This window comes from Thunnus maccoyii, chromosome 7 (assembly GCF_910596095.1).
Source record: "Thunnus maccoyii chromosome 7, fThuMac1.1, whole genome shotgun sequence".
Classification (NCBI taxonomy): domain Eukaryota; kingdom Metazoa; phylum Chordata; class Actinopteri; order Scombriformes; family Scombridae; genus Thunnus; species Thunnus maccoyii.
Window position 1 is genome coordinate 14,281,493 of NC_056539.1, and position 72,089 is coordinate 14,353,581.

Below are 72,089 nucleotides of genomic sequence, written 5' to 3' on the forward strand. Positions count from 1 at the left end.
AGAAAGAAGCATTTACGGTCTTTTAACAGACTTAGATGGCTGTACTCACTGTAGCACACAATCCAATTTACCAGCCTGGATCTTGGATAATGGGAGATCTGTGACAGGATGAAACACTCAGAGCAAAAGGAGTGAAACAAAAGGGGTGACACACACACACACACACACACACACACACACACACACACACACACACACACACACACACACACACACACACACACAACCTCAAAATTGGCTTATTTTTCAATCAGAGTGGACAGGCCTCAGTGCTTTTGCCATCTTGTGTATGTGATAAGGAGTGTTTTTTGTGTTTGTTCTGTCTAAACTTGACTGTTGCCCTAAAGGATGATGGGATTTCCACCAAAACCTTCTATAAGGAAGCATCACAGTTTTGTTCACCCCTCAGGCTTTTCGCAGTCAGACGTTTTTTAAGAAGGAAAAGACAAAATAGTTTCAAAAACCTTCTGTGAAGCTAAAACAGGGGGGTGAGGTGGGATGGGAGGGGGGGGGGGGGTCTCCAGTGATGTCATGCGAATAAATAATGCACATCTTTGGAGCAGGTTCGTGCGAGATGATCCCCCCCCCCAGTTTCTGTTCTTCATTTGTTTTCCCCATGCAGTTATTGTGAATTTAAAAGAGGATGCTTCTCTTGTTGCAGCCTGTGTGATGTGCAGATATTTCAATGAGTGAACGGTCGGCTGACTGCGAGAGGGAATAGGATATTCCTCTGGGAATGAAGCACCTCCCCTTTAATCGCTCGGTTGAGCTTCTCTCGGAGCTGTAGTCGCTCTCTTCACTCGCACATTTTACCGTCAGGCGTCAGAGGAACTCTGGTGGATTTCGGCGCTCTTGTTGTGCCTGAAAAGCTGACGTTTTTCCCTTTTTTTCTTGTCATTTCTTGGAATTAAAAGCGTGAACACTCGAAGGCTTTGTCACTTCTCTGTGTCGGTTTTTTGTCATCGACATGAAGAAACGCGGAATAAAGCATCCAAAGTGGCTGAAGGACTGAACAGGGTAAGTGAGTGTGCCTTCGCAGCGCTGCGCTCATTGGCATTTAAATCATTAAAGCATTTAAATTTTGGTGATTGTTTTGAGGGGAAGTTTAAGAAAAAAATAGCTTATTTTCAGCTGTACAGATTTTCGAATAACTCTGCACCAAATTAAACTTATCATATTCTATGTTGGTTAAATTACAAAAGAAAAGCAGGTAAGATGTTTGAATTTAACACAACTTCGGTTTCTTCGATTCCACGTTACTTTTTAATATCCTGTCGTAGTCTCTGTCCTCCTTTTTTATCAGCATGTTCAAGTCAGACTTTATAGCCGGGGTGTGAGATGTAATTGCAGCCTTTGGGCAAAGTCCAGATGCCAGATGTTATTGCTCCCTGCGTAAAACAAAAGGAGTGCGTAAAGCCCAACTGTTAGTGTAGTTTAGTGTCACTTGAGTGCATATAAACGCACACTGATTGTGGGTCTGTGATCAGGAGAAAGTTGTCGTGCGCAAATATTGGGAGATCAGGACGCGTGGATTAATATTTTGTGTGTTTTTAATTTTTTTTTTCATTAGAAGAGCTGTTTTTTAAATCCTTGTCACTATTAGAAAATCACACAGAGCAAATCCAATCCTCAGCTCTCACAATCTCATCAGAAATAAGGTCAAGCAATAACCCTCTTGTCCCTGTCTGCCCCCTGCAGCCTCCTGCTCTCACTCCACCGCACGCAGTTTGGAATCAGAGCTGCAATGGCAAAGTGGCTGAAAGACTACCTGAGCTTTGGCAGCAGGAAGGTGCCTCCACAGCCGCCCACACCAGATTACACAGAGAGCGAGATCCTGAAAGCCTACCGGCTCCAGAGGGACCTGGACTTCGAAGATCCGTATGAGGAGTCCGAAAACAGGTCCAGGGGCGAGTCTGGGGCCTCTGAGCCAGCCACACCTGTGTATGGGTCTCCCATGAAGTCCTCTACTGTGGACGTGAAGTCCCCCAAACACAGACTAATCAAAGTGGACTCCCAGGAGCTGGGGCGCACCAAGATCCTCCTCAGTGCCATTTCCTTAGAGGACCAGCAAGAACCTGTAAGAGCCTCAATTTCTCAGCATGTGTTTTTACTGTAGGTGTTCAGAGCAAAAAGCAAGTGATGACAAATTCAAATTTTTATGTGGCTCCTGTCTTGTGAGGTGGAGGATGAGAGCGAGAAGGAGAGATGAAGGAAAGGAAAGAAAAAAAAAAGCTCTCCCACTTCTCTCTTATCCTGTTTCCATCACCGTGACAGCTTTATTGATCAGACTCCATAAGCAAGTGACTGGTAATGTGTGTCACAATAATGCATTGTTTAAATAAATCACATTATATACGCGCCACATAAATTTTCTTCCCTAGATGGAAGAAAGAATTATTAATGGCTTGAGCTGACCATTGAATCAGAGAGGGTCACAGTCCCTTGAGTTTATGTCCTATCATAAATAATAAATGAGGTTTGGTTTTGCAAGCTGAGAGACCCCTGCATGAGCACATGTTAGGGGCCATATACAGTGCGCCGTATGGTGATATGTCAAGGGCCACAGGGAGCTATAATTTATGCCGTGGTGCTGTTTGTGTCATCAGGACTGCAGTGCCGTCCTGCCTGTGCACTATGCGTGTTTGGCTGAGAACATATGCAGCTACCGAGAAGTAAAAAGACAAACAGATGTTATTGAGAGAGAGTGACTGTAGCAAAGGTTTTTACAAGGAAATAGTCTGCACATTAATTCAGCTCACATATGCTGAGTAAGTTAGGGGTATTTCAGGGTTTTATCATATTCATCGCTGCAGTTAAATCCATGACTCCACTCATGGAAAATGCTACAAGTGCAAAAGTCCTGAAGTGGATTGAAGTAATAGTCTTAACTCCAGTCGATAGCTCCCCTCTCTACCCCACTCTCCTTCTGCTCTCATTAATTTCCCAGGGTCTGTGGGAACATCAGCACTCTAATTAACATTGCAGATTCCCGTACATCAATAGATAACCTGTTACAGAATCAACAAGGGATTAGGATGTAATTTTGTGAGGGTGTGCACATGTCTAGCAGGAATTTGGGCAGCACGCTTTGCTAGAGTGATTTCCTTTGTCAGAGAGGGAGAGAGACATAGGAGAGCACTTTGCCAAAGGGTGACAGTGTTTGTCGGTACGTGCACTTGTAGGTACGTGCGCGTGTGTGTGTGTGTGTGAGAGAGAGACCATATGGCTGCCTTTGTAGCTGTCAGTGTGCCAGCTGACCACTGTTTTCCTCCTGTGCTTGTATGAAGGAACAAATGCTCCCAACCAACCAACCAAATCCCTCTTCACTCCAGCCAAAAAAAAAACTGATCATCCTCAGATAGGACAGTTTCTCGCTGCATTGCATATAGCTTTCATGTGGGAACAAAGATACAAAATAGAAAATAGTTCCTCTTCATGGGGTTTGAAGAGGGAACAATATTATGTTGCCACTAAAGATACTCTACACAGAATCTGCATGGAATCGTGATGTTGAACTCTAAAGGTGCAAATTAGTGTGACAATGATACCCGAAAAGCATTTTTCTGTGGAACCAAACATATATTTAATGTGGCATTCAGAGAGGATGTGATTGCTGGTTAAGAGTGTTGTGCTGCTCTCTCCATCTCAGTCTCCTGATGAGCTATTGTCTGTGCAGCACTTCTTCCTTTTCAGCAGTTATACATGTAGCGAAGACTGAATTTTCCTGACTATTAGAGAGCATTTATGTCCTGTACTTTATTCAAGTGTGATGTGAAGCTTTTTACAAAATGCTGGCTGGAATTCAAATTCATTATAGCTTGTGAGTGTGCTTGCAAGACAGAAATCACGTTTTATTTGGTTTGTATTTATTATATTAAGTCCAAAAATGCTGGAGACATTTTTTCCTCCAAGGGGACAAGTTAATGTTCTGCGACAAAAGTCATTTTTCTTCATAAGTAAGTGTGTGTCTTGTCCTTTAGGTGGTGCCGTCTGCTCCGCTGGCAGGGGACACGGATTACTCTGATCCATTCGATGCTCGCTTGGACCACCGACTAGAACCAGATCTCGGACCCGTTCCGTCTGAGAACAACGGCTACATGGAACCATATGAGGCCCAGAGAGTCATAACAGGTTAGTGGACTCATCACTCAGTATCTTATCAGTATTATGATGTTTCTGTGAGCCGCATTGTTATCATAGAATATAATGGGGTTTTCGGTTCCATTCCCTCCTTTTATCCCTTCCTTTTTGTGTTTCAGGTTCTTATTTTTAGTTATCTACGACTGTTATCTCCACATGTATGCCCACAAATGATGAATCAGGATTGCCTTCGTAATATAAGATTGGATACTCCAAAGGGTTAAATTAGGGTTTAGGTTTCTCCGATGCTACATAAAAAAAACAAGCATGTATTTTATTGGATTTCAGGGTTACCAAATCATGAACAAACCATAGCCTGAAGTATTATTATCATTGATCACATGTCAATATCAACATTGAGATGTTGTTTCAACAATGAGATATTATTTGGACATTATTTGTTTCTGCATTCATAAAATAATGTATCCTTATTGCCATGTTTTTCTGCTCTTTGTTCTCAAGACACTGGTGTTAATTCATGTTTATTGCTTTCTTTGTTAATAAACAGTTGTGCAATAGACTGCTGTCACTGTCCTCTCCACTGTGTTTTTAGTTCATTGCAGCTGAGTCGGCTCTCAGCCTCACGAAATGTCCCTATTAGAGATGTCTATTCACTCTCGGACCCTCCCTCCTCCCTTGTGATTTTCTCCCCACATCGTCTAGTACACATCTATCGTTTTCCATTTGTCTCTCTTCCTGTAACATCTCTGTCTGCCCCTTTCCCAGTGCTCTCCCTGGTCTGTCCCAGTCATTTAGTGTAAAAGCCCCCCCTCCACTCCCTCTCCTTCCCTCCCCTCCCCTCCGCTTTTCCCATTTATATCTCGCTTCATCTCAAGGGCTCTCCCCAGCCCTGAGGGGAGTCTGGCCATCTCTCTAATCTGTCTTTTAGCAAATTCTATGTCCTGTCCTCTCTCCGTTGTCACCTCCTCTGCTTTTTTGCTGGTCAAATGAAGTTCATAATCTCAGGCCTAAGTGAATGAAGCATCCTTTCCTCTGCCCAACCAATCCATAATAATCGCAAAAACCTCAAAGAAAATCTTTTCTCGCAGCAGCTGGATGGAGCCATTGGAGAGATTAGATTCACAGCGGTGATGGCTGAGCGTTTGGAAAAGCATTGTCACAGCTCTTTCATTGACTTTGAATTGAGACTGTCACTCCAGGGCTGTCTGTCAGCCTGCTTTTGTCTGTCTGTCTGTCTGTCTGTTTGTCTCACAGATTGTTTTTGTCTCATTAAAAAAACACAGCAGAGTGGCAAAGACAGATGTGAGATCGGAATAGTAATTATCTCCCACAAAGACTGTCCTGAAAAGACACCTGTGTGCTTTTTAGACTGCACTTTTATGGAAAAAAACATCTGCCTCTCAAGTTGTTGTGTTTCTAACGCAGTCATGATTCTTCAGTTTGGTTCATGATGTTAAAAGACAGGTCTGATTCCAGTTCTTGTGTCATAAGGTGCTCTGACACACATCTGTATACCTAAACACTCCCCAGCCCTCCTCATCATCACTCCCCTCAGTCTTCAATCTCTGTCACCTCTCTGTCAAATTGCTATTTTCTCCCCCCTCCTGCTTGTGTTTTCCTCCATCATGCTTCCTATGAATTTCTCATTTTATTTCCTACATGCCTGTTTTTATCTCTCTGCCTTCATCTTCTCCATCTCCAGGCCGCCGCTGACACCGCGGGTTCCCAGCGCAGGTAGAGCAGCATTCAGCCCCGCTGTGCTTCTGTCTCAATGACTTAACATCAAACGCTGACAGACCCCCCCCCTCCACCTCCCTCCCTTGTCCCTCTCTCCCATCACTCCCTTCCTTCCCCTCTCTTCTCACTGCTTCTCTTTCCTCTTCCTCCTCCTCCTCCTGCTCCTCTACCTCATCACCTCCTTTCCTCCTCTCCCCCCCCTCCCTTCCCTTGCTCCTCCTCTCCATTTTCCCTCCACCCTCCTCTTCATAACCTCAAGGCCTTTCCCCAGGGCCTCCACTCAGTCGCCATGGTGACTACAGGGTCGCCCAATAGCAGTGTGTTGTCGTGTGAAGGTTAAAGTTTTCCTCTGCCTTTCTCCAGCGAACCCTGCCATTTAGTCGTAGCACTCTTCCCTTCTCACGTGAGTGTGCCTCCTTTGCAAGGCTGCTGGCTGTGTGGACACAAAAGATGCCTACTCCTTCATTTTCCTCCCATTTTCTCCTCTTCTGTGCCACCAGTTTCCTTTAAAGGGTACATTTTTAAGGTCAACATATCAAAGGGCTGTTGCTGATTGCTGCTGCTGCTGCGGCTTTGATGCTCCTATTGATGCATTCAGAAATCTGATTTCCTCCTTTTGCTTGTGTCAATAATGTTAAAGCCTTTTATCTCATGGCCATATTTGACTCCACATAATAGTTGCAGGTGCCGAGAAACATTTCTTAGTTGGAACCTACTGAGAAAGTGATGAAAATGTTAACAAGGAAACATGGATGCTGTTGTGAGCAGCGTTAGATTGCTGCTGGGATTCGGATAGATGAGAGGAGGGTGGTGGGGGGTTGCCCACCATGTTGCTATTCAGCATCTAGCCCAAGGCATCGTTAAGCCCCCCCATATGAGATTCTGAGCCCACGGCAAGCTGTGCAAACATCATTTGTCTCTCTCTTCTAATTCTAGTCATGTCAGAGCTCAACAGGCTTTTGTTTTATAGTAAAGAATAATATCAGTGTTGTGTGTAGGGGAACCTCATCACTACCGGCAAATGTTATTGCTTAACGTTGCCTGTTTTTCTTGCAGACTGGTTAAATGCGACACAACCACCAAAACTCTGAATATTTGCCTTCATTTATACTGAATTTGTGTTATTTTGGGTATGCTTTGACAGAGCTGCAGCGTGGCCCAGGAGGAGGACGGGCGCGGGGCGGGGTGCAGCTCTACGACACCCCTTATGAAGACGAACGAGGCCAGCGTCTAGGCTTTGTGTACGGAGAACCTCAGGAGGAGGGCAAGGAGAGCAGCAGGCTGCCGCAAGATGATGAGAGACCAGCTGATGAGTATGACCAACCCTGGGAATGGAAAAAGGACCACATCTCCAAAGCTTTTGCAGGTAACCAGAAAAATCATTATCACAGCAACATCAGCAAAAACCAGAGCAGAGCATAGTCTGACAAATCCATCCATGAAGTTTCGATCATTTCGGCCAAAAAAAAAGGCTCAAATCACGGGAGAAGATCTCCCTCAACGAACCATTCCTACACCTGATTGGATGAATACTCCATTAACTGGATTGTTACTGATGTTTGCTTATGATTTTCATTGTAAAAATGATCAGAAAATCATTTTTAGAGTTTGGCTATGGAGCTGCTTAATTTTATAATTAAAATGGCTATTTTACATGTCTGTTCAAGTGTTTTAAGAGGCATTGAATCACATTACTGTCTCAAGCTTTCCTCATACTTTGTTGGTTCTTCTGGCTTCATGCTGCCAGGCTCAATCGATACTCAGTTTCCCAGAATAAAATTCAGCAAAAAAAAGAAGAGGTTTTTAGATTCAGGCTGTAAGCAGTGTGCACTAAAAGCATTTTTAACTGAAGGTGCAGTTTAAAGCAACCATATTGGCAATCATCCATTGCATTGTCTTTAAGCAAAACAGTGAATCGATACCAACTACAGAGATCCCCTGAAGTCAGTTGCCAAGCATATACCATAAGGTATCTCACAAAATATGCTTCTTTTTTAAAGGGAATCATTCCATAGAATTGCTGAAAATGGTTAAGACCAGACTGTATTTAAAGGTCAGAGCCCTGCCAGGAGCACACAAAGAGCTCTGCTGCTGATTCTACATGTTGAAATACTCATCTGGCTGTCCTGACCTTTAATGTAACGTCTGCCCCTCAACATTACATCTGCAGAGCCCTTCTTTTTTGCAGGAAACGGAGACTTCTGTGACCTTCACTGTCTCAGCTCAAATGACACACATCGTTCTCTCCCTTTCACACCATTTAAACACCTTCTGGTCACCATTGATTTCTTGCTTTCACACATATGACAGACCACAGTCACAACAACCTCTTAGATGTTCATTCGGACTGACAGAGGCGTCTTGAGAGTGTGTGTGTGTTTATGTGTGAGAGAGGCTTCATATGGGGACAGAGTGTTAACAGAAGGTTAGCAGAGGAGGGACACTGAACACAGGGTTCATTTTTTTCCATAATAATGGCGTTATCTGCAGTATTTTTTTTAAATAATAGGCATGGTGCATGATTATTATTTTAGTCATACTGACAGTGCATGTCTCATCCCATCCCATTATGTTCCATCTACTGAGTATAATTGGAAGGAGAGAGTGAAGGGGAAGTAAGAGATAGTGAGGTAAAGAGAAACAGAACCAGACTGATAGGTCATTTAGGAGTAGATCAGTGTAAGGCATGCCAGGCCAAGTCGACTTAATTGAGCTGCATCTCCAAGTCACCAAGGTCAAGGTGATGGGATAATAAATCAACCTTGCCTCATCGGTGCTCCCTCCACTCCCACTCCTCTACCTCCCCTCCCCTTCTCAGTTAATTACATGCCTACATGTGCGTGACTGATCCACTGCTAATAAAAGGGTCATGGTCAGCACACAATTGTCTGAACACACACATACACACACATATCCATTCACACAGTCTTCATGCTCAAATCACATTAACCAGAGAAGCAGCAAAGAGACACCAGAACTTATTTGAGAGTGGGGATGATTTGAGAAGGAGGTGGACGAGAGTTAATTTAAAAGCCTGTATCACCTCTCACCTACTTAGTACTCATTCTTGCTTTATCTGTCGTTTTTTTTCCCTCTCCAGCTCTTCCTCTCTGTGCCACATACAGTATGCACTCCCGCGGAGGAGCGCTTACAGCACCATTAGAGAACGCAGTGGAGGAAAACGCTTGCACGACTCGAGTTGTCTGACCCCTTGTTTTTTCCATTTGGAGTCAGCACTCTTCAGCTGGCATGCTGTCTGTCTGAGCAGACCAAAGCACTGAAGTGTAAACACACAAACAGTATTTTCCATTCTCACATTTAATCCATATTCCCAGACCCACTCAGCGTTGCTAGGCACAGCCCACATGTGAGGGAGGGGAGAGATGGGGAGGACAAGAACGGAGCTGGAAGAGAGAGATGGAAAAGATGGAACGAGGGGGGGAAAAAAAGAGATGAGGAGGAGGTATGAGAGGGAGATGGACAGAGAGAGGTAAATGGATAGAGAGACTGCGGAGAAAGCTAGCTGGAGAGAAATAGGAAGGGACATCCAAGGTTATTGTATGTTTGGTGGCAGCTCGCTGGATGTTTGTGGAGGCCCAGTGCTTCAGAGGGGAGGGGCGTTGAGGAGAATTAATGGTCGGGGGCTGTGGTGAGGTGAGGCGGAGGGAGAAGAGGGGGGAGTCAGGGCCATTGTGGCAGGGTGTAATCAGTCATCCACTAACATAGGCGCACTCTCTCACACATATACACACACCAGCGCAGCAGCGGTGACAGGGCTGTCGCCACAGCCCTCTCTCCCTACGGATGTGACACACTCTCTCAGATAACCCTCTATAAGGGGCAAAGGGGGGCATAGCGATCTGCCAGCAGCCCCTAAGCTCTCGCCTCATCATCACCTTCACACAGACGTCTGCACATACTGTAGACACACACATACACGGATTGTGAACCAGGCTTTCTAGTTCTGATTATCACCAGGCATCACATTCAAGGGTGAGAAGAGGTTGTGTGCGTGTTGGCACAAATGAGTGTGGGGGTGTTTGTGTGGGTGTAGGGAGGTTGGTCTATATTGTGTTTGGATTTGTGTGCATTGCATTCATGCAGGCACTTCTGAACGGAATTTCTCTGATTATGATTTTAATAGCTTATCCATGCTTGAATGTTTTTGTTTTTTTGCATTTATTTGACAGTTGACAGTAGAGAAGCAGACAGGAAACAAGGGGGAGAGAGAGGGGTATGACATGCAACAAAGATCCCCAGGCAGATTCAAACAAGAGATGTTGCAGTTACATGGCATGCGCTGTAACCATGTGGCTACCACGGCGCTCCATCCATGCTTAAATGTAATCGCCAGGGTGAATATTGCGTGCTGCTGCTATTTTTCAAATAGTATAAGAATTAAGCTTGCCTCCAAAGCATTTGACTTATTTTCCATCAGATGTGGACTCCACTTTATCCAGCTGTGTGAGGGTGAGCCTGGCGGTGCCTGAAGGGTCGGACGTGACAGACCCCTCTCAGTCCGGTGGGTTTTAATTACAACGTTGGAAAGCTGTCACCCGTCGCCACCATGCAGCTCAAATTACAGCAGTCATTAATTCCTGGAAGTCAATACACAGTCCGGCGGTGAGAGATTGGCCCCGAAGCCATTCGGCACCAATTAGTGAGCTAATGAAAGGCACTATCTCATTAGCTCTCTGATGGCCACACCTAATGAAGAAATGAATGGGTGTTTCAGGTATTTCACATTTTTAAGTGTTATAGTCCTGAAAGGGGGCTTTGAGCCATTTGATGCAGATGACGACTGTCTGAGGGTGGGAGGAGTGGGCACAGGATGATAGAGCTGCAAATCAGCTGGAAGTCTGGGGATGGTGAATGAATAACATTGCCATCCCTAGCAATTACTATTATGGTGCCATTGAGCAAAGTCCTTATTCTCCTCTTGTTCCAGTGCAGCTGCTCATTAGACGGCAGCAGAGGACTGAGCTTATACAGTGAAGCTCCTGAGTATGAATGTGTGCATCCCAAAAGCAGGACAATGGTGAAACAGATGAGTTTTTAGGTATAAGTAAACCCTTTGTGGGACAAAACAACATATCCTGTAATTTATTTTTCTTATCTCTGGCAGTGTATTTATTCCACACAAATGTCTGTTGCCGAAAATGTAAACTGCAACAAAATGTTTCTATGCAGGTGTTTTGGGAAAAGGGTACTTGACACCAGTTATGTAAAACAGCTAAAGTCTTCATGACCTGGTCATAGCGTCAGACACCACTGTTTTAGCCTTGCTAGCCTCATAGCTTAAATGGAAGGTAGTGGTCGATCAGTCGGTCCACCAGTTTGGTCCATGTCTAAAATATCCCAGAAACTATTGGATGGATTGTTATGAAATGTGGTACAAACATTCATGTCCCCTGCAGGATAAATTGTAATCACTTTGGTGACCCTTTAAGTTTTCATCTAGCCTCATCAACAAGTCAAAATTTCAGTTTGTCTTAATCTTTGGTTTATGACCACATACGTAGGCCAACCTGAAAAACTGTTCCCAGTAGCCTCAGCTGTTCTTGTGTTTAGTGCTAATTAGTGAATGTTTGAATGTTTAACAAGCTAAATTAAAATGGTGAATTAATAAATACAGCCTCACAAAGCTGCTAACATGGCTGCAGACTCTTGGCAATTGAAAAGCAAAGCTAAAGAATAAAGAATTTGCAAATTATTACCGTAAGAAAGAAGATATACAGAAATGTTTAAAATGCTTTAAAGGTTATACTCAGCACTGATTTCTTTATCCTTACTTTTGCAAATAGCACTGCAAGCTGGATGTTAAAGGGTGCTTTCAAGTATTAATGAATACTGAAGCAAAAAGCTCAGTTTAGCAAAGCTTGCAAGAACACCTTGACAGAGTGCCAGCATGTATATGTGCTGTGTCTGGAAGTTTGGATACAGGTGCTCTGACAGGGCAGGACGAGGTTTCCTGAGCTATTCTGAGTGTGTACATGTTCCTGTTGGAGCTTGATTATGTATGTTTGTGTGTTGTATGTTTAAAGTAACCTCATTGATCTGTATAACAGACAGGTAGTGCAGACGGCTAAATCCATCCCATCAGTCAGCACCCACTCCCTTCACTTTGAGTTTTAGATCCTAGCTTCTGGCTCCCGGTTCAGATTTCCCCCCTGTAAAGAGCAATAGATACAGGCACTCATTCATTCCCACCGCCATTTCCTTTCTGAAATCAGGCCAGGGGGGTAGATAGTAGTGATGGTGTTGTTCATTTGATGGTGGTGATGATGATGATGGTTGTGACAGTGTTTGACAATGCTGCTGACCTCGGCTTACTATGTCAATTTTGTTTTGTTTATGATGACATTGGCGGCTACGTGGTTTACGTAGGTTGTTGAGTTGAATTGTGTTTACATGCCCATTCTAAGGTAACACACGATTCCTATTTTCATGGTATTATACACTGATTAAAACATACTTATGAATATTTTATTCCATTTCTGCCAATTCTGTTCTGCTAGATGCCACTAAATCTTACACACTCATCCTTTAAATTGAAGTCGTGTCGGATATGTGCACTTAAACAAACATGGAGACAAAGAAAAAAGGGAAAAGGAAAATCAGATTTCCATTTCTGCTCTCTGTTGCTCTAAGCAGGCCCTGGGGGCATCAGACCAGCCTCTTCATCAGTTTACTGGCAGTAGAAGGACCATTTTTTCACACTCTCTCTCTTTCACTCTTGCCTCCTTTTTCTCTTTTTCACATTTCCTCTCTCTTGCCCTTGATTCCTCATTGCTCGCAGCTTTTCTGTCTCTTCAGAGTGAACCTTTACTGACATTAATGAAAAGGCATGTCCTTCGTGATTCCCTCTCCACGACCAATACGAGAAACAGAGAGATGATGGAAGTAGAGTAGGACAAGAGAGGAAAGGAGCAAGGGAATATGAAAAGAGAGATAATGCCCCACTTAGAGTGAGATAGGTGAAGGACTAGAAATGAAGAAAAACAGAGCAGCACGGGAAGAGCTGCATAAATCCACACAGGAATTGATATAATGAATGTCTGGAAAATGGATACACAGAAATGATTGTCAAGGAACATGTGATGCTTTTAATATTCAAATCAAAATGGTGCAGATCCATATTATGAAAAGAGAACTTATATGAATGCATGTTTTTTTTTTTCCTGCCCTGGCATAAGGTGTTAATTGTCTTCCCTTATGGGGGCCGTTTTGCCCAGCAGAAGGTCTTTGTGTGCAAGGAGAGGACGGGATGTGAGGGCTGTTTGAAAAACAGATGCCTTCATTAATGGACCTAACGAAGCTGTTCTATTGTCTTGTCTGTTCCTCGTTTATTAAGAGGACACAGAAAACAGCTGGTGTGTTCGAAAAATCAGTTATCCGTCACTCAAGGTGATGTGTCCCGTGCGCAACACAAAAATGAAAACCTAGCCGGGCCATTCCCTCCCCCTCAGATCATTTCTGGTAAATGTTAGCAGGTAGTTGAGGCGCCAAGCACACGTTGGATTTTGGCAGACTGCAAATAACTGAATTGCTGTCACCTGTTTCATCCATTGGGTTCAAGTGTGAGACTGAACTGATGTTTCAGCATATATTCTGGATACAGTTTAGTAGATTTGAAGTACTAGTCATGAATACAGACTGTGAGCGCTGGTGTGAGTATGCCTTTGTCTGTAAACCATTCATGTGTCTCATTGTCTTGTATTTGAGAACAAAGCAGAGTACTAAAAGCTCTCTGTCTATGACAAATCCACAGGTTCCCATTTGAAGTGAATAGAAGCCAGATGTTCCCAGCAAGTGAATGAGTGACATGCTATGATGTGTGTGTGTATGTGTGTTGTTTGGTATTCAGCCTTTTGTTATCAGGATGAGGAGCTCAGACATGGTTTTCTGTGTGTTTGTGTCGAGTCTTTTGCAGTCGAGAGAGCTGCCAGTGTTTCAGTCTGACAGATAGAAACAGAAATACCGAATCCACGTTTGTTTATTAGACCTGCAGCTTTAGGAGGAGGCTTCAGGGTCACCCTGAATCACAGGAAAAGAATGTGGTTTATGTGAAAATGGATTTCTTTATAGAGATTTGATATAGTTTTACAGTGTGGAAAGTTTCACCCTGTGACAGAAGGTGAGAACATGGAAGAGGGGCATTTTAAATCATGAGATCTTCCTGTGAATTAAAAAGCAAGAGTTATTATTACCACAACATTACACCAAAGTCCTCTTTCATGACGGTTCTGTCGGTCTGTTTAATGTCTCGCCTCTATTGGCTGTGTCTACTCTCTGTGTGGTTTTGTATGTCTGTGTGTTTGCAGCTCACATTAGCCACAGAGATACAAAAATCTGCCAATTTGATGATTTCTTTGATGAGCAATAATCAATCCTGGATCTCAGGACCCGGAGCTCTGCTGGTTTTCATTCCATTATCTACTTGGGTACTGGTTTACAGCTCAGATACAAGGTAATGCAGTCCAGTATGGTAGGAGATTAGCACTACACTGGACCAAAAGATAAGGGTTTAGTGATCTTAGTGATCTGCCTCATTTCAAGGTGTGTTGAGTTGATCAAGAAATATTTAATAGATGGATAAGGCAGTGGAAACAACTGAAATCCTCTCACCTCAGTTTACTCAAGGACACTAGACAAGATTCATTGTTAAGAAGGACAACAGCCAAACACTGAGAGAGGAATCTTGATGGAATTTTCCTCTCTGTCGGCAGTACACCACTACCTGAGCTTATCTCTCACTCAGTTGGCTGAGCACATTTCTGATCTGTAATAAATTGTCTTGCCTGTCTCCATCCTTGTTCTCTTTTCTTGTAACCCTTCAACTGCTTCTGTGTGCTTCTCATTTACACCCTTCTCTCTTTCTGTGTGTCTCTCTCAGTTTTGTTTGAGAATTAGAGGTGTGAAATGTGATGCGGTGCCGAGCGGACAGGCAGCAGAGTGTGGCAGTGGCGGTGTTTAGGGGTGTCAGGTGTGTGTGTGTGTGTGTCTTTGCGTGTGTTTGCGTGCATGTCTCCCATTGAGGGGTGCCAGGCCACACTTTAATCCTGGCTTCAGCGGAGGTGCGGCCCGCTCCAGATGGGGCCATTGTACTGCGCCATGCATCAATAATTCACAGAGAGCCAGAGAAAGTGGCGGAGTGTGTCTGCCTGCTCAATAATTAACCAGGGAAGGAGAGAGGCATGTATGAAGCCTAAAGCCTGGGTCTCTCTCCAAACGCCCATTCAAATGGCCTTTGATGTCCCGGGCCTGGGGGGTCTTTGGATTTGTCGGCTCATTAAGACGTCACCCGTCTTTTCCTTGTATTTGTTTTGTAATCCGTTTTCGCTCTGAGCTGGGGCTGAATGTACGGTGTGAAACTGGCAATTCGCATAATGTGTGTTTGTGTGTGTGTGTGTGTGTGTGTGAGACTGTAGAAATTACTGTTACAGTAGATGGTTGCCTGCCATGGTAGATAAGGAGCTATTTTCAGTTCTGTCTCACTGTGCACCTTCTGCCGCCCTCCTACTGTAGGTAGGACAATGTATTGTGCATTATTCTGCCCCCACGCTCCGCTCCTCAGTTCCTCTGTCACACTACGCTGTGGGTTGCAGCACACATGAAGTCACGTTTTGTTTTCATTGCTGCTTGCGCTACCAGACAATTTCTCAAAGTGGATTCATTCAGATGACTATAAATAATGCAGCCTCTGACTTCCCCTGTCCTCTCTGTGTCCTATCTTCTTTGCTTTCTTTAGTCGTCTCTCACATGATAAATTACTCTAAATATAGGGTCTGAAATACCTGTTTATCTACAAGGACAGGAGATAGAGTATATTACTTCTCGACATGACAGGAAGTATAGTTAACTACATTTCTTGACACCACATCCCTGTCATCTGCACACACACCGCCTCTCCCACTTTCAACAGGGCTTCCCTTTCTTCTGCCTCTTTCACGTCTCACTTCTCGCTTACTCTCGCCTCCTCACATTAAAATCTTGCACCCGATTTCAGTCTCACCTCTCAATCATCACCACCTCTGTCACATATCTTCCTTTTGGTTAACTTTTTTCAAACCCATCTGCTGTTTTCTCACTCTGTCGCTCCCCTTTTCTCTCGCCTCCTCCCCCTCCCGCTTTCCCCCCCTGTATTAGAAATGAGGGAGTTGTCGGTGTTGCCTTGGCCTGCCCCAGTGGGTCAGCTGGAGGAGGAGCCCCCCGTCAGAGAGCAAGGTGACCTCTCACCCCTGAACATAACCCCCTACCCTGCCTTCCTTTATCACCCCACCACAAGCACACACGTGCAGTCGCCATGACCTCCATGATCCAGGCTGTTGTCCTACATCTGCTCTACATTCACCGTAAACCCCCCGTGACCTGCATCTGCACCACCTGCATCTGTCCCTGCCTGTTGCGACTGCTCGGTGGTTAGGTTTTAGAATTTAAAGCACTCCCTTCTTACCATATCCCCTTCTTGTATCAACCATGCATGAAAAGTTCCATGTTAAGTAGGCTGTCTCTCTTGTTCATATCAGTGTGCTCAGTGCTGCCGTGGTGCATTTCATGTTTAATCACAAGTTCTGTAGATTGAATTTCACCGAAAGCAGGCACAGAGGGGTAAATAACACTTCAGTCTGTAATTCGTACTAGAGTCGAGTCTGCTTAGTCAATATCAAGTGCAGTGTAGTCTACTGGAAGATGCAAAAGTGCACCAGAGCCAGGCATGGAAGACGCCAGCTTCCTGTCTCCATCTGGCCTGGGGGAAAATGTTGATGATAGTAATTGTGATGATGCTGATAGTTTTGCAGTCTGTCAGACCCGAACCTGCTCTCTTCTAATTCAGCCCATCCAACGAGAGGTCTCTCTGCTGCATGCCTGGTTTTGTAATAGCCGGATGTCTGATGTTTACCCAAGTCTGGCTGTGAGGGTTAATCCCTTTTTGATCACAGCAGAGTGTAAATAATGTGACTCACTTTTTCTGTCCCCATCTGCCAACAGTGCAGTTTGATGGTGCAGAGTGGGACCGTTCGTCATCGCCAACAGAGCGGTTGCGTCCTCCAGGGCCCAGGTCCAGCCCGCTGGCAGGAGGGGGGATGAAGTTTCGAATGCCACAGGAAGGCCTCGCTATGGTGGGGGAGAGAGTGGACCCCACACTGCCTCTGGAGAAGCAGGTGTATGTATGCTGTCTTTATTTTAAACCCATAGGAGCTAAAGAACATATATCACTTTTTATGCATTGGAGTGCAGACCACACTGCTGTTAAGGTTTTTATTAGATTAAAAGGTTTACATGCCTTGATATTCAATGATTTTTGATACTCAATGATTGAGTGTCCCTGTTGCCATTAATTTAATTGCCTTTAATGTAATGTGCGGTGAAGAAATTGCTGTGTCTTAGAAGAACAAAAGCATTAACATTCGTACCGGTGATACAGTTGACATTAGTTGTACCCACATAGCTGTGCAAAATGAATATATATGTGCACATGTGGCAGTCCAAGGAAAGTTAAGAGTAAGATGTTCAGAAGTCACAGAAATATAGGATGAAACCAGGCATCTTAAATAAAGCCAAAAACTAATTTTATTGCACCACTTTGATCTATTAAGGGGTTTGGACACATTAAAACGAAACGATTATGTGTTTTAGCTAAGCAGCACTCATCAGAGCTTACAGAATTGCAAAAGGTTAGAAGGAAAACTAATTAAGTCAGAACACTAAAAACACTCATTTACTTTGGTCTTGTAATTTCAGACATCATTGGTGTAATTTATGTGCTGTTTTTGTGCAGATAAAGGGTCATTTTATTAATGAAATCCAAGCACATAACACCCCTTAAGCACACATACACATGCGCACACACGACACTCGCAGTGTCGAACACACAAACACAAACATGTGCACACATATACATGAGGGTGGTAAGTTGATTATTTTGCCCCATTACTGCCTGATGATCTCTTAAGGATTGTTATGAGCTTTGTGGGCTTCTTCAGCTCTGTTTTAAACTGAATAAACAGCATCACTGTCAACCTGTGATGTTCAGTGCACCTGGCTAAGTCATGTCCAAGAAAATCTCATGAGTATGACAAAAAAATATGTATTTCACTTCCTGGTTGTGTTGGTCTCTAACAGTTTTGTCTTTTGATTATAGTCTGATGACACACTTCCTGTATTTTAAAACTGTTGTTCCAGTCCAAGACTCTAATTTCACAGTCTGATTGTAGCATTAGCATGTGGTTATGGAGGATGGAAAATGATATAAGTCTAGATAAATAAATAATTGCATAGACCTGGCTCTACCACTACTGCCTGGCTTGACGGCTACAGTAGCTGCTTCTACCATAACAAACCCCAGTCTCCAACCAAAATGTCTGCAGTCGAGTTGTGTTGTGGGTAATGTAGGCACCAGATTTTGACGAGGAATAAGAATGCAAGAAGTAAAAAAGATGATGTGTCTGGTTCTGCTGCATCAATTTTTTCCTTTTTAAAGCGTCCATTTTGAGTCAAGCAATGTTATGGGTGTGCAATGCTAAATCAGAGGATTACTCTTTTAATGTAAATAATCTTTAGAAATATTCATACTATTAACTTTGGTGTAATGATAATTGTTACACTAATCTTGAGATGTTTTGCTATAATTGTCAACCTTCTGCATCAAATCAATAACATGACACTATAGATTTTCTTTGCCAGTGTCATAAAATAGTGTTGGAATCCCACCAAACCACTTGTATCATATTAGAATATTTGAATATCCATTGCTGATAAAGCAGCTGTTGATTTGTTTGATCTTACTGTGTGTGTGTGTGCTCTGTCCATCAGATGGTACCACGGTTCGCTGTCGCGTTCGGAGGCAGAGTCTCTGCTAACGTTGTGTAAAGAGTGCAGCTATCTGGTGAGGAACAGTCAGACCAACCGCTCCGACTACTCGCTGTCCCTACGGTAGGACACGGACACACACTCACACACACTAACTCTGCCACTCCAACAAGAAATGAAACACCTGAGCACCTTTAATATTGTTCTCGGATTAACTGCTTTACAATTTGATTGCGCCCTTCTCTTTTTTTTTTCCTGCCGTGTGACTGCGGAGTGTGTGCGAAGTGTGTGTGAAGCCACCTGAGCTACTGATCTCATATCGCAGTCTCCACACCTCTCCATCTGTCTCACCTCCTTCTCTCCCCCTCCCTCCCATCCTCTATCACCCCCACTTAAGATCACTGCTGCACTGATTCCTCTCCCAATACTCATTTGCAGGGCACAATACTGCTTATCTGGTCAAATCTCTTCCTTGTAATTACTACCACGATCCATCGTCCTGGGCTGACATTGCCCTCCCATCATCCCTCTGTCCTCACCCCATCCTTGGCCCCTCTCTGTGGTCCTCTTCCTTGGCCCCAGCAGGGCCTCCTAAGTGGTAATCAGGCAGGTAGAGCACACTTCAGTGCACACATCATCCTCCCCATAATCACTAATGAATATGAATTACCTTCTGTGGGCCACACAAGAAGGGAATCAGGGAGGGAAAGGGGAGAGGGAGGGGGAGAGAGAGAGAGGAGGGGGAGACACCGAGTGTCACCGTGTTGTGCTGACATATAAACAAGCTCATGCATTACTCATTTACATGAGTAGAGTGGGTTTGACACACACACATTAGTGCACACGCACATTTGCTCAAGCAACAAGGTCACAGTTGGCACCAGTTCCACAGTTGGCTTGGTCTGGAGCAAGTAATGAACCTACAAAATTTATCAACCTTACATTCTTTCAGTTGTTTAGAAGGAGGAATCACCCTTCACTGAGTAGACTTAGAGTCTTAACAAAACAAAGAACAGCATTAAATCTGAAAGGAGTTGAAGCAGCTTAGATCTTTAATCAGCTTAAAGGGAATCTCTGGTTTCATACAGCCTTTATTGTCTGACTTTCGGCCATAATTTGTATGAGTAATAATAACATTGTACTCACAAACTTAATAGTGGAAATCCAAGAACACAACATAACTCAACAGAGGTCAGACACGGCAAGAAACACGAGCAGTCTGATCATATAGGTTTGAAACAAGGCTCCTGCTTAGCTAAACATATCTGGAAGAGATGACAAAGGCAAACTGTAAAATCATTTTAAACAACCATTAAGATTTAAAGACTCTGACCTACTTTGAACTTCTTTACTTTCCACAGTTGTGCATGCACACAGTTAACCTGTGCGATGACAGATTATTACCAGCATTTTTGGTGCGCTCATTCTGGTTTTAACTCCAAATTTGCCTGATGTTTTTCATGGCATCTTTGTTTATGGAGTATAACCTTGTCTGAATGTTTTAAATGTTTGTCTCAAACATTTAGTCCTGTTTGGAGTCCACACGTGCCAGGGGACTACAAAATTCTTGAGTGTGATCTTGTGTCAGGCATACACAGATGTTTTGCAAGTGTTATTCCATTCTGCTTGTCTTGTATGCCTGAAGAAAGTCTATAAAAGGCTGTGTACATGATTAAGTAGAGAATGCAGACTCTTGTGTGCACTTATTATTGTCCCTCCGGCACCAAGTAAAGCCTTTCAGTCAGGTGATCGGTGGACACTTTAATCCTTTGGGTTTTATCTCCAAACATTTGTGTTTCTTGTACTTTGTTGTAGCAATGTTGCCATATTCTCAGATATCAGCAATTATTTTAGTTGTAATAAACCAATTGTCCTTTAATGTCTCTAATTTTATGGAAGCTATTTCCCATAACTTCTGTGTTCTTGACATTCAGTCTTTATCAGGGTGTTGAGACTGGTTGGCGGGTTGGTTTAGTCACTACTGCCATGCTGTCAGCATATCCTTGAGGAAGGGCACTAAAGTTTGGAGATAACGCAGCATTAATGTCCTTGGAAAAGTGAACCACACCTAGAGTATATTAAGAATACACAGTAATGTGAACAATGGGAGGAATGAGAAAGGTTGTTTTAATGGAGACAAAATGAAAAGACACTCCAAAGTGAGTCAGCACTGACACAGACAGGCCTGCCAACGTTTAAACCAACATGAATATTTATGGAAGAGCTCTAGTTGGTTCTAATGTACCATGAGATACAAAGAGCCCAAAACAAACAGGGCTGGATGAAAGCCCACTGTCAACTCTGAGCACTGATGTGATGAAGCGTCTGGCTCTCAGTGCTCAGGAGGCCGGTGAGACGATCATGAACTGCCTGTTGTTTTGGCAGTTTGAAGTCACAGTGAGTTTCTTTGGTTTCACTGCTCGTCCAAATTTAATTTGGTTTACTAGAACAATGACAATTATGGTGACCGGTTTCGGTCCTTGTCTTTCCCTCTGCTTCTATAATTAGACGTACATCATGGCTGGCTGACTGGCTCTTAAAGGGGAAGTTCTGTCGTGGCTGTCTGGCTCTTAAAGGGGAGGAAGTGGTGTAGTTCTCTCGGCTCAACTGCTTTCACAGTCCAGCGTTCTCCTCTCTCTGCCTTTGTCTTTCCTCCCATGTGCTTTTACACCACTCATCCATCCATCATGATGTCCCCGCCTAATTTGTGACATGGTGTTAAATCTTGGTTAGAATCATGTCCTAAAAGTGCAGTAAAAAAAAGAAGTGAACATAAATCCAGCTTGTCATTTCCACTGTGTCATTATGTGTCAAAATGTGTGGAAGGCTGCACGATGTTTTATGTGCTCCACTTTTCATGTCGTCTCTCATTTCTCTCCTCTACACTTCTCTTTTTCACTTTCATATTGGATCTCTCCCATTCTCTTTCTTGTTTCGTCTCCTTCCCCATCTCAATTCTTTTTTCCCCCCCACAGGAGCTGCCAGGGTTTCATGCACATGAAGTTCACACAATATAAAGACGGCAAGTACGTGCTGGGACAGAACAGCCCGCCCTTTGACTCCATCCCAGAGGTCATCCACTTTTACACCACACACAAACTCCCGATCCGAGGTGCCGAGCACCTCTCCCTGCTGTTCCCCGTACTGGTGCAGACACTCTGACTGACCCAGACACCCCTCCTAGACCTTCAGGATTTAATCATGATCGGACACTCTTGAATGTTTGATGGGATCTTCCCAGTGGAGTGCCAGCACTCTCTTCCTGTTCAACTGGACTACTTTTGATGATACAACACGCCGCTAATGCCCTCACCCACCACTGCTGTTGTACTTGTGCCAAATGTCTCCAACATCCGGAGGGATCGATTCACATGAAATGCAATACCTGAACTCTATGCCACCTGTGCTAGATCTCCTTTCTCTCATCTCCTTGCTGAACCAAGGGGGCTTTCTTCAGGACATCCGAAATTCTCTCTTTCCTTATTACATTTCTTTCTGACTGGAACGCAGAGGAAGTTAGTAGAGCTGTATTTAGGAGAAAGTCTGTATATTCTGAACGTAGCCCCAGGTTACAGAAGACCTGCAGAAGATTGAGATTAAATTACTGCTGTTTCACAAAAAAAAAAAACACCTCATTGACACTGATAAAATATTACTGTTGTTAGGTGAAAGCCTTGCAGTATTTTGCTGATTTTCCACATTTCTACCGGAATCAATAAATTGAATTGTACTGTAAAGGATGAGAAACACTTTTTTCACTCCTTGGGGAAATCCTTTTATAAATGTTGGAAAGTTCATCGCCATTATAAAAACAATGCTATTTTCAAAGATATAAGGTTTTTACCAACAGCAGTGATATTTCAGATGCTTTTCTACACAAAGACACATCTGTACTGTACTATAGTCTGTTCTGTTCATTTTCTTGCGGTCTGTTCTGTACTGTCATGCTGCTGTATGTTGAGGATTTTGCTCGACACACGTCTCCATGTTACTTGTTGATTGTTCGTCGTAAGCAACAGAGAAGCTATGTTGTATTGGTACTCGTGTTGACCTTGCTGACCTGTATCTCTTGTTGGTTGACTACGTTGCATTTGGTAGACAATGCTGGGTTTGTAAAAAAGCGACCTGTCACTGCTGTCATTGTCTTTCCACTGACTGAAAGCTAAGCCCGGAAGCTGAGCTGCAGGCTACATTTGGAGCTGAGGGATGCTAATCAGGAAACATTGATGACTCTGACAAACTCTCAAACTTTGTGAATCACGGCAACATTCTCACACCTCCTACATATTTGATCACAGATTTTTTTTTTTTTTTTTTCGGCTGGCCAAATGATTACATGCTGGTTGGTGAGTTGTATTTGAGTTAAATTCTTGCCATCTGGAGTGTGTTCCCATGTCTGCTGCCTGGTTGCAGTGTTGTGTGGCAAAAATCAGATTTTAGAGAGGAGACAACGTGTACTGGCGACATCTGACCATTTCTAACAAATGCAAGAATGATTTAGATTGTTGTTTTTCAAGCCAAAACTTTATATTGCCTGTATTGTATTATTATTATGACCATTATTTTCTGTCACTAGTAAAAGATGATGGGTTGCATAATTTACCTGCTGAGTTGAAGCACTTTGTGTTTAATTCAAAAAGAAAACACCCCCAAAATACTCTGAATAAGACTTTAGCTGATCAAATTTCAAACAATTGACTCCTTTGCAGCCCAGAAAGAAAGAAAAGAGGCACAAAGGACTTGGCAAGATTGCTTGCTTCACATTGTAAATCACACACACACAGACACACACATTTGCTTTCCTTCATCCATTAACAGCAGGGTTGGGAGGGAGAGGGTGAGGACTGGGGGTGAGGTGTGGCTGAGGAGGGGTGAGGCAGCCCTCATTATTTGGGCTGCGCTGCAGTGAAAAGCACTGGGATTGCTTTCATTACTGAGCCAAATGAAATAGCAGAGGCTGATTACCCGCGTGACGGAGAGAGGAGGCGAGCTGGATCATTCTCTATTGGGGAGAAAGAGTGAAGGAAAAAAAAAAGGGGGGGGGGGAAAGGGGGGAGAGATGAAGGAAGGGGGAAGAAGGAGGAGGAGAAGGGAGACGCTGTCTGGCTGTACTTCCCCAACACAACTCCAAACAAGTGTGTGTGTGTGTGTGTGCGTGAGTGTTTGTGAGCGTAAAAGAGAGAGACGATGACATTGGGGGGGGCCGCTCTAGTCCCATTTTTCAAACAAGGCCCCCCGGGGAGGGATATGAATAATAACGACTGTGGCAATGCAGCATGTAAAAATCAAACAAATATCACGCTCATATTTCTCTGCCTTTTGTATAGCTCTTACCTTGTGTCTGCTTTTGGGACTTTACAGTTTTTCTATCAGCTAATTTCTGTTATGCTCATGAAGTCATATTTTTATGAGTTTGTGTGGGTTGGAACAAATTTCATTACATTATACAACAATTCTGTGTAAATTGTGAAATGCGCTCAACTGTGCATATGTGTGTGTGCAGCTGTCATATCAGAATCAGAATCTGTGTAATGTCAGATGTGGTGGGTGTCAACGATTATGCGGTGACGGCAGCTGTTAATCTATCAGACAGGCTCGGTGGAATGAACACCTGTGATCGCCACAGAGCCAGAAGACATGTTCGGAAAACACATGGAAAACACACAAACATGCCTTACAGATTCACAAGCACACACAAATAAGGGTGTTCCATAGAGATAGAGATTGAAAGCGAATTCCTGACCTTGGAAAGCTGATTTTTGGTGTTTTTGATCACATCACACAATCTTTCAGCAGATGCAGTCGTCCCAGTAACAGTCATGGAATTTTAGATGTTCGTAGATGGGGTTTTTTCTTAGCACTTTAAATTTCTTTTATGAATAGGCTTATTTTAAGTCCAAGGTCGTGAATGAACTTCCAATCTCATCTATTGAGCCATTGTTGATGAGAAGTTGTTAAAGTGCTCAGAAAAAAAGGAAATTTAAGCAATTCTGTGACAAATAGGCATACTTCATCTGATTGAAAGATTCAGAACACTTCGACTAAACAGACCTTGTGGTGTGATTGTTTTGTCAAGATTAAGAGAATTAAGAATTAAGAAATATAAAATTATCAAGTCATCCTTTTAATAGGAACACCTACTGTTATTAGATAGTTACCAGGAACACAAATATGCCACCATTTTGCCCAGTTTTCTATCAAGACAGAAATTTTGATCTTAAAAGGTCATCCAAGGTGAAAGGTCACATAAAACTTTAAAAGGAGGGTTAATATTTTACGTTGCTGTCTGACAAAGAGATAAGATTTTGTTTCTTTAAGTTCATGTTAATACTTTCTTTCAAAGTTGATATTCGGTACATTGTTGAAGCATACACGTTGGCCTTTAACTCTTCAACCACACTGAAAGGTTATCACGGGTTTTTCCCCGCCTCCAGTGACTCCTTCACACAACATAAACCTCCAGGCTGCTTGCATGTACAGAGACAGGGAATCAGCCAGCTGTGCACACACACTCAATGCCACAAGTGAGGGTCGGGACACGCATATCAGACTAAAAGCCGCCGTCCTCCCTCTCACTTATCCCCTATCCCAGACATGCTAATCCCTACAGTTGTGGCAGGCAGGCGTGGAGGAGATAGATTGGAGGTCAGTGCGAGCAGGTGTGAGCATGCCGTCAGGCCCTGCCAGAAGACTGCAATCAGAGAAGGTTTAGAGAGAAAGCAGCTGCTGTTATGGGGGGGGATTTGGGAAGAGGGGAAGAATTTTGAAGAGATTGCTTATCCACTCCTGCCACCTATGTGTTACGATAGCATGGCGTTCAAAGGCTGGTCACAGACATAGAAGTTGAGATTCTGAATCGTTTCATGCTACTAAACAGACTAGTTGCAATCAGATTGTTGTTTCGCAGAAAGTTAATCGATGGCAGTTTTGACAAAAAAGTCATCATGAAGGTAATTTATTAAGCAAAAATGCTTTAGGCTTCATAAATGTGAGGATTTGATGTTATTTCTGTTTCAAATATGTGTAAATTAATAATCTTTGTATCTTGGACTGTTATTCAGACAAAAGAAATCATTTGATGATGTCTTAATGGACTCTCAGAAATTGATAAGTGCATTTTTCACACTTTTCTGACATTTTAAAGGTCAAAAAATAATAAATCAGCTGGTAATAATCATTAGTTGCAGCCCTACAAGACGACACATTAGGCCATGGACTCCCATATGATAAGAAAGTATCCCAGGGGTGTCCACTGGAAGGACGTGGAAAGGTGTGAGTGAGAAAGTGGTGATAAAATGATTTAGCCAAGACGTTGAAATGATTCATTGAGTCCACTGAGTCTACTTGACACTAGACAAGAGAATTAATGGCAGTGGGGTGTGGAAGGGGATGCTGAGAGGAGTGTCCACCAATCCACATCTCAGCTAGCTCCTTCAGACATCTTTCTATAAAAATGACCTTTGCCTTCGCTCTCCACAAGCTTCTTCCCATCTGCTCCCTGGATAAAGCCCTCTGATCCCAGGGAGCTTATCACCAAAGTCTGCCTGGGTCTTCACTTTCTTTGTTCCACGTGTAATTACACTGCATTGAATGAGAGCGCTGTGGAGGTGATGGTAGGGAAGAAAAATCATTACACACTAGACAAACGTGTGTGTGTGTGTGTGTCTTTTCCGGTGAGAGTGGTACGACTCAGCTATAGAGGAGAGAATGGCTTCAGCTGGGGCTCCCTGCGTGAGCGGTAGCCTCAAATGGGACCCCTCGCCGCTCTCCGCCTGGCCCCACTCCACCTCTGAGCAGCTTCAAAAAGGGGACTTTAGAATGACAGAAGTGTTTCATACTGGCACATTCAGTGGTTCGGACCAGATGGAGTCTTTGTTCTTTCTCTCAAATATACACCCACATGCATGCGCACACACACATGTCTGTCTGAAAAAAAAAAAAAAACACATGCAGATGCACACACATGGATACACATTTCCTCAACACACTAGCAGTGTAAAGCCAGGATCATGATGACAGGGGGTGGTGTGATTCTCTTGTCCTCTGTCGTGTTCACATTAGTCATATGCAAATAAGCATTGTGCACAGAGAATGACACAAATCCACCATGCCTAAATCCTCAAAGAAGACTGGTGACGGCTATTTAGTTAACATGATTTATTAAGGTGTTTGACCCAGTTAGCAAATGGGTTTGTTTCAGGTGTTTGCAGGAAGGGAATTTTATCACACGAAGAAGAAAACATGGACGAAAAGAAATATGTTAATTCGTACTAAACGTGCTTGAGCTGTTTTCTCTTTGTCTTGATGAAGACTCTAGGCAAAGATGATTGAATTTGTGAGTCTGCTGAGACTGTTAGTCAGAGAATGAGCATTTTTTTTTTTTAAATTTAAAACATTTTTTTTTCTTAAGTTGTACTTTTGACATTGTAGAGTTCTATCATACTCAATATACTTATTTTTTATATTTGCATGTACCTATGTACTAAATGCTTTCTTTTTCAACTGATTTTCTAGAATAAGACAACAAAAACATTTTAATCGAACTAAATTTGGATCAGGATAATGATGGTGCTCAAGATGAAGAGGAAAACAGGTTGGACAGGAAGGAAATGGAGTCGAAGGAGAGAGGGTTTCACTGACTGTAAATGACTATACTCCGTACACAGCTCAACATTTTGGCATTTCCTAATGTTCCAGATGGCATAAGGCCACGATCATCCCCGGCTAATTCAGGAAAGAGTGTTCAAACATTTCTGACAGGAAGCAGTCAGTGACCTTTAAGCTGGAGATGCTCGACTGGTATCGCATCCTCGCTGTCTTTTTCCATCAGTACTGGAGGTGCGGAACAGAGACACATCCTTTAACTGAGGTGAGCATGAAATGCCAGTCTGTCACCTCCTGTCTGGTCTCTGCTATGCAATGTGGTATGAACAACAAACTCTGCTGCTATCTGCCCATCTATCGGTTCAGTTGAAAATAACCATCACTGCAATGGGTTTTCTGGAACAAAAACAAACATGTGGATCAAAGGTCTTCAGCATATAGGAAACAAACCTGGATCCAGTGTCTGATCATTTCTCGGAATTCATAACACAAAATGCCACATCAATAACTTTCTTTGATTAAACGCATCCAGTAAATGTGTGATGTGAAAATCTTTATGCTGTTTAAATCAGTTTGGTTACCTTACTCGTTTAGAATCTCGGGTTTGGCACATTAAGTTCCACAAAACTCACAATCACAGGACATATTTCACAATAACAGGAAACTTCAAAGTGAGATTCATGCTATCTGACCTCACCAGACCAAAATCCCCTAGTTAAGATAAGTATCAAGAATTTCTCTTCATTATTCATAACTGTCTGACCCAGGTCTACCTATGAATGGGAATAAGAGAGCATCAATCAGCTTCTCATTAGGATATTAAACAGTACTAAAGGTTAAGTCAGATGACATCTCTCTCCTCATGTCTGAATAGCAAATGATTAACTGACAAATTAGAGCAATTCTACATTAATATATGTATGGCTTATGTTTTAATAAGAACCTACAAAGGACTGACATAAGCTAACATCTACCATTCATATGGAGGAAAAGGGGCAAAAACGCTCACAAAGGGTCAAATCTAAACACAAAATATCACTCTTTCCTGTAATTGTATCTATGCAGAGGATCAGCACAGACACCGAGCTTGGATGAGAGGTAGAGGATTGAGAGCGGGCGAGTCATTGATTTAATATCACAACATGACACGTGAAAATCTCATAAAAGGGAATAGGATTTTATTTTATTTGCTATATAATGGTATCAGGCACTACACCACCCTAGGCAGAAATGTAATTTACAGTCTACTACCATTAAATAATTCACATCCATCACTCCTATTCACTAGTGGTTAGTTGATGTGTGAGTGGTTTCTAGATGTGCTGATGAAAAGCAAAAAAAAAAAAAAGTCCATAAGTGTAGTTATTAGACACGCTAATTCAGCTCACAGTGCAGCTGATGCTGACATGTACAAATTAGAGTAATGAAAGATAAACCACATGTGGTAATGAGTACAGCGGTAATGTCTTAAGTACTGTAACTGCCACTACATTCAGAACCGTTTTGATTTAGGTAACAAGATTGCTTTTCCTCTGACGCCACCATCAGGACAAACTTTACATTTCGGCCCCACTAGTGGTAAGGATCCAACAATAGCAAGGTTGGATCACCTATTTTCCTTCATCCAACAGTTTTGTTTTCTGGTGTGTAATTAGCATGTCAGCCTCATGTGGTCTCTAGTCTGATAATCAACCTTTAGTGTCGTTTTCTCTCACAGTGCATCTCAAATCATTACAAAATCCATAATAAAGTCCCAGTACCGTGACGATTTTTATGCACACAAAGCAAAAAGTATACCTTAACAGTTTATAAGGTGACAAATGTTTTCACAGAAAATAAATAGTTTGCCAAGTCAAGTTGTGGAAAATGCAGGTGTTTTAAGAGTGCGTGCATATAGCACATGCAAAAAAGTGCCCCAATTTCATCTTTTCTGCTCAATAAAAATAAAATAAAAAAATAAAAAAAACCACAATGATAGACACAATACTAGTGAAGTTCATGATACTGTGTTGTTGTCTGAATTATTATTAAGCCTATAGTTTAACAGACATAGGTTGAGCTAAGAGATTTGGGGCTTCTTTAGTCTGTGTCCATGAAGCTATTCTATTATTTTTCATAGATTTGAAATGTTAAATTCTCGTGTAAGACAAACACAACATTTCATTTACTTTGGTGCTGTGAGTAATATTGCTGAGTTGTTGTAAATAGTGGCTTTAAATAATCTTGATTGTAATCTAATCTACAATCTGGATGTTTTTGGTTCCAACTGAATGTCTTAGCTATTTCATCATTACTTCATCCTGTCCGTGCTACACTGGCCATAGTGCATAAACAAAAGGTGGCTGATAGCAGGGATATGTCAATTCTGTGTGACTGTAAGGCCTCTTTAAGGTGCTTTGACTCAGAATTTGCTGAGGGGCGGCAGCGCCCCCGCCTTCACAAGCACAGCTGAGAGCAGGTCTGCGGGCCCAGAAGGGTGGGGCACAGCGGTGGCAGAGGGGTCTCCATGCTTGTTGTCAGAGTTCATAGGTGTGGGAACCTTCCCTCTATTCATCGTGGACTTGCCTGTCCCACTGCCCCCTCCTCCACCCAAACTGGTCTTGCTGTTCTCTGCTGTGGGGATGACAGTACCCAGGTGGGGGTTGCCCACCACAGGCGCCCCAGTGTGCTCCAAGCTGGTCTGACAGCAACACAGCAGCCGGAAGAAGGCAGCCCTCATCTCCCTGCTGGACAGAGTGTATATGAGAGGGTTGAGGGCAGAGTTGAGCACAGCCAGGGCGATAAACCAGTCCACCTGGTAGAGCACAGGACACTTATCTGGGCTACAACCCACATCCAGCAGCAGCAAGAGGAAGAGAGGGGCCCAGCACATGACAAACACTCCAAGAACGATAACCACAGTCCGCAGCAGGGCCAGTGAATGCTCTGAAGGCCGGCTGCTGACCCTGCGGCCGCTAGAGGTCACCAGGCGGTAGATCCTGATGTAGAGGATGATGATGGCTACCAACAGGGCACTGAAGACACTGATGCAGAAGGCCACATAACTCTTAGCATAGAGCGGCAGCACAGTGGAGCAAGAGGCCAGATTGTTCAGGCAGTTCCAGCCCAGGCTGGGCAGGGCACTGAGCAGCACTGATACAAGCCAGCAGGCCGCCAGCAGTCCGAGAAGTCTCCCCCGACCTGCCGTCTCACAAGGACGCAGACGCACCATAGTCATATGCCTCTCAATCCCAATGGCCAGAAGGCTGAATGTGGAGGCACTGAGGGCCACAAACATGCTCCCTTCTCTGGCCAGCCACTGCACTGGTGTCAGGTAGAAGGTTTTGCGTCCTGAGGTAAAGATATTAACCACATAAGCCACACCAGCCAGCAGGTCTGACAGTGCCAGGTTTCCAATGAGAAAGTACATGCGGCTATGGAAGCGCTTGTTCCTCCAGAGAGCAAGCAGGACAGTGACGTTCTCCAGGACAATCAGCACGCAGATGAAGAGCAGCACAGCCATCTTACAGGGCCCGCTACTACGAGGCCGGTCCCACTTCCCTGAGTGGTTGTAGTGGCTGACGATAACAGAGTTCATCCCTTCCTCAATTACGGTCCCCATACTGCCTGCCCTTCCTGGCCTTCCTCGGTCACACAGCAGAGGGCGCCACAGCACTGGACACTTCTCAACCTGGCAGTGATACAACTGACATCATACAGCCTTCTCAAGGACCTGCCAATCAAATGTTTAGTTTAGGGATAAAATTTACTTTTAAAAGTTACTTTGAAAACTTTTAAAGTAAAAAAAAAAGTTACTTTCAACAACATTTTGGTTAATTTAAGTAAGGAGACATATCTAAGAAGAGTTTTAAGAAATGAAAGCAATGTTATATTAAAAAACAAAAGGAAAAAGCATCACTGAGGTTAAAAATCTCTTTTATAGAACTGTCTTTGGCAAGATAGCAGCAGCACTTGTACAACACAACATGTAAAGCAGACTTACAAACATATGGAAATAATAGGAAAATAGAGAGGAACCTGTATATTACAAGTTTTTTTGTCATTTCTGTGGTAGTTACTGCTGTTCGTAAAACCTATGCCATAAATACTATAACTTAACTACTAAATAAAATAATTTCTAGTGAAAGTACGGCGACTCATAGATAAAAGTCGATGTAAAATGTTTTAAAATAACCCTAAAAATATGCTTTAGGATACAAGTAATCCGGAGGTCGGATTAACGGATTTTTCTCAAAATTAATCTCAATTATGTGTATAACCAACTCATAAACACTATGAAAAACTGAATACTTATGGGCTATTCTATATTATTTATACTTTTTATATGACTTTTATGATACTTTCTATATGAAATAAAATATGTAACACAAGTTTAATAGCAACAAGATGCATACTCATGAAAATTTGAGTAACTTCTCTATTCTGGGAAAGTTGTTCAAAGTTGTCATGCAAGGTATCTGCAGTTAGTGCTTTATTCCTTCTTTTATTCCTCACTCCAACTACAGTAACTTATCGTACCTTTCGGTGTTATTGGCCTCATCTAAACATCCCAGCGCTGAGGCAAGATTTGCAGAGCTTGGTAGACCTGTATTTTTTCTCTCATGCGTAAAGTTGCTCTGCTACAAAATATATGAGTGCCAAAAATGGAGTATAATCGACGTGTAATTAAAAGTCCATATCTTGTCCTCGCCCGTAAAGAAAGGTTCATATCATTAAAGTACAATCCTCCAAACATCCAGACTGTTCTGAACTTTTCAGCGTCCTCTGTGCACTGAGACTCTCTCCAGCTTGGACAGTCCCGCTCACCCCTCCCAGCCTATGGGGCGGGATCATCCCTACCTCTCCATTTAATTTTTTTTTTTTTTTCACCATTTATTATGAGTCAGAAGAGATGTCGGAGCCAAGCGTCTCCTTATGCCAGATATTGTGTCAGATGTGTCACTTCTTGTTTATACCACCGCTTTGTATTTTCAAACAAGTAGCCACAATGAGTTTGATTGATTGGATTGCTTTTTCAAGTGGAGGTTAAAGAGTTTTGTTTTTGTCCCTTGTGGACAAAGAGCAGCTGACTGTATTGACAAGAACACCTAATTTGTCTGTCCCAACGTGTTATAAAACCGCGGTACTTACTTGTCCCAACACATGTTACAGTTTTTTGCCCCAAGGCCTCATGTGCTCCTTAAAGTTGTGTCATCTGTAATGGCATTGTACACCTACTGTTTTACTCTGAGCTGCACCTCAGGATCCCAGTATATCAACTTCATATTTTCATTTTATACTATACAGTATATTGTTGGTGCATATGTTCAGGCATTTTCAACCAGCTCTGCCTTCTCAGTCTATTTTGAAAAGGTGCGGAGAGCAATCATATCAAAAGATGACAACAGTTTCATGAAAGAAAACAAACACATATGTGTTTATTTTCCTTTCTGTTGAAATCACACCCATCTACTGACAGTGCCAGCAAATTTACAACCCCTTTGATATCTGTGATCTGATGAGTCATTGTTTTTCGTGTTAAAAAAGCGCTGGAAGGGGGAAGTGGGAAGGTAAGAGTCACACATTCTTTCCCCTTTTATGCACTTTTCTATGGTTTTAAATTCTGAAGAAATATGTTACAGATAAGGAGGAGAGAAGAGTATGGGAAGCTAAATATGACAACAGGGTATATGGAGGTTTCATTATGTTGCATGTCCAGCTACAAAAAGCAGCTCAGGTCATTAGGTCACTATCCTGTGGATCAGTCTGCAAGAATGATGTTTTAGTCATTGCAGAACAAGATCATTTACGAGAAAATTTAACTGCAAAAGCAGTTGATCCTCTACTGACTACTGAGTGGCCAGCAGAGTAAAGACTGCAATTATGTGAAGTAATTCCTATGTCATCATGGCATGACTGAAGCAAAGTTGACTGTTGCTGAAAACAGCAGGTTTGCTCTGTCAACCAGTACTGCAAATATAAAACTTGTCCTTGAATTCCTCAGTGTTTCCCCGTGGGTACCAATCAGACCTTTCTCACAGAGAGACCCAGTGATGCATGACTTCAGGAGCCAAATGACTTGAAGAACACTAGGGAGAAACCACATCTGGAGGTCTGTGTCTGACCTGCAGACACCTCCTCTTCAACCCTGCTCTGAGCTGGATTTTTATTGTGTTTAAAAATCAAAATGTACGTTCCCAAAAGCTGTTATTCCAACCGCTGGATGGTGCAGTGGCTGGAAACAGAGGGTAGGGGCTGTTATTTCTCATTGAGTGTTTATGCCATGCATTTTATTACAGCTTTCCCACATGATGGTCACTGACTTTATGTACCATAACACACCCAGGGGAGAGGATGTGTTCACATTCAGACTGGTAGAGAGAGAATGAAAGACAGAGAGAGAGAGAGGCTGTGAGAGAGGTCCAAAGAAAGTTGGTTGCGCAAAAACAGGATGGTTGAGAGTAAGTTTGAGAGAATGGGAAAAAAGGTTGGGGAGAGGGGGGCAGGAAAATGAGGCTTGAATTAAGGAGGTCAATAGGTGCAGAGCTTTGTCTTTTATCGCTACAGTCTTTTATTTATATGTAAGTTCATTTGCAATTGGCATTCTGCAACATGCACAACAGAAGGTTTATTTCCTTCCAGTCTACTTCTGTTTATTAAGCTTCAACACCTCAGTGACTCCAGGTGACAGGTGGTTGTGAGTACTGGCACTGTAATATTCAACGTGGCTTTATAAAGAACAAAGAAAGACAAGCAATTCAATTAAGATTTTATTTAAAAGATGTGAATGAGCTTGAATGGCTTAAGAATACATATTTTAAAAGTAAAATTAAAGGATTTTGATCAGATTTCCAATCGGCATGAAAATGAATGAATGAAAACTTATCTGTTTCGACTGATTTGTGCCCACTAGGTTATTGTTTAAGGATATAAAAGACAAATGCATATAACAAAATTTTATAAAAAGAATGAAAAGTAATGAATCTGTCCTTTTCATAACAGAAAAAGATGATGGTATGGTTGAAAAGTGGCTCTAAAGTTATGAGAGGAGCTTTGCTTTCTTTTTTTTTCATTTCTCTTTGCTAGTGTTGGCTCTGTTTTCCAAACTGTCCATTTCTTTTTATTGTTTTGTTTTTGCACTCTTTATTTTTGCTGGATCAAATAGGCTAGGCACTGAAGAGGCCAGAAATTGAGACTGTGATGGATGACAGCACTGGCTAACAGTGACTAACAGCGTAACAAATGTTGATAAAAAGAGGGGGAGATGGAAAGAGACAAGAGACTGAGGAGCGACAGAGCAGACAGTTTTCTCTTATTTTCTTTCTCTCTCAGTCCCTCTGGTATCAACGACTGTGAGGAGTTACAGCCAGTCTGGCCTTCTTGCACATGTCAGCCCAGGCATTGCAGATTAATGAATGACCCCTGGAGCTGTTGACTTTACCCTGAGCAGCAAGAGATGTACAGACCCTCTGACAACCCATTTATAACCATATGAAAACACACCCCAAAGGCCTTGGCTGTGTGTTGTTGCAAGCTGGATACAGACTTCCTGGATGGTTGGTTCTGTGTTGGAAGGAGGAAATGTAGCTACAGGTCATCATGAAAAAAAAATGGCCTTGGAGCAAAGTCCGGTAAAAGGTTGTGTAACGGTGATGCTGTTGATGCGTGTTTCTACATCTTTGTGTGTGGTGTGTGTGTGTGACAGCTGTGTGTTTACTTGTGCAGTATTGTGAGACAGGGCAACACTGACGCAGGATTGGATGGTGAGTTAGATGTTTGGGAATGCGAAATGTAATGGGAACAAAGGAGGAGCTGCAGTGGTGGAAAAGGAAGGCCTCTTGGGCTGTCACCCCACTGCCCTCCTAAAATTTACCCACACCCACTGAAATATTTTAACAAAAAATATACAACAACACTGTAACCACGTACTATTTCAATATGATATAGAGATGGTTATAGACTGTGTCTGAAATTCCTGAACTAACATGCTATTTAGTACGCTAAAACAGTGTGTGAGATTTTTTTAGTATGTCCGAAACCTTAGTATGAAACCAGTAGTACATGAAGTGCATACTATTTCTGGGGAAATATTACAGTATGCAAGCACTGGAGACTACACCGGCATAAATATCCCACAATGCAATTCAGTAGTAACAAAGACAACAACAACATAACAGACAATGGCGGACAGTGACTAAGGCAGCTCTGGTGTAACGTCAATAACGCTTCAATTTAAGCAAGGTTTCACTTTGCTAGACATAATACATTTTTTAAATTAGTGCAGAGTTAATGGTTGGCACGGGCTACCATGGTTACACTTCTCCAACCGTTTAGGATGCTCTCAGAAAGTGATGTGATAATTACAGCTCAGTGCATCTGAAAAGACACATACTACTGCTTATTCACACAAAAATACGTTGAATGATAGCACACATATTGGGTATGTAGTACACAGCATGCGATTTCAGATGAACATGTTGAACATGTTGCTAGTAGCAACCCCTACAGTTCTACAGCAACACTATTTTGTCAGATCTGTGACTAAGCAAATATTGACAGTCATCTTTTATCTACCCCTCAAATGTCTTTGCTGGAGCATTATCTTTGCGTATTCTTTTTATTACAGATGATTTATGATTGTTGATTTGTGATTTGTGAGAGTTTGCAATTTTGCTAAATTCCCGCATTCTTTTCCGCATGTAATGGCCAAATCAACAAACCGCTTGTGATTTGGACCCATTGTAGCATTTTGTGTCGTGGCAGTACAGCATGTATTCAGCAAGGAGCAGAACCTCCAAGCCTCGTTTGGTTGGACCACAACCAACGACTCCGCAGTGGAGCTTTTGAGAGAGAGGAGATGGAGAATGACTCTGAGGAACTGAACTGTAGTTTCATAGATGATTATACACCCCTGTAGTTGTAAGAGATTGCACTTTGTTTTCCATTTAACCTGTACTTTGGTTTGCATTCAGTTAGTCAGAAGAATACAAGTTGAAGGGTTGTTCAGACAGCAAAAATTGACATAATCTTCCTCAAACATAAAAATGGATACTTTGAAATTGAAACTATATCTTTATGTTAATGGATTCATTTTAATGGAATTATTGACTGATTGTATTTGTTGCTAATGTTGAGGTGAAAGTTTATTTAATAAAGGCTTATAAATTGAACTCAAGTACAGTATTTTCTTTTTTATATAACTTTGAGCCCATGGTTCTCATGTTCAGAAAATACATTTAAAAATTAGCACTGAAATATAGTTATGTCTGTGATATTTGTGGTAGTTTTTTTTTTTAAAAATCACATTATTTTCCTTTGCCTGCAATGTTTCCCAATTGCTACAATTTTACAGCAAAAAGAGCACATAAAATATGACAAATTGTATCTCAATTTTTGAGAAAAGCCACTGCAAAATCAAGCAATTGATCACAATCACAAAAAAACTCCATAAGTCCCTGGAAGGACTGACTGATGATACTTTGTTTCTACCTGCATGAACAATGTAACTAATTTGAAAACTAATGCTAGTTTAAACTGTACTTTTGTGAATCCAGTTTCCTTTTTAGTGTACTAGGTCTTTTTTTTATAATAACTTTGTTTTGACTTGACTTGTTTATGATATCTTTTTCTGATTTGTAATCAACATCATTGAATTTGTTGTCCAATACTGTTGTCACAGTTCCACAATTGCTTCCAGTAAAAACGTCAAGGGCAACCCGCTGTCTTCAATCTTTAGTGTGTTCAGCTCGCTGCATATCTGTGCACCTACTCACATAGTGAGGGCAGGAAAACATCCTTTCAGCCATGCAGTGGATGTTCACACCTCATAGCAAGTTGTGAATAACCAAATAGAGGTTTTCAAAAGAGTCATTCAATCAGGAGAGACTATGAGAGTCTCTCTAAGGGTGACTGTGGCTTAGGAGTTAGAGCAGGTCGTCCACTAATCAGAAGGTCGGTGGTTCGATCCCCTTCTCCTCCAGTCCGCAAAGTGTCCTTGTGTCCTTGTGTCCTTGTTAAGTGTCTCCACTGATGCTGACACTGAGCCTCAAATTGCTCCTGATGGCTGCGCCATTGGTGTTCGAGTGTGTGTGAATAGGTGAGTGAGTATTTGGATATAAAGCGCTATATCGCTCCTGATGAGCAGGTTGGCACCTTGCATGGTAGCCTCTGCCATTGGTATATGAATGTGTGTGTGAATGTTGGCATGTGTGCTTTGAGTAGTCGGTAGACTAGGAAAGCGCTATATAAATGCAGTCCATTTACCATGAGAAATTAGTTTATGAACCTGATTATTGGACAGCAAAAGATTATGTCTAAATTGTCTAAATTCCAGTGGAGTCTTGATGCTGGTGGTTATTGGCAGGGGGGCTGATGTGAAGGAAAACTCTGAATGTTTCTGGGGACCAGAGACAAACAGGCGCCCTCAAACATGTTTGGTATTATAAATATTTAGTGATGCTCAGCTGTTTTCAAAATTTCTAGTGGCACCCTTGGTAGTGAGGAAAAAAGATGGGTGGACAAACATCAATATTGACTGTGACTGGATCCTGCATGCACAAGACAAAGACAAATAGAAAACACAGCCTACTTTTTATTGGATGCTTTGAACCAAAGGGAAAGCCTTGACACCAGTAGTGGTTCACACATATTCAGGTGTTTTCAGGGGTCCCATATTTTTTTTAGTAGTGCCTCTGGTGGTAAGGAAGAGGGCAGGTAAACAAACAACATCAACTGCACTGACTGCATCTATGATTGGGTCCTTCACACATGGGATGCTTCAAAACGAAGGAAAAGGGTGAGAAAGAAAAGGGAATTAAAGAGAGAACAGTGAAAAGGATAAAGTCATCCCCTAATTGACGAAAGTCTACAATGATGCTACATTTATTTCATTTGCCACCAGACTCTGGAACAATCTCCTTGTAGTAGTTGAGAATGTGAGAATGTGTTGAGAATGCGCTTACAACCTTTAAAAGAAAGCTTATAACTAATCTTTTCAAACTTGCTTGCACTTAGAAACTTTAAATACATTTTACCTCACCCAGAGTATTAATTGTCAGTATTTACTTATTTATTTATGCTTTATTTCTTCTGTGAAGCACTTTGTGACGTCTCTGCTCTCAAAAGGCGCTATTTAAATAAAGTTAGTTACTTACTTACTTATATTCTATTAGTACTTAACAAATCTCAGCAGGATGATACAAGAGAAGAAACAACAAACCAGATCCTGTTAAACTTAGATTATTGCAACAATGACTGTATCTCCGGGACCATCGCATATTTTCTTACATGATACATGGGGTACGTCTCTGCAGGAGGTCATGAGTAGAACTCTGAGGGCTGATAGTGTATCTGATATAGTGGTGCTGTTGGTGGGTTATCAGCAGAGGCTTGAGCTCTCTGAGGGCACAAGGTGACTGCTTGTCTGAGGACCAGCCTCGCTGCTTCTTTTAGATAACCTTTTTATCTGCATCCAGCTCAAAATAGCAACATCAAAGCACGCACAGATGGAAGAATGAATGGGTGACAGATGGCTGTACAATGTATTTTCATGGTAAGTTAATCATTTTGTTAACTGTGCATCATTCTGTGCAAAAAAACATGTTTTTCTTAATCTCTCTCTTCTCCAGAGATATGTAGAAAAAGATAATTTGTTATAGATGGAAGGTAATGAGATTTTACAGAGACTTCATCACGGTTGTACGCAGTTATCAGGAGGGAGGAAGAGAGAGAGATTATCAGCAAGGAAGTGGAAGAAGTTTATATCTTTAGTCTGTATCTTACAATCAAGTCCTGAATGAATACAGTCTGGCTTCTCCGCCTCAAACACAGACAACCTTTTGATAATGTAATTTGGAAATTATTAGAAATCACTCACTTGACTTTACTTGACTTTCAAAGATCACAATTTAAGACTTTCGAGACTCAGAGATAAAGCTCTGGACCTCAATACAACATTAAGTGCTTGTAGACATGGCACTACATCTGAACTCTTCATCGTAGCTCCCTCGTCTTTAAAATGTCACCATATCTGTTCTCACACAATCACTGTGGAACTTACAATGTCAAGATCTTTATGGTGTTATTTATTTTCTTTACGATAGGAGGGCTTAAACACTAAATAGACTTCAAGACCTTGCCTCGCCAAAATATGTTAAAAATAACTTGGACCTCAGTCATGTAAACAATCATGCCCGATTTTCTCAGAACAGCCTTTCTGATGTCTGGGAAAGCTTGTGTAAGAATCCTGTGTGTGTGTGTGTGTGTGTGTGTGTGTGTGTGTGTGTGTGTGTGTGTGTGTGTGTGTGTGTGTGTGTGCTGCAAGACAAATGAGTTTGTGCAAACCTTACCATGGTCATGATGCATGTCTTTGCCCCGTTTACTTGCATGTGCCTGTGTTTTTGTACATGGTTACCCTCTCTCCTTCACACTCCTGCCAAACAGAGCAGTAAACATGCATCTGTTACTGCGCATCCTATTTTGGGAAGTTTGTATATCTTGGCTGGCTGTGTTGTGTCTGGCTGCTGTTCTATAAGAAAAGGGTCAAAGGTACATTTCCCTTGAGAGGAGCACTAACGGTCATGCAGTCCATTTTGGAGCTCTGGTCCGCAACCCCAGTCAAGCACTATCCACCAGCCCCAACACCCACCTCATCATGAACCTCTCCCACGTCCAGAGATCCCTCTGCACCAGCCCCACACCCTCAGCTCTCCAAGTAGAGGCAGCTAGGAGCCTGAGAAAGGACTAACCCACTGACAGAAACAGACCAGACTCCATCTCCAAATACCGTCAGTACAGATTTAGAATCACTTCAGCCTTTCAAAGACATGCTCATGTTTTTTTTCTCCCTTACCGTCTTTAGAACTAAGTCACCAGTTTTATAGTAAACATTGGCACAACATTACAAGTACAACAGGACAGCACAAACACTGTAAAGAAACAAAGAGACAAATACATAAATATACATACCGTATACAGTACATATAAAGTACTATATGCCTATATGTATACCTGCTGAATGCTTATACACAGATACATAAATATCAATATGTAATATGGTAACTTGGACCAGAGGTTTGCTTTGAGAGGAAACATTAATTTTCCATTTTTGTTAAAAGAATAGTTTGACATTTTGGTAAATATACTTATTTGCTCTTTTGCCGAGAAATGGGCTGATTGATACCACTCTCATGTTTGCACAGTAAATATGAAGCTAGCGTCAGCAGCCGGTTAGCTTAAGTTACTGTACTTGGACTGAACTGACAAGTGAGTTAATTTGTGTGCTTGAAGGCAGATTTTGTTACTTTTGGCTAACTGTTTCCACCTGATTCCAGTTTTTGTGCTAAGCTAAGCTAACCAGCTGCTGGTGATAGCTTCATATATACTGACGACATGAGAGTGGTATCTTCTTAACTCTCAGCAAGAAATCAAATATGCATATTTCCCAAAATGTCAAACTATTCTTTTAATAACAATATAACTTGAGAATAAATATTAGATGTAGCCTAAACAAGAAGTATAAAAAATAGTGATCACATATACTTCAACAACATAATACAAAATAGATAATTTTGTAAAAAGGAATCACACCTCAGTATCCATAATATTTATGCATATCTACATCAATCATCAATCAATCAGTCAATCACATTTCTCATAAAATCATATCAAAATGAGAATGCGAACTTAGCTGTTTTTGCTGTGTTGTTGCTCTGTAATAAAATGATTGTCTGGTCATACAAAAACTCACATTTGTGGGACATTATCTTTTTCTTATTAGGCTTTTCAAATACTTTCTCTTTCTCTTAGGCTGCTTTCACTATCAAAAAATTCAAATCGACTAGATAGAAAGCTAAATAATTCTTGTGGTTTGGTTATTTTTCACTACTCTTATCATTACCAGTCCAGTGAGTTGTGTTTCTTTGTTATATCACTCTTTATTTCCCAGAAAATCAGATGTCAGATCAGTTGTTTTGCTACATTGCATCAGTACGTCATTATGTGTTCAAACAGAAACTGGAAATACCATTGTGAGAAGATTGTATTATTGTAAAATCTTACCAGATAAACCCATTGAAACCCTTAAATATGCTGTGCTGACCTAAGTGAGGTTTAGAGTTTTTGGGCATGATCATGTGTGTACTCAGAGTCCAGAGGTATTTTCCCAGCATGTGACCCTGCCGCAAGTGGTCGATGAAATGAATGGTGAATGTTTGTGAATGAATTACTGTGTGAATGGCAATCAGTCACCGCTGGGCTAACGGCCTCTAACTGACAGTGGGCTCTGTGGCTTGTGTGACGCGGCGATGCTCCACATAAAGAAAGGCTCGATAGAGATCTGCAGAGGTAGTAAAGGCTACCATGGTGACCGCTCAACCAGCAACAACAATAAGACAGGATGGCCATCGGGCACGGCTATCCTAAAGCTCCCTGGCTCCAGAGACACGCTGGACAAAATAAAAGCTAAAAACACACACTTCACATCTCATTAGACAGGGCCACTGTGACAGCTGACTGAGGGCCCAAAACAGGTCGACTCCACCAAATAAACCCAACAAGTTTAGATGAATGAGTAAATAGCATGACTTAGAAAACAAGGTTGACCTGGTAGTCCTGCTTTTAAAGCTAACCCTGCCATTATACTTATTGTTTTTGCATGTTTATATTTTGTAGTCATGGTTTTTATCACACTTCTGGTCTGCAAAGCCTGCCAGATGTTTTAAACATGCATCATTGCTAGCAGGGTAATACATCAAGGAACTGTAATCCCATCTACAGGTTGTAGATAATTCCAGTTGTAGAAAGTGACTAAATACACCTACTCAAGTACTATTTTTTTTTTTAATTTCACTGCATTTATTTGACATAGTTATTTACTTTTCAGATTAAAATTGAATGAATTGATAGTATGAATCATTTTAAAAAATATATATGTATACACTTACTGAGCACTTTATTAGGAACACCTGTGCAATATAATGCAATCCAATACAACAGCTCTGCCATAATTTTGACTTTTACATAGCATTTTCAGTTTTTGTTCACATTGTTGACACTGTAAGAAAGGTGATAATTCTACTTTATGTTTATTATTGAGTTTGTAGTGGGTGGTGGTGTACTGGAGTGTATTATATTGAAAAGTATATGTAAAGTAAATATAAAGTAAATACCTAATATTTTGCCCCCTGTATATATGTTTATGGGGTGGACAAAATATTAGGAACACTTTTCAATATAATCTGACTGTTGGTCGGACAAAACAATATATTTGAATACATTTTCTCATTTTCTCTTGGAAATTAGTTTACAGATTTTCATTTCTTTTTGACATTTTATAGACTAAAAAAATCAGCCCTAATATGTATATAAACAGTATATATACAAAGTGTCTAAAATTAGCTTAGCCTCAACATAGCTACAATATTAAAATGCTGCTTACATGCAAATGCATTTATGATAAAAATGCAATCAAATATGTTGCAGGCAAAGGTCTTGCAAAAGTCTCACTAAAGTAAAAGCATTATAGGAGGTTCTGGGCATCTGTCGGGCATATGTCGTCATAGTTTATCTGTGGACTCACACACACATCCTACACAAGAAGACACACACACACTGGAGTCCCTGGCCTGCTGTTCTGTGGTCCACCTTTGTTTATGTGTCTTACACATGACGGTCCAGCACACTGCTAAGATCACAGCAGTCTCCTTCACCTCCCATCCAGTCATCCCACATCTGTCCTTCTTTCCCTGTCGGTGTGCTGTGAGAGCTCTGGAGATGCAGGGCTGCTAGAGGGGGTCCAACAGCAGCATGCTTCATCGGTGGTCAAGAAAGGTTGGCTGTGATGGTCATGGGTTGTTTATTGATGGAGTGCGAAGTGAACAAGGGAGAGGAGAGAGGCATGGAAGAGGTGGAGGGGGGTTTCACTGGGGGGGAATGTGGTGTGAAAATAAACGAACAGTGGTGCAAACAGTGGAGCCAACAATGGCGTGTCAGATCCAGGTCTGTCCATGGTTTATGTGCCTTTTGTATAAACACTAAAGAATTGTCTGCTTTCTGAGATCATCCTTTCCAAAGGCTTGGCCTTTGGGTTGGACCACCACAAACCCGACATCTCCGTAACATCTCTCAGAATTACAGACAGAGTTAAAGTGAGACTAACATTTGCACACACACATGCACACACAACTGCTACAACCCTGCCCTTGGCGTGGACCTCTGGACTGTATTCCCTGGAGTCTAAACCAAAACAATTAAACCACTAACACAGGAAAGTGAACATATGTCTCCAACACATCCATCACCTTTAGTCACTTCCAGTGCCCAGAAACACTGCCGCACACACTTTTCAAAAACATAGTCCCAGTTCCAGATAATATCGTTAAAATATTTTGAAAAGCAAGAGCTGGCAAATGAGGTGGCCCTCTTATCTTGTGCATTTATGTTTTTGTTTGGCTCCAGTGCACATATTTCATCTTGCCCTGTCACAGTGTAAAATATTCCAGCACTGTTTGGGTATACACCTTGTCACCGTGCCGAGCTGCTCTTCAGGACAAAGATTTATCAAGATGGGGGGAACGAAAACAAATCGAAACTTTGAGAGTTTAGGGCTTGTTGGACTTAATGTTTTCTCTGCAGCTCTCACTCTGATGGATTGTTTTCCATGGATGCAGACCAAAAGATAAAGACGTGACCTCTCAGTGGACTGCCCGTTCTACGAGACCGTCACCATGAAGGCACTCGCTCACTTGGCATTCTTGCTGTCTTGGAAAATTTCAGTTCAAATATAGCCTTCAAGCGTTGCAAGAGAAAAGCAAATTAACTAACTACTATTGTTGAAAATCACAATTGAACGAGGCACAGCCTACAGAGGTGGATTTCTTACATTGTGCTTGTGTAAATTAATCTATTATTGAAGCCTGGTACTGTAATTATCATAGAAAGAATTTGTTCATTGAAAAACATGATTTGGTTTATTTATTTACTGCAATTGTGATTTCATGAATAATGTAACATATATGAGAAGAAACTTGAATCATTAGCAAAGAAATCCAGCAGTAGCAAGTCCTGTGAAGAACATGTTCACCATGTTGTTCAAATCTTAAGAGCATTGAAAACCAGTGACCGTTGACTAGTGATGTAATATTTCAAAAACAGCCTGTATCCACCTTTAGCTCATATGATTGTGTGGAGGTAGAAGGGGGCTGGTTATTATTGCAGATTAGCTGCAGATTCAAACAGAAGTCTGGTTGTATGCTGTATCTATGGCACATGTGTGTACACACCAGTGAGTCCTCAGCGTGAAAGGCCTATGTGTCTGGGCGTCAGTGACTTAATGACACCACTTACTGGCCTAATTCACACTCAGGTTCTTGTGCATATTTGAAAAAAACACAACATGCGAGGAAGTCGTACCAACAGAGAATCGGTTGTGTCAGTCAGATTGGAAGAGAACACTTTAGGGTTCATGTTTTACCTCCTTTGATCCTTACTCTGGTTGAAAATAGAATTCTGTTTATTCTTTTATCCAACAGCCATCATTTAGCATGTTTTCACATCAGCAACTGGAAAAGTGACACCTTTCAAAAAGGAGTATTTTTCAAACCCAATACAGCTCCTGAACTACTTATGTAGTAAATTGGAGCCAAAAATAGCAAACATAGCCTAAGGGAAAGGAACGATTTGGCCAGAGAAATCACAAAGGAGAGAGTGATACAGGGGCTGGAGGGTGGAGAGAAACTAAAACAGGACAGGGCAGAGCCACACACATCTTTCCACTCCTGTGTTTTTATTTGAGCTCGATGCGTCTCACAGGAAATGCCCTCTGCTGTTTCCATGCGGACGTTTTCTTCTTCTATGGTAAAAGTCTAGCAGACTATTAATATAACTAAAGAACAGAGCACACTGTTATGAGATCACTGTATAGCAGTTTTCAAGCCATAGTTTGTATCTTAGACTATTGCCATAATTTATGAGAAGTGACATTGCAGTCTGTGGGTGTCATTATCATCTATTAAATAATAATTAATAGTCTACCATAGCTGGAGAAAATATTAGCAATTTTTTCCCCACCTTTACTTCCATCCTGAAGATTTGTCACCACTTTCTATATGTCTGTTTGCCTGTTAGTGCCATAATGTGCTTGCATAACATGAGCAACATTGTTATGCCATGAAACAACTTGTGCTCATGATTCAGATCCTGTGCTCCACAAACCACTGCCCAGGCATCTGATATTAGCTGTGGTGAGTTCACACGCAATGCAGTACAATACACGGAAACCCAAGTCTCCTGAGTCTCATGATATCAACTTAGAATATAACCATCAATGGAGCCTGAATTATTAGGCATCAAAAGGTCCAGTACTTCCAGGCGTGTGTGGCAATCCTTGTCAGTGCATCAGCACACAAACATCTCAGTTATTGTCTCCTTTGAGTGGAGCACTCAGGGACCTTTTTGGCCATTTCCTTACTGGTGACGTGTGTTTTCATACTCTCCACTGTATTGCTTGTCTCACAAAGACAATATGACCATGCTCATGTTTGATACTTGCGGGGGCTCAGAGGCAATTTTAAATAAACATGCATGCAGAGGGACGGCTTCACTGTCAAGGCAACAACGACCCGAGGGAAGCGTGCTGTCGGCTGCATGACCTCCTGTGTTTTGCTGTCTCTTGGTTTAGTGGGGAATCCGAATGGAAGCCCTAAATCCCATTTAATCTGTTACAGCGCTGGGAGAGCTGGGTACTCCAAAGCCACGCTATCTGATCATCAGCTTTGTACTGGTCTGCTGCCGGTAGCCCCGCTGAGACACAAACATCCTGTTTAGAGAGGGAGTGGGAAAACCAGAAAGAGGGAGAAAGAGAAATACCAGTGTAAATTGACAGTAATGAGCAAGAGAGGGTACTGGCTGGAATGTGCAAATATGCAATGAAAGTCTCACAAGTTCTCTATGTTAACCACAGTAGGTTTCAGTGTTTGTTTACTTGTTGGTTCTTAAAACTAAATTTCTTTCATTGCAGAAAATTCTCAATGTAGACAGTGAGCCGTATTAGTATGCTTCAGGAAAAGTAAGACCAAACAGAGCAGCCAGCAGACTGAAAATGAGCCCAATTATGACTCCACACTGCTAGTAATCTATTCCTCCATCTGGGCCAGTCAGACACAAGACACATACACCATATGTAGAACTAACAGAGGAATGCTGGCTAATTCCCCTCAGGATAAACTACCATACAATTAAACTTTGTGGTTTTTACAATGTTGACACTTGATTCCTGTGGATGTTGTTGTAATAGATGTAGGAAAATAGTTTGCTGCCATGTTAAAGTTCTTAGTTCCTGAATCAAGCCATGCACAGGACAGCATTGCCCCCTTGTGGAATGGTACTTACAGTGTGGTAACCTATAATCATATCCAGTTTAACTAGATAGGCAGACTAGTATGAGCAAATAGCAGCATGATCAAAGTAGTGAAATCTTACAGCAGCAAGAGCCCTAATAACTGACTTTTGTATGTAAAGTGTAAAAAATGATGTGGGTTAAGGTGTTCCTCTATTGAGGTTACTGCTCAAGAAAAGACAGCTGATAATAATATGCAATATGAAGCCTTGGGAGTGATATTTTTGTTAGTCTTTTTTTGTTTATCAAATTTATTTTGAACACAGAGAGGCGTTATGTTTTTTCTACTTATAGGTGCATTATGTTATTGCTACACATTTTTGGAAATATGTGCAATTCAAACTTTGGAACTAAAATTTGGATCAGTGTAAATGTATAGAGTTCCTATATGTTGAAATGATGTGATTGGCCTACAAAAACATACAGTATGACATTCAGTTCACACATGCACTGATTGACTGCAGCATCACTTGCTGAGTGGACAACTAACTGATAAATGACTTTACTGCTGAGTTTATCTGGTTGCCTTACTTCATCAAAAGTATTTCTGCGAGTATCTTTTCATTTTTAAACTTTGATCGCAATAAACAACTGCATTTACAGAATGAAACGTCATTCTCATCATTCAGAGCACCAACACAAGATGCCTTTAGAGCTTGAACTCTATGTATGTTGTCTTATGGTTTGGTCATGATTTTGTAATCATGGTTGGGCTGCAGCGGTAAACCCAGGTCGGCTGATGACCATGTGCTCTGTGAAGAAATGAAACAGAAAGTCCTGACCAGCCAAGCACAGACGATGCACCGTCATTCCCAGGAAGTAACTTGAGGAATGAGGAAATAACTTCCAAGTATATTCCTTTCTATTTTGAATGAATATAGATTCAAATATACCCAAATGTCTTTCTATTCTGTTTTATTTTATTGAAATTTGTCAAGAAAACATACTTTTTTGGATACAATTTCTATCAATGATGCCATACAGTGCAGTCTTTAAAGCTAATTTTAATTACACAATGGGTTTTCCAAATACCACTTTTGCCCAGTTACATAACATAGACATATGTAGATATACAGACAACTTTATTCGACATTTATTAAAGCACAATTAAGTCCATTAAATACTTTATGTCTTACAGATTAGGCATAAATAGTGATAAAGATTAATTATGAAACACATATCACATGTAGGCATGCATGGATGCCCAATGAATGGATCACATTTTTCTGTGACTTATGGACAACATCTCACTTTGTGGCAGACTCCTGTGACAGCTCAGTGGTTGCCACGGTGACTCAGACACAGGACTCCAGGAAAAAGGTGACACAGAATATTTGTTCTTGTGATCATCCTTCACACTCACTCATCTAACCATCCTAACCACACATGCATCACCACCACAATCACTCACAAACCTCTGTCAACTCACAGCAGAGTTAATTTGTTGTATTGCATTTATTTAAGCAAAACATTTTTTAAAAATTAAAGCAAATACAACTTACTAAAGAGTAAGAGAACAGGATGAGTCAATGGAAACAACTTTATTTGTGAATGTTTACAGGTCTCAGTTTGTATTGTGTTTGTATTGTCTTCTGTGTGTCTGCATTCCTTTGTCTTTCTGCTCTCTCTTAAGCAAATAAGTCATGGAGGCTCTGAATATACTACCACTAAGTCTAATAAACCACAGGCTGATTAATGAAGACAACCATGCTAGAATGTGGTACTTATCGGTTCTCACATGCCACTTTACAATAGCAGACCATACCGTAGAACATACAGTACACTTTAGAGTACAGAATAAGAGAAGACTAGAAAGATGGGAATATGCAATGAAAATGGGATTAAAGGAGAAACACATAAAATAACATAAGAGCCTGTTTTGCTCATTTTAAAACTGAAACCAGCAGGCAAGCATAAACACTGTTTCACATTGCCTTTCATCCTTTAGAAAACAGGTAGTGTTGCCTACCACAACAGGGTGTCATGGGTTATGGTTCAGTTCAGTTCCACATGATGCACTAGACTACTGTTATCGGCCACATGCAGAGCTTCTCCATATTGAACCCCGTTAACTGAAGTCTTCACTGCAGTTAGAGGATATGAAGAACTGTTTGGATGCTGTAAATTGTACTAAAACGACCCACTTTACGACAAAGTAAAATAAAATATGAGTATGAAAAAAATTTATCAAAATTATCTACTGAAACTCAGACAGGTAAAAAAAACATGAAAAGTTATCACTTAAATGTGTTTTTAATAAACTCTCTATGTAGGCATCTCCATGTATATTTAATTATACTGTACTCCCCTTGAGTTCAGCAGCCTTCTGTGAGTTTGTGGGTTCTCCTCACTGATTTATCATTACATATACTACAGAAGATGTCTAAGGACCTCTTAACTCAAAGCCCCTTACTAATGGATGTCACACTACTGTATTATGCCAGGACACATATACAATTACAAAACCAGCTTCATATTGTATCGACACAAATACTCAGGCACATACTGTATATCTGTGCATTAAGGTGACTGTATTTGCATGAGCTTCCATCTTCATTACACTATCTTTAGTAAGTGATTATTTCCTCATTTTACGACTATAAAGTGCAGCTATTTTATAGATTCCTCAGTACCCCCTTTACCAACACTTCTTGTATTATTTTCCAATAACAAAATAATTTAGTTATTTAACAGGAAGTTAATAATTACACAGGATAAACAACTAAACCAATAAAAAACATTACAACTTACAATGCATTTTTTACTGAAGCTTTTTTTTGCTAAGTGAGTATAAATATTGAAATTCTGAAATAGTACTTTAACAAAACAATCCCAACTCAAGGTTAACTTTCTTGTTTTTTCTGGAGTTTTCTACTGTATTACACAGTATTCATTAGTGGATGGAGCTCATTAAGATGATTCTGTTCATGTGGAAGCTCAGTATGATTTTATTCATACAACCTTGAGGACTTCTCGTCATGTTTTGAAATGGTTGAAAGCTGTGGACAAAGCTAGTAAGTGAAGCTTAAATTGGGTTTGTTTTGTCAAACTATTCAAGGGGAAATAATACATTTCCATGCCTAACTTATAAGCCACCATGGACGAGAAGTCCTAAAAGTGCTATGGATGAAATCATAAGAACTACTGTGTCAAACCCCATCTGTGGATGAAAACTGTGTGGTATGGTTGAAAGCTCTGGGAAAAGCTGGCAAGTGGACCATGAGTTTTGACCATTTTGTAAATGTATTATTCGCAACTTGAAAGTAACCACACTTTTTGTACGAACATCGTAATTGTCAGTTAAAGTTTATCATTTCTACAGTTTAAGTTTCTCTTAAGTTACTGTTACATTATTATCCCATTTTTCCCCACACTAAGTGTTGTTAGTAATATTACAGTAATATCATGATGTAATATCATAACTGCAAATTGTCAGGCCTTCCTTCTGAGCCTTTTGTCTTCTTCCCCTGTACCTACAGTTCAGTTTTGTACTGGGTCTGCTGGTACCCTAAACCATAGTGCAATTTGTGGGCGGTAGTCTAAACTGTTACAAATTAGCCTTTTTGCTCCTCTTGAAAGAGTCAAAACACACAGTATATACCATCAATAAAGCCTTACAAAAACATTCAATTGCCCTTTTCATGAACAGCTTTTCTTACGCACACAAAACACACACACACACACACGGTTAAAGACCCCTGCAGAAACAGAGGACACGACACAGTGTCCCAGCTTGACCCTCCTAAAACTCTTTCACTGGGGAGCAATGAAAAAGAGGAGAGGTCGCCGAGTGAGGGGAGCTGCCTGTTGATGAACACTTTATAGACTGTCTTGATCCAGCCTGGTTTACACCTAAACCTCTCACACACTTGTTAATATGAGCAGAAGTAATGAAATAATTTGTTGTGTGATACAGCATCAAATTTAAAAAGCAGATGTGATGCTATGTACTGTAGTATATACGGATTAATGCGATGTTGAAGGTGAATTTCCAGCTGACTGATGACTGATGATTTTAGATATTTAAAAAGTCCCATTTTCTCTCACCAGCATCTTTACTTTCTGAAATTATTTCCAGGAGGTTTATATCTATTGTCCTCTACTGTACATCCTGTTTATTATTTATCTAGTGTTCAAATCCTTATAGTGCAACAAACTGTCAAAACCACCTACAATATTTTTAAGCACCAGTTGCATCTGGAATTTGAATGCAATTCAGACGAGCTCACTCTGTGCTGAACTGAGTTATTATACTGCCTGTACATGCAGACACTCACACATAAAACGTTCACAAAAACATTCTCAAGGGGCACACACCTAACTCATGAGATTCATTCATAAAAAGTACCATAAAAGAGACCTGGCTCCCTAAATAGAAAATCCAGGCCATGCAACCACAATCTCTCTCTCTAGACAAATGTGCTTTATTCTGTTTTCTCTGTGTGGTTTGGCCTTTTGTTGTGCACAAACGCTGCTCTTTTCTCTGCCATACCTTTTGACACATAATGACCATTTCACTCAGGTTGTGTTGACAGGTGGAAAGAGGCCTTTTTAAAAAAAAAAAAAAAAAAATCATTTTACAAGTGTGTACTTTTCTTTGTGCATTATTAATTCCAAATTATAAACACTTACTTTTAATGAAGTACATTAAACACAAGAATCGACAGAGGCAACAGTGAGCAAGCGTCCTCTAACTGAGGAATGAGGGTGGTTTGGAAATGATGAAAAGTTATTTTGTTAAATGCACAAAGCCCTCATGTAGTGTTTATTCATGAGAAATCCTTTATTGAATGCCATTAACTTATTTATGAATCTAGTACATCTACATGTATATTATAACTCTTCTGTCTTCTTGGAAAGGGGAGCGCCCGAGCCTGTGGCTACGATCCATACAGACCAAAACTGTCTCTAAAATAAGATCTACAGTAGCTGTTGAGGAACTACAGTATGTTGATATACATTGAAGACCAGGGGTGTGTTTTCCTGGCTTCACTGCATCATTTCCTCTTTTATCTGGTTTTATATTTGGATCAATAAACTTTTTTAAGCTTATGGTCATGAATAAGAAAATGGAGGTGTAAATGAAGATCCAAAATGTTTACAGTTTATCCTACAGTAATACAAAGTGACAGAGGGAATCCTCTAAGCAAGTATTATCATTTAAATGGGTAAAAGTAAGTTATTAAACAAGCGACTTTATTATTTTTGTAGTATTTGTGCCTTTTTGTTTACATTTAGCCTTTTGTTTTTCATCTATCCACATGCCCTACAGTTTGTGTCTTTTCACTTGTATCACCTGACTCTTATCAAATCTTTTATAGACTTTAACCTACAGCCTACATATGACGGATTAGTCATCATCATATGATCTATATTGTATGCTGTGCTTGAACAATGTCACGTGTGGTTAACATATGACTCTGCATGTCATATCTCTGGAGAGCTGGAAGCAGTCATTGGCTGTGGACAGACAGAGCCTTAGTCTATATCTTTATCTGCCTTGGCCATGTCCTATCCCCTCCCTCATTTATCTTATAGTCTCATAGTTCACCATATAGTATGCAACCATGGACATACTTTTGGTTTAGGGGTGTCACTTAAATTTCATTTGAGTATTCAGTGTCAACCTGTTGTTTAAACAAGACAGAGGGGCAACACGAGGGGCTTATGCCAATATTTACAGCCTATAAAAGAAAGAATGAGCACTGGAATATATGAAACCATCTTTTTTTTGTTTTAAAGTCGCATGTTAGAAAAAAAAATATGAAATGAGATAAGAGCAGAAGTTTTGAATTGATACCGAAAGTGTGAGGGAGGTTTTAAAACTGTTATTAAAAACTGTGGGGAAATTCTCAAATGCAAGCTGTCGGGGAGATTAAAATAGAAAAATTACTTAGAAATAGCTCGATTTAAAACTGTAACACAGTCTGCTGCTGAATCGTTGCGGCAATAAACGGAGCAGTACAGACGAGCAGACCTCGGCTACAACATCCGGGCAATAGGCAAGCTTGCGCAGAAACGGAATGGCGGAGGTAAGTGAGCGAAAACGAGGAATGTAATGACCCAAATGATAGAGAAACTGGACCGATTGTAAGACTTGTGTCACTCCATGCGGTACCCGCGGCTGTCGGCGGTCTCGCCGGCCGCTGAACGCCGGGTGAAAGAGAGCTACGGCGGGTTTTAAACTGGGAAGGGGAGGAAGAAATGGAGAACCTCTCCGGCGTATCGCCTCTCTCCGCGTTCTTGCCTTTAAAGAGCCATTCCCTCTGCCTTGATAGTAAAGCCGTAGGAAACAATAGGGTGCCCGGCGGGGTCTAACACGGTGGTGCTGAACTATTTCAGGTGCGCCCTGGCGAAAAAGTTGGGAGAGATGACATGACTCGGCGGTGGTAAACTCCGAGCCTCGCTTTCGGAAATATTGAGAACTAGTTATTTCCTTCTTGTGCCACTCGTAGTGAGCCGGAGAGAGGAAGAGACGTTCAGCACCAAGTCACAGGAAAGCGCCCCTGGTCAGACAGACAGCGCCCGACGGGTTGGGAGAGACACGCCGCATGAATATTTAGCTTTTCACTGGACTTTTACCACTTCTTTGTCCAAACTAGAGTCGTTTGAAGTGTAATCTAATTCAGTGAGTGTTGGCAGTCTGTATGAACTGGGGTGGGATTGTTTGGATCCTCAATGGCCTCTCCACAGCTGCACCACCCCCCCTAAAGTTTTTCAAGTTTTTCACTTCTGTGCTGAACTCTAATGTGGCCTCAACTGTCTTCATCAGACACATGTCCCACTTTGTCTTAATTACTTTAGCCCAAAGCCTGGATTGAAAAAAACAGTTTGATATGATGAAGATGTGCTGTCATCTCATATGAAAAACTGTTATCTGTAATATATTATCATTTAAGAGGAATATTACATAAATATTAAGTATTATGAGTATAAAGTGTTATAATAATTCTGTTAGAAATAAAATTAAAAAACTCTATATGGTTATATTGAAGTTGCAACTGAGTGCCACAATCTATTGCAGAGTATCAGCCATTTGTGTCCCAATAGCAGGTCCCAGGAGTTAAAAAAAGGGTGTTTTTAATCAGAAGTCACCTGCTCTGTAATGGGATGAGCCAGGATCAGCCACTCTTTGATCCCTCATATGTTGTTTGTGTGTGGTAAGTGTGTGCACGAGCACCACATGTACACAGAGGAATGTGCTGCCCTATTGTAATGCGTCCCCACGCTGTTTTACATGACTTTGAATGCTCGTACAAAGGTGTGGCTGTCTGTGTGTGTCTGTAGGTGGGTGAAAGGCCTCTGAACCTGAGTGTGGAGGTCGTGGCCTAGTGGAGATCCTGAGGTACAGCAATGAAGACCCTCAGCAGGAGAAGCAGAAGTCTTAACAGGAGTTGGAGGAGAACTCTCCTCGCCCCATGAAGATGGCAGCGCAATCCCACACTGTACGGTCGAGCTCTGCCATGTGTTGTTTATGTCTAAGTTAGTTGCTGTATAAAAGCCACAATCTCTTCAATGAAATATCTTTCTGTGATTATGCAAACTACAGTAACTACAGTTATCTTATTTCAGTATGAACAGATAAAATAGATATGAATGACACATGTTTATATATTGCAGGCAGAAAACCCTTTGACTAAAGACAAGAGGACACCACTTAGTGTCACTGTCTCTCCCTTCTGATATTTACTGTAGCTTTTGGTGGAGTAGTGCCAACTAAAACATTCCCAAGTCAATAGTGTTGGTTACTGTAATCATTTATCATCATGTTTCCATCATGTAGCAATGATTTGTGTGTCATTATTTGCAATCTATACAGAATTTCAAAGGGATTATTCAAAGTTGTTGGTCAAACTTCTATTTAATAGTTTATTTTTGACTCTTAAGCTTTGTTTTGAGGCTAGTTCTAGTTCTAGTTTTTTATTTTTTAAACAAACAGATACAGTTAGTAGCTTTGCTTTACCACAAAATACAAAGCAAACAATAAAAAAACACCTTCAAATCTGATACATTGACTGATGTGTTCTGGGTCTTACTCAGCAAAGTTACCCAGATAAATCAGTAAACGTGCCTCTTGAAACAGATTCCTGGTTTATGGACTGTATCCACATTTGGATGTGATGTGTTCACCTCACAGTTCAGTCTTATTCTTTTTGTCCATGCTACTGTCTCATATTTCCTTGGTTGTCAATTAAACTTGAGGGGCATTTGTCCCTTGTGCATTTTTGGAATGCCTTTGTTTTGGCCACTTCTCAGTAACTGCAAAGTGAGTTGTTTGGGTTAAGGAGAATGTCCTTGAGATGTCTAGCGGACGGTACTTTCAAGAAATGTGGAAGTAATTTGAATATTCCTGTGGTTTCCTTCCCTCTTTTTCCCAACCGTCTCCCTCCACCTGTTGCTGTTTCCCTTCGTTGTAGGCTAGTGAGCTTCCCTTGGAGGAGCTGCTGGCTCTGTATGGCTACACAGTGTCAGATCCAGAGAAGGAGACCTGTCACCTGACTGCCAGCCTGCCAGACATGACACTGGACAAGGTGAGATACAACCTGAAGCATATCAGCACATACCTGGGGCATTCATCTCCTAATTCACTTTCCTTATTAGCATTTTGGCCATTTGTGATTTGATTGGTTGAATTTACATTTAGAAATCACTACAGAATGAAGTGCTTGGGATTCGGTCAGTCAAAAGATACATATGATATGTACAAACATTAAACAACATGGGAATCCAAGGAAGATCGCTGATAAATGAAGCATGATTAGTGTATTCTGGTCTACTGTTCTTTCCTGTGCTTTGCAATATTGTGCTATTCTTTTGTTCTTTATTTCTCTTGTTCAGGATCAAATAACTGAGGACCTCTTTCCTGGGGAGGAGGAAGAGGAATCATCAGCCGATGATCTCACCCCCTCAGTCACCTCAAACACCTCAGATCTGCTCCGCCGCCTGCAAGGTGAGTCACACGAAGACGAACATTTACACATGACTTCGTGACATTTCAAATGATCTAAGATGGAGGGTTGGCTGAAACGTTTTCATTCAGGGCCTCAGACCCACCCGCACACTCCATTTTCCATTGGCCATTTTCTTATGAAGCTGTGAACAGTTGTACTGAAGGAGAGGAAATTCATGAAGTCTCTTTTTGTTTGAGTATTTTTCTTTGAGTTCAGTTTTAAATTATTGGTGCTTTGCTGAGACTGCAGCTTGTTATTGATTGGTGTGTTTCTGCATATTGTGACATGTACTGCTATGTGTGTCTTCTGCCCACAAGACTGAATCATGTCAAATCACTCAAACATTTCTGAACTGCAGGAGTTTAAATATAATCTAACAGCCTTCTCCTGGTAGTGATTCTATTTGAACGTAGAGACAGTATTAGTGCTGAGTCCACAAAATATCATAAAAACTGAATATATGACAGGTATGCTGCATTTACGTCTGTATTTATCGAGATTAACTGAGCGCATTGTAAGGTAAAATAGAGGAGGTTCTTTGTTCTTCGTCTTTGATTTTTTTTTCTTTTATTTTTGCTGCTTTATCCTGAATTTTGTTTTATACTGAGTTAGATATATTGCGGTTTACAACAGGAGGAGGAAGCACTGCATGGTTCTGATGGCCCATATGACAGGTGCTCTTTAGTGAGGGAAGGTAAAAGTAGTCTCATCAGGAACCCTGATGAAGACTTTGAGCGCTAGTCTGCTTGATTGCCTACGCTCAAAGAATAAATTCACTATATTATTTCACCTGAAGATGCAGTATCTTAGTTTTTTCCATGGTTGTCTGCACCACTTAAGGACAAATATCTAGCAAGACTGGATTTGTTTTTAGATATGTTGTATTTTTATTTTTATTATGTTCACCATGTCTTTCCATTACTTTCAGTGCTACCTACTGCTGCAGGGGCCATGTTTTATTTGATTAAAAAAAAAAATTTAATCTCAGTTGGACTTACCTAGTTGAATAATGGTTAATAATAAACTGAAAAATAAAACCAATCAGATGTTCAAGAATGTTGTTTGAGGAAAAAATATTGTCAGTTGTCAGCAGAAAAATCAGTAGAAAAGTTTTAAGAATGCCTGCACCGCTGTGGAATGAAACACAAAGGTCTGCTGAGTTAAGTTGGAAGTTGGAAGATAACAGTCACATGATTTGTCCTCTCTCAGGTGGAGACAAAGACACATTAGTCAGCTCATCAGATGAGGACTCCGATGATGCCTCTATTCCCTCCAATGAAGAACACAAGGTAGGCTTACAAGGCCACCAAGGACACACAACACACATCTTATGATCACTGTAGCTGTTTGAAATAGACTCCAATGACTTGTCCCAAAAATATGAAAAGGTGGCACATCTCAAATTTCTTAATCAAGGAGGACAAAATACTACAGTTCACTTGTTTATTTGGCTCACAAAATTGAGATGTGCCACCTTTTCATATTTTTAGAACATACCCACTAGATTTTGGGTTTAACACTCCACTGATAAATCCCATTGTTTAAGCGCAACCTTCTTCTCCAATTCAGACTCAGTTGACTCTGAGTCAGTTTTAGTCAAAAAGACATGAAGCCTAGTGTATTTTGCAGTTTGAATTTCTTAAATGGAGAGAAAATCGCAGAAAGCACCTTTCACAAAACCAACAGGCAGTGACAGAAGATAATCTTAAATTAATTACTTTCTCTCCAGTAGGGGTCTGTCTGAAGGATCCTAACACACAGCACATATTTCAACACTTTTAAAAGCATACATGACATATTGCGAAACTATGACTGACTGTGTCTTTGATTTCCTTCATAGGAGATCATGGTTGGCTCTATGTACCAGGCAAAAATCCCTCCACTCAGTCCGTATACCTACCAAGAGAGAGGTAAGCATCATGTTACTGGTTTTAAAAACAAGTTTTAACTGCTAATTTATGTAGATTAAGTCTAAACATGTTGTCTGAATAAAAGTCATTTCAGATGATTAAAGCCTCTCTGTAGAATTAGAACATTTCTGGCGACTCCCACTGGCGGTGAAAAAGCCGAACACATCTTTATCTACCCATCATCATCTCTTTTTCTGTCTTAATCAGTTTTCTCTTCCCCCACCCCCTCCCAACTCTTCATTCTCTTTCTCTGTCCATTCGGCTGCATCTCGCTCTCTTCTCTCTCTCTCTTTCTCTGCGTCCAGCCTACAACAGTGAGGACCAGTTGTTGTGGAGGCCAGGGGAACTGTCGGTGCAGGAAGTGGAGAACTTTTTGCTGAATGCACAGAGACCACATGGCCAGGAGGGGTCAGCCTACACACAAATGCACGGAGACACTGTCCGAGACAACGAACAGGTACTGTACAGTAACTCGACATTGCATCCCAGACGAGGACACCATCTTTGGAGAGCCTGTAGTGTATTCCAGCTGTGCTGCTGTTTGTAGTGTGACTCTGGAAGTTAACCCGTTACAAATGCTAAAATAATTTATCAATATTCTTAAATAACCCAGAAAGACACTGCAAAAGATTATGTGTTAAATAGTAGCGAGGACATGCTGTTTGAAGGTGTTTGAAAGAAACTGGTAGTTATGAATAGACAGGGGTCTGCTTCTATCTCTGTATACCGAATGACTTTACAGTTGACTTGATAATAGTTGTACCTCCTTTATCACAAACCACCTCCCAATTATCTTCAAGCTTAACAGGTCTAATTAAACGACATCTCCCCTTCAGGATTATGAACCTACATAAAGTAAATACAATAATATCGGACCATGGCTTCTGCTATGGTCAGTGCTTGTTAGTGGACGGTTTGTTCTGTATTCCACTCAGTGTAAAGATAGAGGTCAGGTTTTGCAGCCGTTGTTTCCCTTTGTGACAGTGTAATCCTTTTTGCTCATTCATTTTTTTTTTTTTTTTTTTTTTTTTTTTTTTTTACATCAGGCACTGTATGAACTCGTGAAATGCAACTTTAATGCAGAAGAGGCACTGAGACGATTACGCTTCAATGTGAAAGTGTTCAGTGGTAAGAAACTTCCTGTCGTCCTACAGTACTTTTTCCAACCTGCTGTCATACTTACTTAAAAACTTTCAAAATCTCACAGCTGTGGAACAAACTTAATCCATATTTGACTCAATAAGCAAAAGTAAAGCTCAGTGATTCCCAGTGTGGGGGACGTGTCCTCTCAGGGACACATTTGTGCTGGAGACAGACCACAACACTTTGCATGCCTCAAAATATTAGCTATTGGCAGGTTAAAGGATAGGGTCACAATTTTTCAAATCTGTCTTAAAACAACAGTCAGATGTTCATATGAACATTTACACAGGTTTTCGTCGCTGTAATCATTCCTCCTGTTCATACTGACCATTAGAAGATCTCCTCCAAATATGCTTACAATGTAAGTGATGGGGGATAAAATCCACAGTCCTCGTTTTGAGCATAAATGTGCTTAAAAGTTTATATGAAGTTAATATGAGGTTTCAGCTGCCTGATTAGTCAAATAAAGTAGATATCTTCCAAAGTTAGTCTTTTTAGTAGTAGTGAATAGAAGGAATGATTACAGCAAGATAAACGTATCATGTTCATTTGGGCACCTGACTTTTGTTTTAGGACGGACTTGAAAAATTATCCTTTTAAAGCCAATAACGTTGAGACTCCACTTGGAGACTTAACATCTTGAGCACAAACCTATTGATTTCTTCAGAAAGAAGCTACAAAACTGTTATGCAGAGCAAATTTCTTCCTTCCTACAACGTGAGCCTACCAAAGGAGGTTACCACGCTGCAGTGTCTTACCTGCTGCTGATTTCAGTCCTTATGGATAAAGCAATAACTTACTAAACTAACTAAACAGACTGAAAGCTCTCTCTCTCTCTTTGTCAAACAATACCGCTGCATTTATTCATTTCATGCAAAAAGTAGAAGGAGCTTATTGACAAGATCAGAGGTACATTTTGATCTACAGATGGACAAAACAACTGACAGCTACAAAGGCTGTTAATTGATCATTTATGTTAAATTTGTTGATGCAGATGTGAAGGAGAATTTGGTTTTTATTTCTGTGAAAGAAGCTGATATGAAGTTGGAGAACTTAGTGAGGATCTGTACAGACAGGACAGGACTCCTACAGTGAAGTCAGTGTGTGATGCACAAAAAGGTGCTTATATCCAAACAGCTTAATCCTGAGCTGAGCAATGTAATGACAAACAATATTACCAAAGTAAAGTATATGAAAGTGTTTTGTGAATGTGAATTGAATGTGGGTTTTTTTTTTTTAAATGGGAACTGATGAAATTGCTTTTTATTCCAAAGCAAGTCATGATGACTGTCACGGAGGAAGTTGCGATCCAGGGTGTTTAAACTGCATGCGGATGACATTATAATCTTCATGGAAAAAGAAGGGAACGAGTTTGCCCTCAAGTTTAAAGATAACAACTTCCTCATGAAGTGACACGTTTCTGAAACTTAGAGAACTAAATCTGCAGTTGCGGGTTTGCACCAGCACACACTTTCCACAGATTCAGCAGATACAAAATCACATCCATCACAAGAAAACTGGTGAAGGGAAGGTAAACTCGTTTGAATGCCTGAACACATTAATTGAAGTCAATGCAGTGCAGAACACATTAACAGCCACATCTGAGCCCAATAAAAACATTTTCTGTGGAGGATACTGCAAAATATGACCATCTTCAATACCATCTGAGTGTAACACAGCTGCTGACTTCAGCACTGCAGAAGAGTAACAGCCTTGTGGCCTCTGATTCAGCAGTGAGGCTCCAGTTTGATGTATATCCAAGACCATGGCTGCAGTTTGGATTATGTGGGGGGAAAAAACTACAAAATGGAAACAAAGATCTTACTTTTCAAACTAATAAATACATAAAATGGAACCCAAATTGTTTTTAGTTGTACTTTTTTGAAACTTGCCATATTGTTTTGTGTATTGGTTTATGTCAGTTTAATCACAACCTCACTTCATGTACTGTAGCCATAATTGCATTCCATTAATTAAAAATAATTTAAAGTGAAAATTATACTCTTCTCACTCTTTAGAAGAGCTGTGTGCCTGGAGTGAGGAGGAGTGTAGGAACTTTGAACATGGCTATAGAGTTTACGGGAAAAACTTCCACCTCATTCAGGCTAATAAGGTGAGTGCTCTGGAGAGTGTTGACATTTTTCTGTTGAATCTGTTGAATTCTGTTGAAGTTTGTTGTCTAAACCCTACAGATGATTTACACTCTAAGCAAACAAGCAAAAAAAAAAGGTTTTCCTTCTCCTCAGGTACGAACCCGCTCTGTGGGGGAGTGTGTGGAGTATTACTACATGTGGAAGAAGTCTGACCGTCACGAGTACTTTACCCAACAAACCACCAGGCTAAGCCGCAAAAAATACAGCCTGCAATCAGGGAGCACGTGAGTACTGCTGGGAAGGGGACAGAAAAACTCATATACACACACATACATATATAGAGAGGGAAAACAGGCAAATGGGCAATAGATTCCAACCACTGACTGTATATAAAGATGGATGATGCGCCTCCACATCCTGCGGCTTTGCAAAAGTGAAGCCAAAATATCTCCTTTCCGGGAGATGCAATCTTGCGTGTGTGATGTCATTTGGAGCCAGAGTCTGCGCAGTAGTCAGGCAGCAAGATGATGCCCCGCGAGACTTGTCTCCCTCAGCCGTCCCGCCATCTGATGGAGGTTTGAGAGCGGCTGTCACAACTGTCAATCATGACGTCACACCCCCTTTTTATATCGTCACATAACTAATTAAAAACAAACTTATCAGAAAAATTAGCATTTGGACAAACATCAGCTACCTAAAACAACAGAAATCCTCTTTGGGAAAAATTTATTTGACATGTACTTTGATTTTGTTTAGTTAGGCTCATGTCCCATCCGCTAACATGAAGGCAGCGGGATTTATGACCTATACTGCATCCAGCCACAAGGGGGCGATCAAGATGTTTTGGCTTCACTTTTGGGGAGCTGTCATGATGTCTGTATTTATATACAGTCAGTGATTCCAACTGATCATCATATAATATGCGTCTGACCTTGGTGATCTCATAGAAGAACTCATCTATTCAATATACCACAATGCCGAAGGAGAATATGAATCATGGAAAGCTGAGTCATCTCCAACTATGACTTAGACTATGACTTAAAGATTTTTGCACCTGCAGTGCTCTTATGAACTTCCCATTAAATCTATAACAATGGTGTTCTGAGAACCTCTTTCAGTGCTTTTCTGTTATCCTGTGGAAGCAAAGCCTCTTAACTGGAATTCATACTTATGTTTGTATAATAAGTGCACTTCTGCCAGTCACCTTAAAGGGTCAGTTCACCCAAATTACAAAAAAACAAGTAGAACAGCTTTCTACTGCGTCAGAAGCCCCTTTGGAAAAAACAGGATGCAGAGGGGGGACTTGTAATGCTTATTGCTTGGAATTTTGAGCCCAAGTAATAGTAACTTCACCTATGTGTTATTCCTCTGCACTTTGTGTTTTCAATCTGAAACTGTGTCTTGATAACTTAAAATTCTGTCACCCATAATAGCCTCCAACTGTTAACATGCTTTCATGTGCTGATAGCAGTTGTGTTATGTGTTGCAGGGAGGATGGAGACCAGGATGGGGAGGTTGGGGAGATGGAGGGAAGAAATAATTCCCCTGGCTTGTTGTCTCACGGCTCCATGGGCCCTGGAAAGCTGGAGTCCCCGTTACCTCCACAGTCGAGCCTGGACCTGGACAAACAAGGTAAAACTGTGATCAAGTAACAGTAATAGTCTCTGTAGGCACCTCCTGTGGTGGCTCAGATACTGGAATCTGTTGCCAAAATTGACTCTGTTCAGCATTAAAGTGACTTGTCACAGTAGAATAATTTGCCTCTCTTATCAGTCACTGACATAACAAGCAATCAATAAAAGAGCAAAGGTGACCGGAAATATTATTCCTATGACCTCATGTTCACAGTAAGACCTGACTAACTAAAAGAGGCACATAAACAGTAAAGGCTAAGAGCATTTCCACATATTTAATTACAGTTCCATTTGAAGAAGAAGCTGGTCATACTGTAGAGCGCTGAGCTTTGTTCTCTCTCAGTGTGCCTCAAGGGTTTAGTTTGAAGGGCAAAATAATTGTGGGGAAATCAGTCAGGAAGTTGTTATCGTCACCCATCATTCTATGTATAAACCATACATACCATGTCAGGCACATTTTCCAAATCGCATCATTTTCTGCTATCCATCATGTTACACATACATCACTATGAATTTTATTTTTGTCTATTTAATTTCTTATTTTGATCACATAGTTTGCATTTTTTTAATCAAGTATTCATTATCTTACGTTATGAATCATTTTTATGTGTTATCTCCCCTCTTTTGTTTCCCCCCATTATTTTCTTGCTCCTTGTGTGTCTTGTTTCGTGTTTTTGTGTGTGTGTGTGTGTGTATGTGTGTGTATGTGTGTGTGTGTGTGTGTGTGTGTGTGTGTGTCTGTGTGGTGCACACCTGTTGACATGGTGCTCCAGAGGAGGAGGGCCGCCCCCGGCGCAGACGAACTCCCCGCTTTCTCTTAAAGCCATGACCTCGGTCCAGACAGGCCACAGAAAGCAGGCTGGGCCTGCAGGTAAAGAGGGCTGGAAGAGAGAATGGGCCTCATGCAAGAACTCAGGTCAAGGTCACTGTGACCTCCCAAAACACGTTTTTGGCCATATTTCAAGAATTCATACGTTAATTATGAGTTTCACACAAATGTCTATTAGGATAAAATGATGAAGTGATATTTTATATCTAAAAGGTCAAAGGTCAACTTCACTATGACATCATAATGTTCTGCAAAAACACTTTTCTGGCCATTATTTAACGCTATAACTCAGGAACAGAAGGGGAGATTGTGATTATATTTCACATTTGGTCAGATACTGAATTGGTGACACTAATCTTGGTGCCCACCTTGAAACTGGTGATTGTAAAGATCTTCTGTGCTGCTGGGTTGAAGATGTGTGTGAAGCATCCACATTTTAGAATTTGGCCAACATCCATATCTGAAGCATCGTCTACTGTCATGAGTACAACTTTGTGTTCTATCAGAATCAGCTTTATTGGCCAAACATGTGAACACTTACAAGGAAAATGCAATTAATACCTTTTATTGCATACAACCACGAGGCGGTATTTCTAGTTTTCTTGCTATTTTTTTTCCTCGAACTAGAATATTAACTGGACAAACTAGTTAATATTTTTGTCTAGTTATACTAGATGAACTAGTGTAACTAGACAAACTTAATGCAAAATTAATATCATGTTCATTTCATCATCATCATGAGTTTTTTTAATTTTTTAAATTTTTTAACTTTTTATCATTTTTATTGGCATCTTTCAGCACAGCAACTTATAAATTTAAGTAGATGTGAGGAAACTTTGACTTCCTCAGGGTCTGTAGGTCTCTGTCCAGTGTCATGTGTTGCACCTGACGGTAACATCACCTACTGTAGGCTTCCCTTTGACTCCCTCTCATATTAGCCATGGAACGCTTCACTACAGCAAGATGTTTTTCAGCATCTGACTTCATGTCAGACTGTATTTTCCCCTTTTATTTCTGTCACAGTGCTCTTATAAAATGTTGTCAGCTCTACTTCTAATATTTTCTTTAACTAATATTTTAGGGTTTACTTATACCAATACCCGCACTGCTAAATTCGACATCTTACCAACAATCAACACTTAACCTTATATGGCATTGTTATGCTAATGATAAAATCTTACAAACATGGACCTACTCATGAACAGGTGGCATTCATCAGGCTGAAACAAACAATTTATGATAACTTTGCCCAGTTAAGAGAGTTGAGTAAATCCGACTTGGAACACTCGTATGAGAAAGTCTCACAGAATAAAAGTAAGACTGATTTAGGATAAGATTACGACAAAGTTCTTGCATGACGCCCAATGAGAGAGAAAATAATGTTGTGACTGGGAACAAATCTCATTAACTTTCAGTGGAAGATAATCAAACTCTCAATAGTGCGACATCTCTATATAATTCATTATCAAATCTGGATTTCAGTGCTTTGATCTCAATAGCAAAAGTGATGAAATACTTTCTGAATGAACAGTGTGCACTGGGTATACACGAGTTTAAGTGCACTTAAAAACATGTTATTGTAAACGCCTACATGAAATACGCAATGTGTTAACATTACTGGAACAAATAAAGCAGGAGTACGTTATATGACTTAAGTTACAGACATTTTGTTAATCTGTCATGCTATGAACTCTTCTACATCTGTCCAGATGGTGAGCTGGTGACGGGGCTGTCAGAGCTGTGTGGTGACAGATGTCCTCAGCAGTTGTTTGGCTGTCCCTTCTCTCTGCCACCCATGGACGACCTGCGGGATCCTGACTCAGGCAGTTGTTGTCCCTCAGCTCGAGCCCGACTCCAGTCCCAGCCTTCCCCACAGAGCTCCCAGTGTACCTGCGGGGGCCCTCCGTCCTGCCATGACGACCACTGCCTCCGGGGCCCCTGCTTCTTCCAGCTACACATGCGTGGTGGACCTTTTGTTTCAGAGGGCCCTGACTGCGGTGCAGCAGGTGGTGTGACTGACTCCCCCCACAGGCTGCAGGTGGAATTTAGCCTGCCGTGTTCCTCTCCTCCCTCATCTGCTGTCCTCCCGTCACACCTCCAGGCATTTGGCAGCCTGCTGCACCCCTCTCCCATCCAGCATCCTCGCTCTCTCACACAATGAAGGGAGGGACATGGGAAAATCAAAACTGAGTGGTGCTCTTCGTGGTTTGCTCTGAGTAGAGATTACGATTGGTGTCAGTCTTTACACCGGGGTGAAAGACACCAGGACAAAAAGTACATTTACCTAATTTTGTGAAAAAGGATGGACCTACTACCTTAGGGGGTTACTTGTCTGTCTGACCCCTCTTTTTAAATTGGGACACTTAAACATTCTGTCTATTATGGAATGATGAGTGTGTTAATCACTTTCAGGTGTTGATTATGTGTTTATTAACAGTTTATTACCACAACCTGCACCAGGGCAGCAATATTGATTGGCTATAATGAATACTAAAAGCTCAGTGCAGGTGATGAGAGCCGCGGTGACCATGCAAACAAACCAGAAGTTGCTACAGTAGGAGTCCCTTTTTTCTAAAACAGAAGAAAGTTGGACAATGTTAACCACTGTTAACTGTTAACCACTTTTTCTCATTCATCATTTGAGAAAGTTTCGCTGCAGTTAATTTTTTTTTCCAGCTTCATCCAGCAAAATAGTTTATTTTAACGTCCTCTTCTGAGTCTGTAATGGACTCTCCTTTGTCAGTATGTGTCTGCACTTCCATGCACTTCTGTCTGTGGCAGAAGTCAATCTGCCTGAAGAATTCTGCTTAAATATAAAGAGCTGAAACTAAAGAGTATTTTCTAAGCTTGAGATTTGAACATGGATCGGTGTCGGAACACAAAGGAGCACAATATTTTTGCAGGTTTTATTTGTACTTTTGCTTTAGTGGACGTTTTCATCCTTGTTCTTACCTGAGGATTTATATAGAGATTTATAAAGGTGCAGTGCTTTGTCATGATCACAGTTTCTATCATGTTGAATATTTAGTACCATTGAGAGCCTGTTTGACATGCAGAATAGGCATGAAATAAAGCATGTAAATGTAAAATGTACATGCTAAGATAGGTAAGTCACTGAATGCAAACACAGTTTCTCAGGTTTTTACAACTTTGATGATCTCCAGGACCTGCTGTCACTCTAGACAGGTGTCATAAATACAAACAGTTAGAAAAGTGATATTGTTAATTGTGTTTGTTGGTTTAAAGGTAATGACAGATGTTGGGGTCCAAAGATCATCCTAACATGGAAATGAACTATTCTTTGCTTTTGCTTGCCTCTTGAAGCTTCTAGTTTATTTGAGCAAATCCCCCCCCTTTTGAGCTGCAGTACGGACACCACATCATCCACTTCCAGCCACAACTGTTTGGTGTATTTGTGTTGCGTTCTGGGTTTTTACTCTGTAAACCTGTTTCTTGCAACAGGCCCCATTGAGCTGGTTTGTGTTTTGAAAACCCAAAATTAAAGCAACAACACGGAAGCAACATCCAAGTAACGTTCAATCAGTGAAGATGTGTGAAGAAAGGTACAATTGTATTATTTTTAGTGTCAAAGTGGGACATATTCAAACTATAATGCATATTAAACAAACACAGGAGATCTTTTTCCTCTAAAATGTTTCCTTGAGCATCTTAACTGACCTCTGCCAGATATTGTGTACTGTAATATACTGAAAAAGTCACATACTGTATCTGTATGCATTTGCATTTCTAATTATTTTTTATTTTATAGTCCAAATCTCCTGGTTGGATACTGCACAACATATCAACCTTCTGATCAGCTTTCTCGTTAGTTCCACAATGGAGCCCATCAATAAGAGACATTTCAAGTTAGCTTATGCATTTTGGGAATTTTATAGTTTCACAGTATTTTCAGGAGCACAGAGGTACTTTCAGATGAATGAGTACATATGTTATATGTTTACTTGATCTGAAAAATGAGAAATTTGGTCTATGTAGACTAAACCGTGATGTGATGATAAATAGAAACAGTAGATATGGGTGGACAAAGTTTATAATAAAAGATGTTTTAGTATCATTTGATGATTCAAAATTATGTTGTACAGAACAAATGGATAAACCTTAGGACGACTCTCTTTAGGAACATTTTCATATGTTTTCATACAATCCATATCCTGATTTGGGTATTTATTCATATCTACATACCTATGTTCTTATACATGTCAGTATATTTTAGTCACTCTGTCTCTAAAGAGGTAAAGCAAAAGTGTCAGGGAAGGGAGGGATTTTGTTGGTTGTTTAAATCTAGCCTCATGTTGTTCCTTCCATCTGTCCTTCTATTTATTCCTTTTTTTCTGTCTGTAAATATGCAAGCTCTTCCTGTGATATCTGCTTAAAACCAAGCTGGTTTCAGATCAATGTTTATTTTGTCTTTTGAATGTTTACATGAGGGGGGTTCAGGACAAGACCATGAAGGCAGGAAAAGGAGTAGAGTCACTGCCTTTTTGTTAATTCTTTATTTTTCTTTTTATTTTAGCAATTTATATATTGTACTGCTCCCGTTATGTTTGTTTATAATTATTATATTTTGTAAAAACGAAATGATTTAAAAATGAACAATGGTGAAATATTAACATGTTTTGCTTTTGTATTTGTTATTTTGAAGGCCAATGCAACCACTGCACTTGTTAATTAGACACAAAGTGAAGTTTGAGCAGGGACGTATTGTGAATAATTAAATGTTGTGTTAGTGTTGGCAAAATGAAATTGTGAAATATTGGTAATTAATGCAAAGGTTAAGCTTGAGGGAAGTGAGGTCCAGAAAACATGCCTGTGCCTCAGTGTGCACATTAATCTGTTCAAATAGTTGTGGTTTCATCCCATTACCATGATAAGTGTTTGCAAAGTATTTGTCTGAAAAATTAATTTATTTCAATTTATGTGCAATCATGTCTCTAATGTCAGAAATGTTCAAATCAGGGCTTTAACATTCAGTCACAAATACTATGGATGGTTTAAATATAGCTCTTAAAAACGTAAACACAACCTCGTTTGAAGGTATCATGACTGACTTAATGTAGCTCTTGTACCATTGACACACTCCAACCAACCTGGGGGATCACATCTGAGAGGTGACAAGATAAATGTCAAGAATAGATTAACAGTAGGTAAGAAATGGAAAAAAAAAAACACATTTCAGCTACACCCAATTACATAATGTTTTTCTGACCTTTATTTATTCTTTGCCTTTTTCCTGTGAAGTACCGGATATGTTTTCTTCTTCAGGCCTCCAAACTATTCAAAGGAAATCGTCTGAAAAGAGAAAATCACTCTCAGGTTATATGACTAGTAGAGTAGTCATAAATAGATGTTGCTTAAAAAAGTCAATATCATGAACAAATAAAAAACAAAAGCTAAAACAAATTAATTAGATAAGCATTATTTTGAATCTTGTATTCTGTGACTTTTGTCACTTTTGGGACTCCATATAAAGCCAGTTTTGTAGCATCCATCCATCTGTTCGGCGTTTTCTCAGCAGCAGCTACAGTATGTGGCGCCGTCACTCTGCTGACAGAAGCTGCAGTGGTCTGACAAAGTTTCTTGGGACATATTAATGCTTTTGTTAGGTTATTAAAACTCTTTACTGCTGACAGGAATACATGCACCACATTTCCCAGTGGAGAAGAAAACCTTTACAGCAAGTGAGATTTTCAAGTTTTTATATAAAGCCTGATGGGTGTCAAATCAGAGTTCTGTAAATTAAGTCAATGTGATGTCCTCTGAAGTGATAGCATGTATGTGACAAACTTGCTTGCGGGTCACTGAAAGACGCTCCTTGCACCATCAAAGCTCCACTGATGTTTGTCCTCATGCAGACAGAGGCCAGCAACAGGCAGACAGTCATGTACTTCTCCAAGACCAGACTGCTTCCTCCAACGTCTGCAGTCCAGCAGATTCAGAATGGACAGGGCTCACCTGAACCAAATGGCACTTTACTTTGGCTTTTGCTGTGCTGCTGCTAAAGGTAGAGATTTGTCTCTTATATCAAACCATACAGGATGGTTTGATGTGACCTTTTAAATGTCACCTAAAACCTGTGATTGTGATTTATTCAAATAGAATAATGTGTTTTATTAATATTATTATATTATATTACGGGTTTTTCTTAAGAGATATGTTAACTTTTTTTGAAATATTTCATGTTAAACAAACTCTTGTTGTGATTTCATCTGGTCCTCAATTCAAATTCTATTTCTGTCCCTGCCTTGTCCCCTGCAGAGTTACTACCAAGCCCCAGTCAGCCCTGCTGTGTCTTCATCGCCTATGATGAAGTGACATGCCACTGGGCAACAGGAAAGAACTCTCCTGTGAACACCGTCTATTCTTTAGAGGCTGATGTGTAAGATCTGTGAAACACAACTGTAGTAATACTTTGTGTGCTTTGTGTTGAAGGTAAAATGATAAAAAGATATAAAAAGATATTTGCTTGCACATCCACAAAAGCATCTGTAGGACTCTGTGGTAGACATAAACATCATTACAATGAAATGGAAGAGTACACACTCCACACTGGAATCAGTGCTCTTTTTCACTTCATTGCTTTCCAGCCCAGCATCTGGTTTTACAGTAATTAGCTAGCTCCAGTGCATTCAAATTAAATGCAAATGTGTACATAACATGATAATGTACTGATGAGACTGAAAACTGAGGAAATGCAGTCATTTTTCATTCCAGGAATCCTCAAGAGGCTTCAATATGTGTGTCAGAGGTGTGCTTGATCACGTGAAAATGAAAAAAATGGTGTCTCAGCCTACTGGATTACAGACTTGTATGCAAGCAGGAACAATAGCCTTAAAAGACAGACAGGGCCACTTGTCATGACAGGGTTTTGTCATGCCTTTTCATGTCCATATTTCAGGCGGTAGTCCAATTATTTAGGCAGGGAGGCACTTTTCCTGTTTCTCTGTTATGTTATTATGTAAATATGTGTTTTTTCCTTTGTTCAAGTGTTGAAATTCAGCTTTCTTAGTCATATCCTCTCAGCTGGAAATTGCAAAACCATTTTGCTAGTTTTGTGTGAAGCCATGAATTTATATTGTTATGTTTGGTAATAACTGATCCCAGATGGGAATGTTTGGCTGAGTAACCTACAGAGAACAATAACAACATCCTGAATGGTCCCACATGATTCATTTTGTGTATTATCTTGCCTTGAAAAAACAACAAAAAAAGTGTTAAGCAACCCTTAGTTACCCACAGTCAGTGTCTGTATGTCATAACTTATTGATAATGAACAGTCCAGATGTTTACAGTTAATAATAAGTAATAGTTACTCTCCACATGCCTTTTAATGGCATGCTGCAGTACATCCATATGAGAACCACTGAGAGCAGTAAGAAAGTTGAAACAAATCTTTTAAGGCAATTAAAAGTTCATGCCCTGCTACAGTTTATAAGGTCAAGACATGCAGTTTTTACCTCATTAGCTGATGGAAATGGTGTAAAATATGACAACACTGTTTGGCCTGAAAGATGTTTAGACAGATTTGGTAACTGTCCAGTCTTATTCCCAGGACACAGTCAGTAATGGAGGAAAAAACATTTTGCTGTGTCTTCAACATCAGGACTGCATTTCACACTGCTGAGTGAAATTATAATCAGTAATATTTTGTAAACGCACTTAGCCACAGTTGTCATCAACATGTGTTGTATGTGACATCAACAGGAAAGGAGACTGTTGGTTAATGTATCTTTAGAAAATACTAGCTACATAAATTTGTGCTCAGTGTTACATGGACATACACTGACACATATTTGTCTTCAAATACTACTAGTATAGTCTTCTACTGTTGGCCACTGACCAGCTACATCACAGCATTTTGGAGTTTAATGTCTTTTCCAAAAGCACTACACAAAAAGACAATAAAATAGTCTTGAGTGATCGCTTCCCCTTCCAGTGGTTTCCAGCTGGCTTCCTGTGCCTTTTTAACAGGTTGTTTACAAGGCTGTCCCTCAGAACAACAGTGTAACTGCTGATGTTGATGTTAGATATAATGTAATATATACAATATAGTTTTTTGAGGGCCATTCTTGTATTTGTTTGAAATGCTGCCAAAAGTGCTGCTGTGTCCTCATCAATGTAACTGCAGGAAGGAATTTATTTCTTACCATTTCTCAAAACTTCCCTAAAGGTTACTGTAAATTCTTGAGCACAGTATTCTTTTTATTGAACCGTGACTTGGTATTCAGCTTAATTCTAGTCCCAAACTCACAAAACATGGTACTTAAAGGGAAGTTCAATTTTGTTGTCCCTAAAGTAGACACAGTATGCTGGAGTATGGTTAATTTAATCACACTCACAATGTCAAGTGCAAATGTGAGGATGGAAATGTCATGAACAAAGGCAATTTCTCTTTGGGGAGGGTTACATTTGTGATGTAAATTGACATGTGCATGTGTGTATATACTGTATACATGGACTGTTTGCTAATGCATCCATGTTATGTGTGTATGCAGGACAAATGTGGACCCACCTGTTTTGAATAATGATTGTTTACTATGTCATGATACAGTCCTGCACTCTCGGGCAGCTCACTCTAAAAAAAGAGAATTTGCTTCCTGAAATTATACTGTCTGTCTGTTTTTCATCATTTCTCCCAGGCCCAATTACTGCCCCACAACTGCGGAGAGCATTAAAACTTACAGATGATCTTCAGCAGAGATGTGCAGTGACTCTACTTTGCAAGGTCAGGAAACTATGAAATTAAAATTATTTATTTTTTTTTTTTTTAAAAATGATCGGTTCATCAGTAATTTACACTTACTTTTTCCTTACTTATTTTTCCATGTGTGGAAAGGCACAAATTAATACATATTATTCTAATTGTATATGCTAGAGTTAAATT

General features: G+C 40.8%; 3 protein-coding genes across 4 annotated transcripts; 2 read left to right on the forward strand and 1 right to left on the reverse strand.

Annotated features, from left to right (window-relative positions):
• Positions 1-733: 733 nt before the first annotated feature.
• On the forward strand, positions 734-23,253 carry shdb (Src homology 2 domain containing transforming protein D, b). Of its 2 annotated transcripts, XM_042417783.1 has the most exons (8): positions 734-1,017; positions 1,699-2,077; positions 3,981-4,131; positions 6,983-7,204; positions 15,988-16,065; positions 16,831-17,005; positions 18,655-18,774; positions 21,627-23,253. In XM_042417783.1, the coding sequence occupies exons 2-8, from the start codon at positions 1,745-1,747 to the stop codon at positions 21,811-21,813; spliced, it is 1,266 nt and encodes a 421-aa protein (XP_042273717.1). In that variant the 5' UTR covers positions 734-1,017; positions 1,699-1,744; the 3' UTR covers positions 21,814-23,253. The 2 variants fall into 2 exon arrangements, with proteins under 2 accessions (XP_042273717.1, XP_042273718.1); XM_042417784.1 differs by lacking the exon at positions 15,988-16,065 and having other exon boundaries at positions 737-1,017.
• Positions 23,254-28,416: 5,163 nt separating this feature from the next.
• On the reverse strand, positions 28,417-32,019 carry s1pr3a (sphingosine-1-phosphate receptor 3a). The gene is made up of 2 exons (XM_042417161.1): positions 31,774-32,019; positions 28,417-30,967 (listed from the first exon to the last, which is right to left on the reverse strand). The coding sequence occupies exon 2, from the start codon at positions 30,854-30,856 to the stop codon at positions 29,657-29,659; it is 1,200 nt and encodes a 399-aa protein (XP_042273095.1). The 5' UTR covers positions 30,857-30,967; positions 31,774-32,019; the 3' UTR covers positions 28,417-29,656.
• A 20,259-nt stretch (positions 32,020-52,278) lies between these two features.
• On the forward strand, positions 52,279-67,944 carry mier2 (mesoderm induction early response 1, family member 2). Its single transcript, XM_042417584.1, has 12 exons — positions 52,279-52,659; positions 53,915-54,072; positions 55,045-55,158; positions 55,466-55,577; positions 56,788-56,867; positions 57,419-57,488; positions 57,794-57,945; positions 58,535-58,616; positions 60,650-60,744; positions 60,878-61,008; positions 62,214-62,356; positions 64,897-67,944. Exons 2-12 carry the CDS (start codon positions 54,046-54,048, stop codon positions 65,346-65,348), a joined length of 1,458 nt encoding a protein of 485 aa, XP_042273518.1. The 5' UTR covers positions 52,279-52,659; positions 53,915-54,045; the 3' UTR covers positions 65,349-67,944.
• Positions 67,945-72,089: the final 4,145 nt, after the last annotated feature.

What these genes read in the sequence shown, in the direction of transcription:
- shdb (XM_042417783.1), top strand. Translation starts at nt 1,745, where the DNA reads ATGGCAAAGTGGCTGAAAGACTACCTGAGCTTTGGCAGCAGGAAGGTG. An exon ending in TAGAGGACCAGCAAGAACCT is followed by an intron (nt 2,078 to 3,980) that starts GTAAGAGCCTCA and finishes CTTGTCCTTTAG; the next exon opens with GTGGTGCCGTCTGCTCCGCT. An exon ending in CATCTCCAAAGCTTTTGCAG is followed by an intron (nt 7,205 to 15,987) that starts GTAACCAGAAAA and finishes CCCCTGTATTAG; the next exon opens with AAATGAGGGAGTTGTCGGTG.
- s1pr3a (XM_042417161.1), bottom strand. Translation starts at nt 30,856, where the DNA reads ATGGGGACCGTAATTGAGGAAGGGATGAACTCTGTTATCGTCAGCCAC.
- mier2 (XM_042417584.1), top strand. Translation starts at nt 54,046, where the DNA reads ATGAAGATGGCAGCGCAATCCCACACT. An exon ending in TCTGCTCCGCCGCCTGCAAG is followed by an intron (nt 55,578 to 56,787) that starts GTGAGTCACACG and finishes GTCCTCTCTCAG; the next exon opens with GTGGAGACAAAGACACATTA. An exon ending in CCTGGACCTGGACAAACAAG is followed by an intron (nt 62,357 to 64,896) that starts GTAAAACTGTGA and finishes ACATCTGTCCAG; the next exon opens with ATGGTGAGCTGGTGACGGGG.